Source organism: Ceratotherium simum, chromosome 29 (genome assembly GCF_057802395.1).
Source record: "Ceratotherium simum simum isolate JZ-2026a chromosome 29, ASM5780239v1, whole genome shotgun sequence".
NCBI classification, from domain to species: domain Eukaryota; kingdom Metazoa; phylum Chordata; class Mammalia; order Perissodactyla; family Rhinocerotidae; genus Ceratotherium; species Ceratotherium simum.
Window position 1 is genome coordinate 13,790,071 of NC_141928.1, and position 72,089 is coordinate 13,862,159.

The following is a 72,089-nucleotide window of genomic DNA, read 5'->3' on the forward strand; positions in this document are numbered from 1 at the left end:
GGACTTGTAATTTCCAGTTAAAGATATCCACCAAACTTTGATTAATTGCCCTATTTTCCCCATGATTGCTCTAGAAAAGACATCCTGTGGGAGGGATGTTTGTGCTTGGAACCTTAGAGAACGAGCCCACAGAGAAAGGATCTCAAGGCTCCTTCAGTCTCTCTTCCATTACAGGCTCTCCTTTCCCAGCCATAATCACATTTTGGCATTGGATAAACCCAAGAGAATTAAAAAAAAATTACTGGTTCCAACCAGGTCCAAATACAAAGCCAAATCACTGAATGGCCTCTGCGAATTTAGGTGGAACCGTGTCCCATTCAAAGGGGTCTTATTGGGCCCTACCCACCAGATAACCTAAAGGAAATGACATCGTGTTTCTTCTCTCCTGTGATCATTATGAAATGCAAAGTGGGAAGAGGCAGAGATAACAACTGTTCTTTGCAGGTTTTATTGCTTTCTTGAGACATTTAAGTTTGGTTACATCAAATAAAAATAGTTTTCAAGGAATAAAGAAAAGAAGGGAAGAATGAAGAAAATTAGGACTGGAGGGAGGGAGGGAGGAAGGAAGGAAGGAAGAAAGAAAGGAAGGTAAGGAGATAGGGAGGGAGGGAGGGTAGAAGGACGGAAAGAAGGGAATAACGGAGGGAGGGAGGTAAGAACTAAGAGAAGATAGACCAAAAAAAACCCCACAAAGAAAATAAACTTGCAAATATGAAAAGAAGTTGACACACAACGGGGAAAATTGACTCTTAAAATTGAAAAGCCTCAGGTGCTTTAAATTGACCTTTTGAATAAAATGATCATTTAATGTGGCATTTGTGATTCTTAGGGGTGAGATATATAGCACAAAGAATTATTTATGGCTTGAGATAATAATCTCTGAGAGTTTATTTTGGCCTTTTTGATATCTAGGTTTAACAGGTGGTATGTATAGAGAAGCCTATATCTGGGCAGGTTTTTTCTAGCTGTGATGACCTGTATTAATACCACAACTTTGTTTACCTCAGAGAAGAAGGACTCAGAAAACTGTGTCAACTCAGAATTGTTGAATTCTAGTATATATCCCATGGTTAACATTCTAGGCAAAAGCCAGAGAAATCACCAGAATATTGGTCAGTAGTAGCTTTGCTAACTCCAATGGGCCATAAGATAGAATGGCTATACGTACTGGATTCCCTGGGAAGGACACAGCAGACACTTGGTGCACTGGGAAGGGAAACTCCATGGGGGGAAAATAGGTAGGTCAAAAAGACAAAAAGACTTGGCTAGAGGATGTAGGGAGCTCAGATATTGGATACAAGAAGCTATATAAGCAAGCAGTACAGAGTGGTAGACTATAAGGCACAGACAATGGTATGTGTGGTGAATTTGGATAGATTGAAATACAGTGAGTCAGGATGGAGACACCTTGTATTAAGGTCTGACATACTTGGACAAAAGAAAGGCCTGTGCCTGGCAGCATGGGTTATAGGGTCACAGAGGAGCTTACATTGGGATAGATGAAAGACAGGATTCTAACTGGAAAACAAAGGACACTTATTGCAACTTTCATTGCACTTGGTAGGCGTCTTCAGATTTTGGAGACAGCGCATACCACACCTGGAATACTGCTCTCACCAATCTGTCAACTGACTTGATAGAATGCCAGTTTTAAATAGGATCTAGCAGATTAGAGACCTCTGCAGCTGATTTAGGTTATGGTACAAGGGACCCTGCTTATTGGATCTTCTAAATTGGCAGGACCCACAATGCTGGAGGTATACATGGTAGATGATGGCACCACATGGAACCTCTGGTGAACTCCATTAGAAGACTTACCATGTAGAGTTTCTGGAGCCTGCAGCTTCTGGCAAACCTGGGCCTTAGTAGAGACTGAATGCCTAACCAGGGGATATCAAGTGATTGGAGCTGAGTATTGGCAGACGAAAAGTCACGTGGTCAGATAGACGCAACAGCAAATTTCGCATTAAGCCTCAGTAGGTCTGGAGAGCAAAAAGTAAATTTCAAAAACAGGTGACCTGGACCCTCATATCATCTACGTTGCATTGATGTCTCTCCCTCGGCTTGCACCTCTGACCTCATGAGGGATTCCATACAACCAAATAAAGGGAAAAAATCCTGGGCTTAATTCATGGGTCAGATAAATATGTTTGTGGGAGCTTAAAATTGGCTGCTGTTCTAGTTCAGGTCTGATCAGGGTGGCTCTGAATAACAGTGATACAGGGAAAACCTCCTTGTTCAGAAAACTTTTGAGTGGTACATCTGGTCATATTTTTTTTAATTGCTGCCATATTGGCTTATAACATTGTGTAAATTTCAGGAGTATCTTATTATATTTCAGTTTCTGTATAGACTGCATCGTACTCACCACCAATAGTCTAGTTTTTATTCATCACCATACATACGTGCACCTTTAGCCCCTTAGCCCTTCCCCCACCCCCTCTTCCTCTGGTAACCACTAATCTGTTTTCCTTATTCATATGTTTGTTTATCTTCCACATATGAGTGAAATCATATGATATTTGTCTCTCTCTGACTTCTTTCGCTTCGCATAATACCCTCAAAGTCCATCCACGTTGTGGCAAATGGCACAGTTTTGTCGTTTTTTACAGCTGAGTAGTATACCATAACTTCTTTATCAATTTCTTTATCCATTCCTCCATTGATGTGCGCTTGCGTTGCTTGCACATCTTGGCTTTTGTGAATAAGGCTGCAATGAACATAGAGATGCATAAATCTCCTTGAATTGTTGATTTCATATCCTTTGGATAAATAGCCAAGTATAGGATTGCTGGATCATATAGTATTTCATTTTTAATTTTTTTCAGAAATCTCCACACTGTTTTCCATAGTGGCTGCAAAAGTTTGCATTCCCACCAGCAGTGTGTGAAGCTTCCCTTTTCTCCACATCTTTTCCAACACTTGTTACTTGTTGTCTTGTTAATTATAGCCATTCTGACGAGGGTGAGATGATATTTCACTGCAATTTTGATTTGCATTTCCCTGATAGTTAGTGATATTGAATATTTTTACATGTGCCTGTCGGCACATGATCTTTGGAAAAATGTATGTTCATACTCTCTGCCCATTTTTTTAATTGAGTTGTTCATTTTTTTGTTGTTGAGCTGTATGAGTTCTTTATATATTTTGGAAATTAACCCCTTGTCAGATATGTGATTGCAAATATTTTCTCTCAGTTGGTGGGTTGTCTTTCTGTTTTCTTGATGGTTTCCTTTGCCTTGCAGAAGTTCTTTAGTCTGACGAAGTCCCATTTGTTTATTTCTTCTTTTGTTACCCTTACCTGAGTAGACATGGTATTCAAAAAGATGCTGCTGGGCCGGCCCCATGGCTTAGCGGTTAAGTGCGTGCCCTCCGCTGCTGGCGGCCCGGGTTCGGATCCCGGGCGGGCACCAACGCACCGCTTCTCCGGCCATGCTGAGGCCACGTCCCACGTACAGCAACTAGAAGGTTGTGCAGCTATGACATACAACTATCCACTGGGGCTTTCGGGAAAAAAATTAAGAAGTTAAAAAAAAAAAAAGATGCTGCTAAGACCACTGTCAAAGAGTGTACGGCCTATGTTCTATTCTAAGAGTTTTACTGCTTCAGGTCTTACATTCAAGTCTTTAATCCATTTTGAGTTAATTTTTGTGTATGGTGCAAGGTAATGGTCTACTTTCATTCTTTTGCGTGTAGCTGTCCAGTTTTCCCAACATCCCTTACCGACGAGACTGTCCTTTCTCCATTGTATGTTCTTTGCTCCTTTGTCAAAGACTAGCTGTCCGTAGATGTGCAGTTTTATTTCTGGGCTCTGTTCCATGGAACTATGTGTCTATTTTTGTGCCAGTACTATGTTGTTTTGATTACTATAGCTTTGTAGTATAATTTGAATTCAGGGTGTGTGATACCTCAAACTTTGTTGCTTTTCTCAGGATTCTATTGGCTATTCTGGTTCTTTTGTTGTACCATAAAATTTGAGGATTCTAGTTCTATTTCCTTGAAGAATGTCATTGGGATTTTGATTGGGATTGCATTGAATCTGTAGATTGCTTAAGGTAATAGGGATGTTTCAATTATGTTTATTCTTCCAATCCATGAGCAAGGAATATATTTCCATTTCTTTATGTCTTCAATTTCTTTCAATAGTGTCATATAGTTTTCAGTGAGTAGATATTTCACCTCCTTGGTTAGATTTATTCCTAGGTATTTTATTCTTTTTGTTGTGATTGTAAATAGGATTGTATACTTGACTTCACTTTCTGCTAGTTCGTTATTATTGTATAGAAATGCAACTGATTTTTTAACTTGATTTTGTACCCTGCGACTTAGTGGTAGTTGTCAATATTTTCTAGTAGTTTTTTTGTGGATTCTTTAGGGTTTTTTATATATAATGATATCATCGGCAAATAGTGAGAGTTTCACTTTTTCGTTTCCAATTGGATTTCTTTTATTTCTTTTTCTTGTCTAATTGCTCTGACTAAAACTTCCAGTAATATATTGAATGAGAGTGGTGAAAGTGGGCATCCTTGTCTTGTTCTTGTTTTCAGAGGATTGACTTTCAGTTTTTCTCCACTGAGTATGACATTGGCTGTGTGTTTGTTATATATATAAGCCTTTCTTATGCTGAGGTGTTTTGCTTCTTTACCTTTTTATTAAAAGATGTTATCATAAATGAGTGTTGGAACTTGTCAAATGCTTTCTCTGTATTTATTGAGATGATCATGTGATTTTTATTCTTCATTTTGTTAATGTGGTGTAACACATTGATTGATTTGTGGATGTTTAACCATTCCTGCATCCCTGGAATAAATCCCACTTGATCGTGATGTATGATACTTTTAATGTTTCGTTATATTCAATTTCCTAATATTTTGTTGTGGATTTTTGCATCTATGTTCATCAGCAATAGTGGCCTGTAATTTTCTTTTTATGTGTTGTCCTTGTCTGGTTTTGGTATCAGGGTAATGTTGGCCTCATAGAATGAGTTAGGAAACTTCCCTTCCTCTTCAAATTTTTGGAAGAGTTTGACTAGGATGGGTATTAAGTCTTCTTTGAATGCTTGGTAGAACTCACCAGGGAAGCTGTCTGGTCCTGGACTTTTTGTTTTTTGGGAGGTTTGCTTATTTATTTATTTATTTATTTATTTATTTATTTATTTATTTATTTATTTATTTATTTATTTATTTATTATTTATTTATTTATTTGTAATTTTTTAATTTTTAATTACTGTTTCAATCTCTTTACTTGTGATTGGTCTATTCAGATTATCTATTTCTTCTTGATTCAGTTATTGGAGGTTGTATCAGAATAAGAATTTACCCATTTCTTCTAGGTAATCCGGTTTGTTGACATATAGCTTTTCATAGCATTCTCTTACGATCTTTTGTATTTCTGTGGTGTCCTTTGTAATTTCTCCTCTTTCATTTCTGATTTTATTTTTTTGAGCCTTCTCTCTTTCTTACTAAGTCTGGCTAAGGGTTTGTCAATTTTCTTTATATTCTTGAAGAATCAGCTCTTAGTTTCATTGATCCTGTCTATTGTTTCTTTGGTCTCTCTTTTGTTTATGTCAGCTCTAATTTTTATTATTTTCTTCCTTGCACCCACTTTAAGCTTGGTTTGTTTTTCTTTTCCTAGTTATTTTAGGTCTAGGGTAAGCTTGTTTATTTGATATTTTTCTTGTTTGTTAAGGTAGGCCTGTATTGGTATAAATTTCCTTCTTTGTACCAATTTTGCAACATCCCATAGGTTTGGTATGTTGTGTTTTCTTTTTCGTTTGTCTCTAGGTATTTTTTTAATTTGTCTTTTGTTTTCTTCATTAATCCAATAGTTGATCAATAACATGTTGTTTCCACATATTTGTGAATTTCCCAGCTTTTTTCTTGTAGTTGATTTCTAGTTTCATATCATTGTGGTTGGAAAAGATGTTTGATATGATTTCAATCTTCTTAAATTTATTGAGGTTGCTTTGTTTCCCCAAATACAGTCTATCTTTGAGAATATTCCATGTGTACTTGAGAAGAATGTGTATTTGCTGTTTTGGGATGAATGTTCTATGTATATCTATAAGTCCATCTGGTTTAGTGTTTCATTTAAGGCCACCATTTGCTTGTTGACTTTCTGTCTGGATGATCTATCTATTGATGTAAAAGGGCTGTTAAGATTTCCTACTATTATTGTATTACTGTAAATTTCTCCCTTTAGGTCTGTTAATAGTTGCTTTATATACTTTGGTTCTCCTGTGTTAGGTACATATGTATTATTATTTTTGTTATTACAGTAACAATGGGTTATAAATTTATATAATTATATAAATTTATGTAATTATATAAATTTGAGGCATACATCATTATATTTCAATCTCTGGGTAGATTACATCACGTTCACCACCAAAAGACTAATTATATTCCATCACCATATGCATGTACCTAATCACCCCTTTCATCCTCCTCCCTCCCCCCTTCCCTCTGGTAACCACCAATCCAGTCTCTGTCTCTACGTGATTGTTTGTTCTTGTTGTTGTCTTCTACTTATGAGTGAGATCATACAGTATTTGACTTTCTCCCTCTGACTTATTTCCCTTAACATAATACCCTCAAAGTCCATCCGTGTCACATTTGGTGGGATTTCATCATTTTTAATGGCTGAGTAGTATTCCATTGTGTATATAAACCATATCTTCTTTATCTATTCATCCCTTTATGGCCACCTAGGTTGCTTCTGAGTCTTGGCTATTATGAATAGTGCTGCAATGAACATGGGATGCATGTATCTTTATGCATTCTTGTTTTCATGTTCTTCAGATAAATACCCAGCAGTGGAATAGCTGGATCATATGGTAGTTCTATTCTTAATTTTTTGAGGAATATCCATACTGTTTTCCATAGTGGCAGGTGCATATATATTAATAAGTGTTCTTTCTTCTTGTTGGAATGTCCCTTTTATCATTATATAATGCTCATCTTTGTCTCTGACTGTCTTTTTTATCTTGAAGTCTGCTTTGTCTGATATAGGTGTGGGTATACCTACTTTCTTTTGCATGCCATTTGTCTGGAGTATCATCTTCCGTCTCTTCACTCTGAGCCTATGTCTGTCTTTAGAGCTGAGATATGTTTCCTCGAGGTAGCATATTGTGGAGTCTTGTTTTTATGGAGTCTCTTTGTGGGTTTTTTTGATGAAGAAGATTGGCCCTGGGCTAACATATGTTGCCAATTTTCCTCTTTTTGCTTGAGGAAGACTGTCTCTGAGCTAACATCTGTGCCAGTTTTCCTCTATTTTCTATGTTGGATGCCACCACAGCATGGCTTGATGAGTAGTGTGTGTCATCACTCTGGATCCTAGCCCATGAACCCTGGGCCACCAAAGTGGAGCATGCAAACTTAAGTATTACACCACTGGGCCAACTCTGAGTCTTGTTTTTTAATCCATCCTGCCACTCTATGTCTTTTGATTGGTGGATTCAATCCATTTACACTTAGAGTGATTATTGATATATGAGGGCTTAGTACTGCCATTTTATCTTTTCTTTTCCAGTTGTTCTATATTTCCATTGTTTCTTTTCTCTTGTATTTCTAACTACCATTTCAGTTTGGTGGCTTTCTGTTATGGTTTTCTCAGTTTGCCTTAATTTATTATTTGTAACTCTGCTCTGATTTTTTGTTTTGTGGTTACTATGAGGTTTGTATAAAATATCTCAAGATGAGGTAGTCCATTTTCTGTTAGTATCTTATCTCCATTAGCCTAAGCAAGTTCCATACCTCTCCTCTTCCCCTTCTATTTTTTTTTGTTGTCATAAATTATTCTTTCTTGTCTTTTGAGGTTGTGACCAAATTGAAATATCTATAGCTATTTTTGATGCTTTCTTTCCCTTTATCTTTTGTTTTATAATTAAGTGTTTGCTAACCTATTCTGATAGAGAGCAGTAATTTTCTGATTTTCTCTGTCTGTTTATTTCCTTGCTCAAAGCTTTGTAAACCTTTGCCATTTTTCTTCAAGTAGGAGGGCTTCTTTTGTCATTTCTTGTTAGGCAGGTCTAGTGGCGATGAACTCCTTCAGCTTTTGTTTGTCTGGGAAAGATTTTATTTCTCTGTCATATCTGAAGAATAATTTCACTGGAGAGAGTATTCTTAGCTGAAAAGTTTTGTCTTTCAGTATTTTGAACATATCATTCCACTCTCTCCTAGCCTGTAAGATTTCTGCAGAGAAATTCACTGAAAGTCTGATAAGTGTTTCTTTGTAGGTTGTTTTATTCTCTCTTGCTGCCCTTAATATTTTTTTCTTTGTCATTTACTTTGAAAGTTTTAATATTCTATATCTTGGAGAAGGTCTTTTTGCATTGATGCAATTATGAGGTCTATTGGCTTCATGTACTTGCATATCCAGTTCCTTCTCCAATTTTTGGGAAGTTCTCAGCTATTATTTCTTTGAATAAGATCTCTGCCCCTCCCCCCTTTCTCCCTCTGGGATACCTATCATCTTTATGTTACATTTCCTAATTGAGTTGGATATTTCTTGAAGAATTTCATTTTTTACAAATCTTAGTTCTCTCTCCTCTTCCACCTGAAGTATTTTTTGGATTCTATCTTTTAGGACACTAATTCTCTCCTCCATCAGTTCTGCTCTACTTTTTATGCTTTCTACATTTTTTATGTCATTAATTGTGTACTTCATTTCCAGACTTTCTATTTTTTTTTAGAGCTTTAATGTCTTTGGTGATGTATTCCTTCTGTTTGTTAATTTTATTCCTAAGATCATTGCACTGTTTTTCTGAGTCTTCTTGTAACCTGTTGAGTTTCCTTATGACAGCTATTTTGAATTCTTTGCCAGTTACATTGTAATCTGTGACTTCAGGTTTGATGTCTTAGGAGGTGTTATTTTCCTTCTGTTCTACCATGTTACTGATGTTCTTCACGGTGTTTGATGAATTTAGCCTCCTCCAGTGAATTTGTGGTAGTAATCACCTTTTCTTATTTAGTACAGCTTTGGTTACTTTGATTCTGGATACCTGAATCTTGCATTCCTCAACTGGCTCTTTGAAGACGTAGATGCTGCTGTCCCATACACAACTTGTGCTGCTGTTTCTGGATTGTCTTGGGGTGCTCTTTGCATCGCTGCCAGAGGTGCTGATTTCATATCTGCCACTGTTGCTGGTGGAACCCCAGGGATCTGGGGACTTGTATGGAGCACCTCCTGCTGATAGAGCTGGTGTCAGGTCACTTGCACTGGGGTTGGTTCATTGATTCTACTGTGGTTCCTGTTGATTCTGGTTCCAGATTTCACCGGCCAACACTGGGGGTGGCAGGGATTTTTTTTCTGTTCCTACTCCATCTGCTCATAGTTGTGCTGGTTGGGCTGCTGCTCCACATTCATGCAGATGGGGCTGCCGCCACTCATGGGACACATTCTTACAGGTGGGGCTTCTGCTGCTCTGCAGGTCACACTCACACATGTGGGGCTAGGCCTGTGCATGTGGACAGGGCCACTGCTACTTGATGGGCACTCTCGCAGACCAGGCCACTGATACTCCGTGAGCTCTCAAGCATGGACTGGGCTGCCCCACCTCCACTCAGACTCATGCTAACCACTGCATGAGGATCCACATCCTGGATTGTTGCCACTAGGGAGAGGCAGGGGGCCACTACCCTAGTTTCACTGCTTTCTACGGGTCCTGTCCTCTTACCTTCAGAGGTATTGCTGAATAGACCTCTCAGGCATCCTACTATGCTATGTAGGGAATCGTCTGTTGGTCAACGAATGTCTGTTTGGTTGTAACTTAGAGGGGAGGGACAAGGAACAACTCACTCCATCATGATGCTGATGTCACTCTTGGTCATATCTTTATATAAATGCCCTGAGGTAAGCATATACACGGATTCCTCTGCACTGGCGAATGGTTTAGTTGGTTGTCAGGGGCCTGGAGGGAGTCAGAATGGAAGTTGAGAGACAAAGAGTGTTTGGGGCAAAAGCAAGTGGATGAACTTATGAGAGTAGATACAAAGTATACAGGCTTTTCTTCCTGGACCACTCTCTTTCCCATGAGATTCAGCAGTGGTTCACAAAACTATCTAATATTTTTATTACTTATAAGAGAAATGCATGATTATGTAAATGTTATGGCAGATAAATATTTTTAAAACACAAATGCCAATAATAAAATACAGCTTCTGTTAACTTTTAGGGGCACATTCTTCCAAATTTTAAAAAATCTTTGTCTACATTTTTGCAAATAGTAAATGTGTCCATATACAATTTTCTATTATGTTCTTTCAAAAATTATATCATAAGCTTTTCATAAACATCGTTTTAATGGTTATGTAATACTACTTCCAGTGGATATGTACCATAGTTGTCCTAATCTTACTCTTATTGATGAAAACTAAGCTGTAACTAATTCTTATCTTTCAAAATTATACTATGCAATTAGACATCCTTCTGCAGAAAGCATTTTCCATACTAGGCAAAAAGTAGAAACTCTTATATGTCAGGGCCTACACCACCAACTGCCAAATTCCAATGACTGCTACTTTGTTACAGCTTTGGCCCCTGGATTAGTTTACTTCTCTCATACAAAGTTAGCCATCAATTTTTGTGCCGTCAGCATTTGCATGAATGAACCATTCAACAACATGGCATATTTATTCTTTGATCTCATCTTCAATGACCTTGACCTCCGTTGCACTTTAGCCATCTCTTCCCATGGCCATATTACAAAAACTTGAATTGATTTACCTATGAAATGTTAAATTTACACATTCAATTCTTGCTCTCTCCTTCCACTCTACCCTTTATACAGGATCTTTGGCCTCATAAATCGATCCAATCTTTGATCCTGTCCTTTTCCCCCCAAATTTGTTTTGTCTTCACTCTGTTAAGTCTGTAGGATTGATCTCATAGTTTATCACTCTCTTACTAAGTTGCCCAAGTCTTTATCACAATGGTCTTCCATCCCACCCACCTAGAAAAGTTTCAATGTTGGGTTAATCCAACTAGCCACCTTCTGTACTTCCTTACTTTCCATTTATTCCTCAATCCACTGTAACCTAGATTCATTTCCCACCGCTCACTGACATTGCTCCAGGTTACATCACCAAAATCCTCATTATTACTAAATTCATTGGGTGGTTTTTAACGCTTAACCTTCTCTTCTTTTATCTCCCATGGTCCCACATTTTTATATTTTCTTTTCATGTCTCTGGTTGTTCTTTGATGCCTTTTTTGGAACACTCTTTCTCTGTCATTTCCTTAATTGTCATTGTTACCTATGGTCTGTCCTCAGCCCTATTCTCTTCCTTCATCTCAATTTTCTTTCCATCCTCTCCTTTTCTCTTTCTCTTCTCTCTATTCTTATTCTCTTTTTCTCAACTTTTCTTATTCATCTCATTTCTTTTAGGTGATCTCATCCTCTTCTATGTTGACTTCCCATGAGTTTCTATCTCTATCCAAAATATAGCCCCCTGTCTTCTGAATTTCTTCTCATGGATGACCCATAGGTGCTTCATACTCAGTGTGTTAAGAACTCAAATATGTTTCTACTTCTCTGTCCCCTATCTCAGTGAATAGCACAACCATACACCCAGCTGTCCAAGCCATACATTTAGAGAGGATTTTAACTCCTTTATTTTCTCATTTTCTAAAGTCTTATCAAAATCAACTTACATTAAAATTACCACATCCCTTGACTCTGAAGGAGACTTAAATCTATATAGTTCTCTCCAATTCCATTATCTCTCTTAGACAGACTTCCATATCTTTTACCTAAATGAATGTGACCGCTTCCTAACTAGTCTCCTTGCTTCTGGTCTTGCATCCAACCACTCTTTTGCTGTCCTGCCAATATTCCTTCCACTCTCTGCAAACACATGCTCATTATCCATTCTTCACCTATAATGATAGTTTTTAATATGACACTGTCAATATTCTGATGCACTTCTTCTATGGCTCTCCCTTGCCTTTTGGGTAAAGTGCAAATTGTTAAGCATGGCTTCCAAGGTACTGCATGATTCATTCCTGCTAATTTCTCTGGCCTCATCCTGAACCTCTTCCTCTGTTGGTGTTTGCGTTTCAGCTATTTTAATTTTCCTGATAACATTTTTCCAAATTTTATTCTTCCTCTTCTCCAGGTCTTCTCCTATTCCTCTCTTTCAAATCTCTGCCTCAATGCTGTCTGTGTGACCTTTACTTGTTTTGATTGTCTCAGATCTCTGCTTGCATGCAACTTCCTACAAGCCTACCTTGCTTGACCCCTTAAATTTGGGTTTGATACCCCTCCTCTGTGCTCCCGTAGCACTCAGCACTCACCATCATTATAGCATTTGACACATACTGTCTTGTCTAATTTGATGACTACACTGGGAGTTACTTTAAGAGAAAAAAACTGTGATTTCAAATATTTACTCACAGTACTCACAAAATCCTTGCCACACAGTAGGCACACAATATTTTTATGAATAAATAAATGAATGAATTTATTATTGGAAATATAATGACTAAAATGTCTCCAGTTAATTCTTTGTCTCTTCTCTATATTTGCCATACTGAATGGAACAAATTTCCAAACACCTGTCACACTCATTCTTATCATTAAATAATATATTTAGGGCCCTGAGTATGTGCCAACTATCATGTGTCATAACTGATAAAAAACATCCCTAGATGCATTCAGGTGTTTCTATAGGAAGAAAAAGAATTCTATTTCTGAGAAATAGAAGCCCAACTATTCCTTGATAAGTGTTTTTATTCCCTAGGGACTAGTGGCAACTCTCCTCCCAATTATGCATTGAATGTAGGGAGGAAGAAGTCCATGTGATACAGAGTCCACTCTTACAAGGAAGGCATCATGGTGCAATGGAATTAAAGTTTAGGTTGAAGTTAGTGTGTTTGGGTGTAAATCTTCATTTGGCCATTTTCTTTTGAGCCATGCTCAAACACAATACAATGAGAAAAATGCTATCTACCTCAAGAATTATTATGAGGATTAAATGAACTCATAGATTGAAATTTCTTTATAAATAAATGAATCTGTAAATAATAAAAGTCCTTATTTGTATTCCTCAGAGTTGACTATCATTAGTATACAGCAAAGGCACATCTCCCCTGGGAATGGTTAAGGAAAATGCAGTAATTACTCCCAAATTATCCTTCACCAGAAATTTGTGGCCTGGATCCCCTGTGTTCCCAGCCTGGCTCGTAAAAATGGATAACATTGTCATTGTCAGGATCTGGTGAAAAAGAGAGACTGTACCTCATCCCCATTTCAGGGTCGAGCTTGTGATTTATCTCCTTGTCCCAGCTCTAAGTCTTTTGGAAAGAAAATGAAAAATTAGTTCATACCCCAGCACTGACAGTATTTGAATTTTTCACTCACAAGCTAGGTAAGGACGGTACTTGTAGACTTCACTCAGCAATATATGTGTACATGTGTGTGTGTGTGTGTGTGTGTGTGTGTGAATGATCTGATACAAAATCTTGCAGATTTGTGTCAGGTACTTTATATAATTTTGTTGTGTCCCCTCAAGTAACTTATGTGGACAAAATAATTATAATTCCATGGGTTTTGTACTTTCCTCTCTAGGAAAATGTTATCTCTGTCACAGTTTTGCTAAATATCTGGCTTGCAGCCAAGCCATGAGCACAACCTTCCAGGGTTAAAAATAATAATAATAATAATCTGCATTTTTTTGTAAATATTTGTAGACATGATTATATATAATTTTATATTATGTTCTTTCAAATATTATTAGCTTTTCATTAACTTGTTTCTTTGGCTATGTGATATTACTTTCAATGGCTGTTGCCTTAATCTTTGCCTTATTGATAGAAATTAGGTAGTCCATCAAAAACATTGACCAGAGTCTGATCTGGTTTTGTCATGGAGCCCGGAGAAATTCACTTTATGAGCAGCCATCTTTGTAGACCCAGTCACTGGTATCCTAGTCTCTCTATTCACTTCCCACCATCATGATTAGGGAGTGAGGCAAATGCATTCATCCAAAGGCTTTGGAGGAAATTACAGTTCCCATCTTTTTCTCTTTAATAAGGAGAATATATCCAGATGTCTCTTTTTCATCAAATCCTGCTCTGCTGCAGGAAATATAGCATTGTGTTTAGGAACATGGGTTTGAAATCAGATAAATCTGTGCTTGAATGATCTGTCCATTATTTACATGCTAAATGATTTTAGGAAAATTACTTACACTCTCTAAGGCTTAGTTTCCAACTGGTTAAATGAGAAAAATGCCACTTTTGTGATCTTCTTAGCCTGATATAATATAATGTACATGTCACAGCAGCTGGCCTATATTATTCACACAGTAAATATGTGACTAATGAATGATTGTTATTATAATTTTATTGTTATCATTATTATTGATATTACCATCTAGGCACATATCTTTAAGCCACAGATTTTTATTCATCCTCAAACTTCCTGATTTACTTCTGAAATTCTTGAGTGCTCTCAGGCAGCGAGTACTGTCTTGCTTGACGATATAGTTAATGAAGGCATGTAACATAGTGGGAACAATACAGTGTTTGAAGCCAGATAGATGTGGGATCAAATCCCAGGTTCACCACATACTAGTGCTACAACATTGGGCAAGTTTCATCACTGAGTCCCAATGTTCTCCTCTTTGAAATGAGGACTAGAATGCCAATGTTGAAATGTTGTGAGAAAAAGTGTACAGTATTTGAAAAGCACTTGGTGCAAACTAGGTGCTAAATCAGATTTTATTAATAATGCGACTATGTCTAGCCTTGTAGCAGTCATCTTAGCCAAACTGGAAAGACAGTGAGTTTGTTCTCTGTGTCCGTAGCCTCTGCTTTAATCCTGCCTGTAAGCCCCAACCCTCTCCTCTCCTCATTTTGTCTGAGGAGGTATTGCCCTTGTTCTACCATCCAAATCTGGTCCCCAAAGATGAATGGCTCCAAGCCAGTCCATCTCAGTGAGAGTGTTGGCCAGAGAGTGCTCCCTCCCCACAATATTTACTTTTAAATTGAATCTATACTTGGGACCTTAAAGCCCTTTTTCTCTTGCTAAAAGAATTTCAGTTACCAGCAGCCTATTGAGGGTGGTGTTTTGGGTAGGGATACGAAAGGCTTAGTGTTCTGGAAATCACACTACGGAGGCATAGTTTTGCATGTCCCACCAAGAAAAACCGACTCAGATAATCTTAAGAATCTGAAGAAAATTAGAGAGAGTGTTCCGTCACTCATTTTCCATAATTCATGAAGATTATGTGGTCAGGGTTGGGTCTGCTGTGAGTCTGCTGGAATCTGTGCAGAAAGCCTTCTGCTTCTAGGACTAAGTAGCAAACTCTCTTTCACCTGTTTCTGGGAGACCTAATGGTGAAGCATCAGAAATATTATGATTTGATATCTGCTTCAAGACATTATAGGGATCCAGTTGGCTACTTTGCTGCAGTCACTGAACGTTATCAATTCACATGAGTTTTCACCTACTGGATTAAATTTGTTCATAATTACACTCTTCCTTTCGCTCAGTTTGGGGTGGGTAAACCAGGACTGGTACATGGTTGGCTATTGAATCCAGCTGACAAAGTGATGGTGAGGCCAAGTCTTTGTTGTAAATGTGTCTGTTTCTAGGCTCTCTATTTTCCTCCACTGTTTTATCTTTGTAAAAATTCATTATTTGTTGTAATCAATATAGCTTTATAGTTGTTTTGATATGTTAAAGTGAATCCCTACCTTCTCTTTTAAAAAATATATAGATATTTTGATAAATACTGATTTGGGTTAGGAAATAAATCTCTTACAGGTGATTTTAGAGACACTAAAATGATTAGAATTCCCTTCTAAAATTACGTTTGGCTTTTATATTGTACTTTTTGAATGTGATGCTATGTGGCAAATAAATAACAAGGGACCCAGGATTATTAGGGTTAGACCTGTGTCTTGAACAAGGTCTGATGTAAGTTTCTTAAAGAGGCCACCTTGATGAATTTAATTATATGTGACATCTTTTTTTGATCAACAAATTTATATTGTGTATACATTAATTGTCTGCAATAGATTCTGCGTCTACAATCAATGAACACATCAGAATTAATCATGGAATGTGTAGAGAAAGAGAGGATACAGATTTAAACAGCTCATTACACACAAATTATGAAGGGCAATGAGATTGCTGAGGTCAAATAGTTTGTTTTGCTTCCAGAGATGAAACTCTGGAGTCAAAATGATTGGGTCCCAAATCTCAGCTTCTCCTCTTCTTACCTCAGTGACTGTGAGTCTGTCTGCCTCAGCTATTCCCTGTGAAAGTGGGAATAATAACACTACCTACCTAGCTCACCTACTTAAGACTGCTGATTCAGTTACTACACATAAGCTACTAGAACACTGCATCAGGACAAGGTGTAATAAACATTAACTGTTAGTATTATCATTTACAGAGACTGGAACCAGATTGAGAAAGAAAGTGGCTGTATATTCTAAACCTACACTTTTTCTACTTTTATCCAGTAAAATATACATCAAATATAAGAAAATATGGATGAAGACATTCCTTAAACCAAAAGAACATCTCCATTATTCTATGCCACAATTACAATTTTTTTATCCTGAGACATTCCTTTTCCCTTCCACTTTCCCCACCGGTTCCCTTCAGCTGATATACCAACATGAGGAGGGAGAACCAGAGCAGCGTGTCTGAGTTCCTCCTCTTGGGGCTCCCCATCTGGCAGGAGCAGCAGGGCGTGTTCTTCACCCTGTTTCTGGTCATGTACCTGACCACAGTGCTGGGGAACCTGCTCATCATCCTGCTCCTCAAGCTGGACTCTCTCCTCCACACCCCCATGTACTTCTTCCTCAGTCACTTGGCCTTCACTGATGTCTCCTTCTCATCTGTCACCGTCCCTAACATGCTGGTGAACATGCAGACTAAGCACAAATCCATCCCCTACGCAGGGTGCATTTCACAGACATATTTTTTCATCTTCTTTGCTGCTTTGGACAGTTTCTTGATCACTTCAATGGCCTATGACAGGTATGTGGCCATCTGTCACCCTCTGCATTATACTGTCATCATGAGTCAGAGTGTTTGTGTCATGCTGGTGGCTGGGTCCTGGCTAATTACTTGTGTTTGTGCTCTTTTGCACACCCTCCTCCTGGCTCGGCTGTCCTTCTGTGCTGACCACACTGACCCTCACTTCTTCTGTGACCTTGCTGCCGTGCTCAAATTGTCCTGCTCAGACACTTCCCTCAACCAATTGGTAATCTTTACTGTGGGATTAACAACCATTGTGCTTCCATTCTTGTGCATCCTGGTTTCTTACGGAAATATTGGTGCAACCGTCTTCCGGGTTCCCTCTACAAAGGGCATCTGCAAAGCCTTGTCCACTTGTGGGTCTCATCTCTCAGTAGTGACTCTCTACTATGGGGCAATTATTGGTCTGTATTTTCTTCCCTCGTCCAACAACACCAATGAAAATAACATAATTGCTTCATTGATATACACAGTGGTCACTCCCATGTTGAACCCCTTCATTTATAGCCTGAGAAATAAAGACATGAAAGGGGCCTTGAGAAAACTCTTGAGTAAGAAAACATATTCTTCCAAATAATACTTACCTTTCTTTTAAAACACCCATATGATCTTATTTCCACAATAATATGTAAATACAAATTGTTAAAAATATAGCTCGTCTTCCTTTTACAGATGTTACTCAGAAATCTTTGCTGACATTATTCTTGCACCTGCTAGGGGGAGTAGTAAAATGGGTTATTCTTTATTGGAATTAATTTGCTCTGTTCTTGGATAATGGGGTCTGTAAAATACTTTGATGATGCTATGTCACTTTGGCTGGTATCATTGAAGAGAAACCATCAGGGTGGCCCTTCCCCAATATTAAAGTTATTATAAAATGTGCTTGGCTTCTTACATTTCCATTTCTAAATGATTCTCATTTTGGTGACAATATGGCTTCTCCTTCACCCAGGCCCCCAGGCATCCAGGCACCCTGAGCCCTTCTAGAACTGTCAGGGAGAGCATATTAAATTTTATGCTCCTTACATAATAATTAACACACTGCTTTCTTTTTTTTTTTATTTTTTTTTAAATTTTTTGTTTATTGCAGTAACATTGGTTTATAACATTGTAAAAATTTCAGGTGTACATCATTGTACTTCTATTTCTGCATAGATTACATCATGTTCACCACCAAAATACTAATTACAACCCATCACCACACACATGTACCCAATTATCCCTTTCACCCTCCTCCCTCCCCCCTTCCCCTCTGGTAACCACCAATCCAATCTCTGTCCCTATGTGTTTGTTTATTGTTGTTATTATCTACTACTTAATGAAGGAAATCATACGGTATTTGACCTTCTCCCTCTGACTTATTTCACTTTGCATCATGCCCTCAATGTCCATCCATGTTGTCACAAATGGCTGGATTTCATCGTTTCTTATGGCTGAGTAGTATTCCATTGTGTATATATACCAAAGCTTTTTCATCCATTCGTCCCTTGATGGGCACTTAGGTTGCTTCCAAGTCTTGGCTATCGTGAATAAGGCTGCAATGAACACAGGGGTGCATGTACCTTTGCAAATTGGTGTTTTCAAGTTCTTTGGATAAATACCCAACAGTGGAATAGCTGGATCATATGGTAGTTCTATCGTTGATTTTTTGAGGAATCTCCATACTGTTTTCCATAGTGGCTGCACCAGTTTGCACTCCCACCAGCAGTGTATGAGAGTTCCCTTCTCTCCACAACCTCTCCAACACATGTTGTTTCCTGTCTTGTTAATTATAGCCATTCTGACGGGCGTGAGGTGATATCTCATTGTAGTTTTGATTTGCATTTCCCTGATAGTTAGTGATTTTGAACATCTTTTCATGTGTCTGTTGGCCATCTGTATATCTTCTTTGGAGAAATGTCTGTTCAGGTCTTTTGCCCATTTTTTAATTGGGTTGGTAGTTTTTTTGTTGTTGAGATGCATGAGTTCTTTATATATTTTGGAGATTAAGCCCTTATCAGATGTATGGTTTGCAAATATCTTCTCCCAATTGTTAGGTTGTCTTTTCGTTTTGTTGATGGTTTCCTTTGCTGTGCAGAAGCTTTTTAGTTTGATGTAGTCCCATTTGTTTATTTTGTCTATTGTTTCTCTTGCCCGGTCAGATGTGGTGTTTGAAAAGATGTTGCTAAGACTGATGTCGAAGAGCGTACTGTCTATGTTTTCTTCTAGAAGTTTCACAGTTTCAGGTCTTACATTCAAGTCTTTAATCCATTTGGAGTTAATTTTTGTGTATGGTGTAAGGTAAGAGTCTACTTTCATTTTTTTGCATATGGCTATCCAGTTTTCCCAACACCATTTGTTGAAGAGACTTTCTTTTCCCCATTGTATGTTCTTGGCTCCTTTGTCAAAGATTAGCTGTCCATAGATGTGTGGGTTTATTTCTGGGCTTTCGATTCTATTCCATTGATCTGTGTGTCTGTTTTTGTGCCAGTACCATGCTGTTTTGGTTACTATAGCTTTGTAGTATATTTTGAAATCAGGAGTGTGATACCTCCAGCTTTGTTCTTTTTCTCAGGATTCCTTTAGCTATTCGGGTCTTTTGTTGTTCCATATAAATTTTAGGATTCTTTGTTCTATTTCTGTGAAAAATGTTGTTGGAACTTTGATAGGGATTGCATTGAATCTATAGATGGCTTTAGGAAGTATGGACATCTTAACTATGTTAATTCTTCCAATCCAAGAGCACGGAATATCTTTCCATTTCTTTGTGTCTTCTTCAATTTCTTTCAGAAATGTTTTATAGTTTTCGTGTACAAATCTTTCACCTCTTTGGTTAAGTTTATTCCTAGGTATTTTATTCTTTTTGTTGCAATTGTAAATGGGATGGTATTCTTAATTTCTCTTTCTGCTACTTCGTTGTTAGTGTACAGAAATGCAACTGATTTTTGTATGTTGATTTTGTATCCTGCAACTTTCCCATATTCGTTTATTACTTCTAAAAGTTTTCTGGTGGATTCTTTAGGGTTTTCTATATATAAAATCATGTCATCTGCAAATAGTGACAGTTTCACTTCTTCCTTTCCAATTTGGATCCCTTTTATTTCTTTCTCTTGCCTGATTGCTCTGGCTAGGACTTCCAATACTATGTTAAATAGGAGTGGTGACAGTGGGCATCCTTGTCTGGTTCCTGTTCTTAGAGGGATAGCTTTCAGTTTTTCACCATTGAGGATGATATTAGCTGTGGGTTTCTCATATATGGTCTTTATTATGTTGAGGTACTTTCCTTCTATACCCATTTTATTCAGAGTTTTTATCATAAATGGATGCTGGATCTTGTCAAATGCTTTCTCTGCATCTATTGAGATGATCATGTGATTTTTGTTCTTCATTTTATTAATGTGGTGTATTACGTTGATTGATTTGCGAATGTTAAACCATCCCTGCATACCTGGAATAAATCCCACTTGATCATGGTGTATAATCTTTTTAACATATTGTTGTATGCGATTTGCTAGTATTTTGTTGAGGATTTTCGCATCGATGTTCATCAGTGATATTGGCCTGTAATTTTCTTTTTTTGTGTTGTCCTTGTCTGGTTTTGGTATCAGGGTAATGTCAGCTTCGTAGAAAGAGTTAGGAGCTTCCCCTCCTCAATTGTTTGGAAGAGTTTGAGAAGGATAGGTATTAAGTCTTCTTTGAATGTTTGGTAGAATTCCCCAGGGAAGCCGTCTGGTCCTGGACTTTTATTTTTGGGGAGGTTTTTGATTACTGTTTCGATCTCCTTACTGGTGATTGGTCTATTCAAATTCTCTACTTCTTCTTGATCCAGTTTTGGAAGGTTGTATGATTCTAAGAATTTATCCATTTCTTCCAGATTGTCGAATTGGTTGGCATATAGTTTTTCATAGTATTCTCTTATAATCTTTTGTATTTCTGAGGTGTCTGTTGTAACCTCTCCTCTTTCATTTCTGATTTTACTTATTTGTGCCTTCTCTTTTTTTTTTTTGGTGAGTCTAGCTAAAGGTTTGTCAATTTTGTTTATCTTCTCAAAGAACCAGCTCTTGGTTTTATTAATTTTTTTCTCTTGTTTTTTTAGTCTCTATTTCATTTATTTCTGCTCTGATTTTCATTATTTACCTTTTTCTACTGATTTTGGGCTTTGTTTGTTCTTCTTTTTCCAGTTCCTTTAGGTGCATTGTTAGATTGTTTATTTGAGATTTTTCTTGTTTGTTGAGATAGGCCTGTATTGCTATAAACTTCCCTCTTAGAACCGCTTTTGCTGTATCCCATAAATTCTGGCATGTCGTATTTTCATTTTCATTTGTCTCCAGGTATTTTTTGATTTCTTCTTTGATTTCTTCGTTGACCCAGTCGTTGTTCAGTAGCATTTTGTTTAATCTCCACGTATTTGTGCCTTTTCTGATTTTCTTCCTATAGTTGATTTCTAGTTTCATACCTTTGTGGTCAGAAGAGATGCTTGGTATTATTTCAATCTTATTAAATTTATGGAGACTTGTTTTGTGGCCTAATATGTGATCAATCCTGGAGAACGTTCCATGTGCATTTGAAAAGAACGTGTATTCTTCGGTTTTTGGATGGAATGCTCTGTATATATCTACTAGGTCCATCTGTTCTAGTGTGTCGTTTAAGGCCAATGTTTCCTTATTGATCTTCTGTTTGGATGATCTATCCGTTGGTGTAAGTGGAGTGTTAAAGTCCCCTACTATTATTGTGTTACTGTCTATTTCTGTTTTTATGTCTGTTAATAATTGCTTTATATATTTAGGTACACCTACATTGGGTGCGTAGATATTTACAAGTGTTATATCCTCTTGTTGGATTGTTCCCTTGATCATTATGTAATGCCCTTCTTTGTCTCGTTTTACAGTTTTTGTTTTAAAGTCTATTTTGTCTGATATGAGTACTGCTACCCCAGCTTTCTTTTCATTGCCATTTGCGTGGAGTATCTTTTTCCATCCCTTCACTTTCAGTTTGTGAGTGTCTTTAGGTCTGAAGTGTGTCTCTTGTATGCAGCATATATATGGGTCTTGTTTTTTAATCCAGTCAGCCACCCTATGCCTTTTAATTGGAGCATTTAGTCCATTGACGTTTAAAGTAGCTATTGATAAGTATGTACTTACTGCCATTTTTTAACTTTTTTTTTTTTTCCTCAGTGTTTTAGTAGTCCTTCTCTGTTCCTTACTTCTTCTATACAGAATTGATGGTCACTTTAGTTTGCCCTCTGTCTAAAGCTGTACTCTTTAACTACCCTCCTCCCTCCTTTTATGTTTTTGATATCATATCCAACCTCTTTTTTGTGCATTTGTATCCATTACGTTCTAATCGTGGAAATAGATAATTTTTCCTATTTGTGGTCTTCTCTTTTCCCCTTAAATCAGTCCCTTTAACATTTCTTGTAACACTGGTTTCTTGGTGACAAACTCCTTTAATTTTTGCTTATCTGGGAAAATTTTGATCTCTCCTTCCATTTTGAACGATAACCTTGCTGGGTAGAGTATTCTTGGCTGTAAGTTTTTCCTTTTAGCACTTTAAATATATCATGCCATTCTCTTCTAGCCTGTAAGGTTTCTGCTGAGAAGTCAGCTGATAGCCTTATGGGGTTTCCTTTGTATGTAACTTGACATTCTCTTGCGGCTTTTAGGATTCTCTCTTTATCTTTAATTCTGGACATTTTGATTATGATGTGTCTTGGTGTGGGCCTCTTTGGGTTTATCTTGTTTGGGGCTCTCTGTGCCTCCTGTACCTGGATGTCTGTTTCCTTCCTTAGGTTAGGGAAGTTTTCATCTATTATTTCTTGAAATAGATTCTCTGCCCCCTTGTCTCGCTCTTCTCCTTCCGGGACACCTATAACACGGATGTTAGTGCGCTTGATGTTGTCCCAGAGGTCCCTTAGACTGTCCTCACTCTTTTTAATTCTTTTCTCTTTTACCTGTTCACCTTGGGTAATTTCTTCTAGTCTTTCGTCCAGCTCACAGATCCGTTCTTCTGTATCCTCTACTCTGCTTTTGAGTCCCTCTAATGAGTTTTTCATTTCCAGTATTGTATTCTTCGTTTCTGATTGGTTCTTTTTTATCTTCCATTTCTTTGTTGACATTCTCACTGAGTCCATCTATTCTTCTCCCCAGATCAGTGAGCATCCTTAACACTCTTAGTTTGAACTCTCTGTCGGGTAGGTTGCTCATTTCTGTTTCACTAAGTTCCTTTTCTTGGGTTTTGTCCTGTTCCCTTACTTGGAATGTATTCTTTTGCCTCTTCATTTTGCCTCTTTCCCTGTGCTTGTGTCTACGTATTAGGTAGGTCAGCTACGTCTCCTGCTCTTGGATAGGTGACCTTATGTAAGTGATGGCTTAGGAGGCTTCCAGTGTGCTTCCCTCAGTTCTCAATGTTCCAGGGGTGACCCCTATGTGGGCTACGTGTATCCTTCTGCTGTGGCCTGTTTGCTCTCCCTGTAGGCGCCCAGGGAGGCTGAGTTATGCTCCTGGCCAGCTGTTGTAATGCTCAGCTGCTTGTAGTTGTTGTGGGCCCTTCAGTCTCTTTATCAGCTGTGGGGAGCCCCAGCACAGTTGGCTGCAAGTTCTAATACCACATTTGTGTTGCAGTATTTCTTTTAAGTGAGTAGGCCCCCACCGTGGCAGGTTGTTAGGCGCAGGGCCTTACAATTGCTGTAAGCCTCTAGCCTATTAGGTCTCTTGTCAGCTCTCTGAGGATTGCAGCTCGGTGGGGCTGCCCTCAGGCACAGGAGCACCCAATTGTTTCAGGCTTTGGAAGGTGGAGCAAACCTCCTATGTGGGTCTTTGAGAAGCACAAGTCTTCTGTGGCTGAGAAGCCCTGCCGCCCACAGGTCCACACACACAGTCAACACAGTCCTGCCCCGTGTGAGCGCCCCGACCTCCCCAAGTGGACCCAGTCTCTCCCTGGCGGGAGCCCCACACACTCCGCCATGGCCCCACACTCTCCACCCGCTCCTTGTGCACACCCTGCCCCGCTCAAGTTTGCTCAGTTGCCAGGCTGCAGAGAATCCAGTCACCAATCTATGCAGGCCCACACGTTGCCTGAGGGCTTGTTGTTGGGTGGGGCCAGTCTCTAGGGTGGGCTGCCTGCCCTGGCTGAGCTGGATTAAATCGGTGCTCTAGTGGGTGGAGCAGACCCTGGGCTAGCAGGCCTCAGGGACAACTCCAATGGCATCTGTGTCAGCACGCTCACACCAGGCCACAACAATGGCCGCTGCCAATGTCCCAGTCCCTGGAGAGGTCTCACCCCTCACCGAGATGCACTCAGGGCCTATTAGGTGAGTCTCTTGTCACCGAAGCACTGTGCACCTTTCTTTCTGGTGATTTTAGGATGCTTTCTGGAACGGGTGAGTTTGTGCGCGGGCCCTTTAAGAGCCAGTTTTAGTTTCTTTGTGAACTGGGTTTTCTGGGGGTGCTACCCAATGCTTTAGTAGCAGGCACAGTCAGATATTATGCTGCTGGTCTCAATTGTGCTGGGTCCACAAAATGCCCACAGCGGGGGCGCTCCCCGGCTCAGGGCCCCGCGCCTCCAGGGAGGCTGCGTACCTGTGAGCTGCTCCCGGCGGCCGTGAAGCTGGCGGCTTGTGAAGGTGGCGTTTTTCCTCTCCAGTAGGGAGTCTCTGCCTCTTCCACCCCAGTTAGGATTGTCCGTTGTTGCAGGAGTTCCTCTTATCCAGTTTTCAGTTCTGTCTCAGGGGTAATTTTTCCACGAGTAGTTGTAAATTGGCTGTGTCCACGGGAGGAAGTGAGTTCAGAGTCTGCCTACGCCGCCATCTTGACTCCACACACTGCTTTCTTGTCCTTTAGGAATACAGCCCATGCTTCCTTTCTTTCCAAACACATACAGAAATTCAGCAACAAAATAAATGTCACTTCCGTTGTCTCAGGTACTCGTTGAACAGCTTAACATGCATTAAAATCATCTAACTTAATCCTGACAACAACCCTAGAGATATACTGGGAAAAGTCAGGCTCAAAGAGCTGAAAAAGACTGCCTTAAAATTGCAGTTAGTGAAAAGTAGATTTCAATCTTGGCTATCTGACTCCAGAGGGATTCAGACAAGGACTATAATTGTTTATACAAAATGCTATGTCCTGAGGAGGAATAATTACTTCAGCCTAGTGGCAGAGGATATGAAAAACTTCCCAGAGAAGATGTTGCTTTACCTGAGACTTAATAAATCAGAATTATCCAGACACACAGAGTTCTATCTTGTCCAGATGACCACAGGAAGAGGAAGCAGTTGTGTCAGGATGTTAAACAGGAAGTTTTAACTCATATACCAAGATTTGATAGATACCAGCTACCAAAGTGAGTTGTAAGAAACAAAATGAAGATGTTTATAGGAAATGCTCAATCATCCATTTCATAATCTCGAGCCTCTCAACCTAGATGTGGATTTAAAAAGTGCTAAGAGTTGGATAGGAGAGGTTCTTGTAGAGTGGTGTGTGTGTGTTTGTTTGTTCATTTGTTTTTGAGAAAGCTGTGCAGTGAACTCCAAATCTTCGCAACAGAGAAGGGGATGCTTTGCTCCTCATTTGAAGTTTAGTGGGAGAAGCTGCAAAAGAACCATTTAAAGAGTTTGATATAAGTCCCTTTCTTTTATGAGAGTGAGAGCAATAAGAAAGATGAAATGGGAGGGGAGAGAGAGAGAACTGGAATTATGGAATAGAACTACATTCAGGCAATACTTTAACTTCTTTTCATGGTGGGGCAATAAAAGCAAAAATATTTCCAATGGACTACAGGTGGGTTACGTGAGAGAGAGAAGTGACACGAAGCCAGTTTCAATTCTTCTCAGGAACACCTATTGAAAAGTCTAGGAATCTCCAAGAGAGAATAAGGATCTGTAGGGCTTATACAACCACAAAACCAGGGGCTATGAGGAGAAGCATTCACAGGAAGAAATATACTTAGTTATATCACAGAGGATGTGTGGGAAGGCAGCCTGGAAGTCTCTGACTATCCCCTGGCCTGGAAGTGACAAGAGAATGAGTCAGTTTTAACCATCATCCAGATCAAGAGAAGTCAAACCTCTTAATAGGACAGTAACTAACAAAGCATATTGTTGTCACCCCTTTCTCATTCTTCCTTCCATACTCCATCCCCCAAAGGTGTGTTCAGCAATTGCATCTAGACTTGAGAAAAATGAGGGGAAAAGAGATAATACATCATTACGACTCCTTTCTGAATCTTAGATTTATTTCCTTCAGCCAGATGCAATGATTGAAAAGGAAATTTAACTACAGAATTGAGGCAGTGTTTGTGCTAGAAAATAATCTTTACCCTTTCTATTACCTAGGGTTAAAAGAGAATTTATGGGGTCCAGAAGAGTTGTTTTTAGGCACTTTCTCAGCCTCCAACCTAATCCCCCTTTCTTGTCCTTATGTCCTACACTAGATAGTCTGTTGTTAACTTAGCATCATCATCATCCAATCCTAAGGCTTCCCTTGCATTGTAGTGGTCAGGCTGGAAATTGCATTTTCCAGCTTCTTTTCTGCATTGTTCATGTTTTCTGTTTTCCAGTGAGAGAAACTCATGAGTGACTTAGGGTGCAGAAGAGGAGAAGCCATTACTCTCTAAAGGTAATTATAGCCAGCAAGATAGGCAGATGTGAGATTCATAGTAGTTTCCATTGAGCTCTTAAAAGCCACTTGCCTTACTGCTGCAGACTGAGACACTGGGGGAGTTTTTCGGTGATTCTTGAGACTAGCAGCTACTACCTATTAACCTTTTGAAACTATCTATTTTATACTTTAGACTGAAATCTTTAATTTTAGCTTTTTTAATCTTCAAGGGCAAATTCCTTGACCTTTTTTCTCCAGCTCTTGCAACAGTTTTATAGACAAGCACTTTTGTTCTACTCTCCTGAACAAATCCTTACCAATACACTTCCACTTAAAGATTACCCATCATTTATCTGCATCTATTTTTCGGAGTACAGATGAAATTACCTAATTGATAGTTTTATTTTCAGTCAAAGACATCTATTACAGAATAGTGGAGAAAAAATAAACTCTTTAAAATTAATTAATTTTAAAAACTTCATTATTAATACAAAGAGGCATTAAAATGATTCTCTACCTCATACATTGAAAACAATCAACTCCATATATTTTAAGCACTTTCAATGACTGAAATCAAAGATTTAAAATTTTTACTTAAAAATATAGCACACTATCTTTATGCACATGAGACAGGTAAGCCCTTTTTAGTTTTTTAAAAAATTCAGATATATTTGGCTTAAACCACACTAAAAGCACATGATTTACTAGTCAATGTCAGTACAAAACTGCATTAGGGATGGAAATCTTCAAAGTGCTATGAAAACTGGATCCTGTTGAGTTGTTATCAAAGCAGTCTATCATTCTATTCTGATGACATCTACATCAGCTTTTTATCACACAGTATTAATTAGATCAGGGGCATGGGATTTACTCGAGAGACTTAATTTGCTTCTATTTTCCAGGTTTACAGACTTGCCCCAGACTCTGGATAATGTCTTGTATGCATGAGCTGTTAGTCATAAGGTGTTTGTGTGTGTGTGTGTCTGTGTGCGTGGAATTGATATTAATATCTCTGAGTTTAAAGAACATTTACTCTGACACTAACACTATGGTACTGTATGAGTCTTGTAGGTTACTTTGCTAAACAACTCTATCTTTTGAGCAAGAGTACAGGGTGGATTCACCTAATGCTGAGTTATGTGTAGCAAATTGTGCTAGAGGGGATTCCACTGAAGTTTTCCTATTATTTAAGCAAATTCAAGATGTTCACTCTGACAAGAAATGTTGAGTCCACCCTTCCTCAGATTCTGCACTTTTCCTGATGTCACATCCCTTCTTTGTTGTCCATAAAAAAGAATGGTTGCTACTTTCAAGGTGACTTTCTCAAGGAAGCATGTTAGTGTCAAGAATATAAATCATAAAATAATGCCTTAATAACTTATTCACATTGAAATTAAGACATTAGTAGAGAGTTAAAAAAATAAAAGTAACACGCTTCGAAAAATGAAGGCATTTGCAATATATACAACTGACAAAGGATTTATTTCCAGATTGTATGAAGTCTGTCTTACAATACAATAAATAAAAGAGAAATAACTCAATAAAAAAGCAGGGAAAAGAAACAATCATGTATCTCACAAAAGAAAATTTTGTATCAATAAAAATAGTGACGGCTGCTCTAATGGTCCAATGTGGGTTTTCTAGTGGGTTGGTGGCATTTCACTGTGTGGTAATGCAGGGAGCAGGTTCAACTACCTGTCAGGGCAGCAGGTCTTTTGCTTCCAGACAATAGAAAAAAAGACATACACTCTTCTTTAAAATTCTATCCAGGAAATCTGACACATTCTCTTCCATTGTGGAGAATGTACCATGTACCTACACCTAGATTAGTAGAAAATGTGGCAGCTGCCTCCCAGTGACAAATTCACACGTGAGAAGGAGGTCATGAAATTTTGGTGGGCAGCCAGCCACCTCTGCAATAAATATCCAATAAGCATAGGCTAAGATGCTCCACCTCATTAATAATCAGAGAAGTAGAATGTAAAACCACAATGACATATAATTTTCTATCGACCAAAATTGCAAAAATTAAGAAATCTGTCAATAGCAAGTGTTGTTGAAGAAGTAAAGTAATAGGAACTCTCATACTCAGGTGGTAGAGATTTAAATTAGTATATCTTTTTAAAAATTAATGGACTTTATTTCTTAGAGCAGTTTTAGGTTTACAAAAAAATTGGGCAGAAAGTTTCCATATATTTCTCTCCCACCGCTACCCATTTCCCCCATTATTAACGTCTTGCATCCATGTGGTACATTTTTTATGATTGAACTAACAAACATTGATATATTATTAACTATAAAGTCCACAGTTAACTGTACAGTTCACTCTTTTTGTTGTACAGTTTCTTTGGTTTTGGACAAATGCATAATGACATGTATCCACTGTTACAGTATCATACAAAATAGTTTCACTGCCCTAAAAATCCTCTTTGCTCTACCTATTTATCCTTCTTCCCCACAAGCCCCAAACCCCTGGTAACCACCAATCTTGTTGCTGTCTCTATAGTTTGCCTTCTCCAGAATGTCACACCTTTGGAATCATACAGTAGGAATACTTTTCAGACTGGCTTCTTGGTATGAGTATTTTATAGAAGAGCTTAGCAGTGATAGTTACATTGAACATACAGTTGCCTACAATCCAGTAATTCTTCTTCTGGGTAGAGAATTTGCAGAATCTCTTGTATATATGCACTAGATGATGTGAAGAATGTTTGCAGTGGCATTGTTGTAATAGCAAAATGCTGAAAACAAACAAAACAGCCAAAGAAAATAGAACAGATAAGCGTGTGGCAGCAACACAGTGGAATATTGTACAATATGGATGAATTTCACAAGGACAGTGTTAGAAAACAAAAGGAAAACCTAGAAGAATAAATACGTTATTATTCCAGTTATATGCAGTTCTTGAGTAGGCAAAATTGAAGGGCCAACATAGAAGTGTTAAAACTTTAAAGAAAAATAAGAGAATATTGAAAATATTAAATACATGGGGTATTTTCATGAGGAGAGGAAGATACAATTGAGGAGGAGACACAGGGGCTTAACAATATTATTAGTTTTCTACTAGTTAAACCTAGAGATTGTTAAGTATTTCTTTTAATATTATTCTTTAAGGTGTGAGTATACATCACACATGTACAAAAACCCATATGTACATAGATATACACATACAACATACTATATATATAAATACACACACATATGTATTTAAACTATATGTATGTTACATATGCCGTTTGGTTTGTATGCTATTTTAATATTTTTTTAAATTTTAAATAAAATTTCCAAGTAAAATGGGTAAGAATATTGCCAGGTTTGATAAATATTCAAGTGATGTAAAGGACTCAACATTTGACCTCACACGTAGAGTAGTTTGAGTATCACCTCCACTAAATATGGCTAGTTTAGTGGCACTGGGCAGCTTACTAAGCATCTCTTAATATGAATTCCCTTCTTTATATCAATAACTAGGATTAAATAAAATAATGGACACTGAAATAATTGTCACAGGTATCAGCTTATAGCAATGAAGTTAGCTGCATTTGCCTTGAGCAGAAGTAGTTTTTAAAGAACTGAAGACTGAACTTTACTGTTTCAGATGGAAACATAGGACACTATATTCATGAACTTGGAGCAGGGAAGTACTTTTTTTAGAATTCAGATATATCTGGATTAAACTACACTAAGTCCTGCCTGAGTTCAATTCAGGTTTCCTAGATTTCCCGATATTCTTACTAGACATTCTTAGTTCCATATCCTGAAAGGCTGAACCTCCCTATCAGATGGGACTGATCAACATAATCATGTCATCACTTAGAAAGCCACTTTAAAATCTTCACTCTCAGTACCCTGCTTCACACCCAATTGGCAGTCCTAGGACACAGAGGGCTACTGTCAAGTTTGAGCTCACCACCAGGGGCCAGTACCAGTCCTGTCTGGACAATTTCCCTGGCCTTTTACAGAAAACCATCTCATTTCAATTTGTGGTCAGGTCCATTCATTTAAGGAAAAAAAAAAAGTGACACACTGTGCTACCAAAATGCTATAAACATAACCGGGACCAAAATGTGGACAACTGATAAGAAATTAGAACTAAAAATAAAACTCAATACTTAATAATGTCATTCCTAAAATTAAATTTCAAATGTATTACAAAATTAAACACAAAAATAAAATCATGAAACTGCCAGAAGGAATATTTTTATCTTGAGAAGGGAAAAGCTTTGCTATATAAAAATTGTAAACTATAAAAAAAGTAAAATAAAATGACTGAAAGCTATGACTTCATAAATGTTTTAAATGCATGTAGGACACAGGATACCATATGATAAGGAAAAAAAATTAGGAAAGGATAGTTGTGTAAGTATGTTTTTAATAAACCTTTCCTATGACTCTCTAAAATGAACAAAAACTAAACAGAGAAGAAAACCAAGTCCAAGCTGAAAAAGAAGCTAAAGTAAGAGAGCCACATCAAGATTCACTAAAAAGCAGCTATTCAGAGAGGAAAGGATGCTTATGTTGCATGTGCAGCATGGAGTAGGCCTTATATCCACTTAAAAACAATCCTCATCCCTGTGAAAATTTTCCTCTACTGAGTATATTCCCCAGGGCTCCTTTCATATCCTGATTCCTCAAACTGTAGATAAATGGATTTAGCATGGGAATGACCAGACTGTACAACACAGACACAATGACGTCCTTGTCATTGGAATTCTTAGATGAGGGGAAAAAATAGAGTCCAATAATTGCTCCATAGTACAGAGACACCACAGAGAGGTGAGAGCCACATGTGGACAAGGCTTTGCATATTCCTTTGGTGGAGGGGACTCTAAGGATGGTGGTCCCAATGTGGCCATAAGACACCAAGATGCATATGAATGGCAGGGTAATGACTACCACACCCACAGTGACTATAACCAGCTCATTGACTGTGGCGTCTGAGCTGGACAGCTTAAGTAAGGTGGAGAGGTCACAGAAGAAGTGGGGGAGAGCGTTGTCTCCACAGAAAGAGAGACGGGCCAGGAGGAGGGTGTGCAAAAGCGCATTAGTGCAGGATAGGACCCAGGACATATTTAGCAGCAGGAAACACAGGTTCTGACTCATGATGGTGGTGTAGTGGAGGGGGTGACAGATGGCCACGTACCTGTCATAGGCCATTGATGTGAGAAGGAAGCTATCAAGACCACCAAACAACAAGAAGAAACACACCTGGGAAATGCACCCAGCGTATGAGATGGATTGACTCTGTGTCTGCATATTCATGAGCATCTTTGGAGCTGTGACTGATGAGAAAGAGACATCAGTGAAGGCCAAGTGACTGAGGAAGAAGTACATGGGAGTGTGGAGGTGAGAGTCCAGCCTGATGAGCAGGATGATGAGCAGGTTCCCCAGCACTGTGGTCAGGTACATGACCAGAAAAAGAGAGTAATATACACCTGGCTTCTCTGTCCAGATGGGGAGCCCCATGAGGAGGAATTCAGACACACTGCTCTGATTATCTCTCTTCATGTTCTTCTCTTTTGCTGGAGACAAAAAAGGGATATAAAAGTGTGAAAGAATGAGAAATTATTATGACTATCATATAACAGGAACATGGTTTTGAACTATTCGGTACACGAATTTTAACCTAAATAGCTCATGCTTTTGCCCCACTGATGGGCTAGTGATGATCCGTCATCAGATTATTATGTGTTCATCTAGAAAACAAAACTATATCTTTTGGAAAAACCATGAAATATCAAAATGATGATGAGATCAGAACAGGTTCAAACTTGAGGAATCCAGAAGTTCATGGCAGAAATCTGAGATTAGGAAAGTATGATGCAAGGCTAAGTCAGTAACAAGTTGTTAGAAACTCTAATAGAGGCTCACCAATTGGTCTGTTGGCCTTTCTTAACCTTCCCCATGCCTATCACAAATGTTGTGCCTAATGCTTTATTTCCATGGATTGGATCAAGGTAAGACAACCCACTGGGCTGCTCTGGATCCCCAAGAAATCAGAATTTGTAGACTTGGTGGAAACGTATGTAACTCATCAAGGAAACAACATTAAGGACAAGAATCTAAGTCAATAACATAAAAGATCTAGCGACATACCTTGTAATACAGCCATCAGTCCTTCTTTTAAGAAAATTTTGTCCCATTCCTCAACATTTTCAGTCTACCATCACTCTTTCTAAAGGAATTTTCATGGAAAGCAGAGAAAAAATTCTGATCTTCTTCCAAATTCCCACCTTATTCCCTCAGTTCTAGCCATATCACTCTTATTCAAGTTCTCAGAACACTAGCAAATACTTTGGCTTTCCTAGTCACATCCTGGATCTGCCAAAGAATAAGCTCTTTGTAAGTGTCTGTCCAGATGTTACCAAATAATGTCTCCTTTTTCAGGTTCCTAACCTAGGTTTTATGCCAGTGATTCATAACTGATATTTTTCTTGTTGTATTCTAACACTGCTTATACTTTGCTGATACTGTCATTTCTCTCTCTTTCTTCTTCAGGTCAGTTCATCTTAGACTTTCCCATGGGAACACTCACAAAAAGATAGGGAAAAAAAAAAAAACATGGTGGTGTATCTACTAAAACATTTTATCCATATACTATATAAAGACATTCAATCTAAAGGTCTTTCTCTTTGAGAGCTGAGAAAGTATCTCATTACAGGACTCATCATTCATTTGGGGGGATAATTCAAGTTTACATTATATACTCACTTTCCCAATTTGACTGAAATTATCTGTACAATTCCTACAACTTTCAGTCCACTACATTAAAAATCCTGTTAGATTAATATTGGTACATGAGATGAATTACACAATCAGTGTCGCTAGTCAATACCATGTTAATAATAATCAGTTTATCACATTGAAAGTGCTGACCAGCTGTCTGATGGGCATCTAGGTTGTTGCTAATATTTTTCTATTTCCAGAAATATATCGTTAATAACATTATTCTTATGCCATTTTTCACACTAGCACATATATATGTAGGATAAATTCCTAGAAATGGAATTGAAGGATATATACATTCACAATTTTGATCGATATTGTCAAATTACAAGAGACAAAGGTGGTGAAGAAGCCTGTTCTAATGAGGTCTTTAAAATGAGTCTTAAAGAGTAAGAGCCTATTGTGTGAAGATTATAAAAATGGTCTTTCTAGTTTATGCAGTGGACAGGGCTATGGTGTTTGAGGAATAGAGAAAATTCAGGAGCATGGTCAGCATGGGACAATTATGGGGTTGGAGAATTATCTTGGAGCCAGATTAAGTAAGGCCTTTTCTCCTATAATGGAATGTTTTGATTCTATTCTCACAGCAATAGAACATCCGTGAAAAGCCTTAAGTAAAGGAAAGAATGAAAAATTTTAAATAGTATGCTGGCTACTGGGTACAGGACAGATTATAGGCGAGAGCGTCAGCAGGAATCTTAAGTGGAGGCCACTGAAGTAGTTCAGGTATAAAACAGTACCTACTTACACCTGGATCATGGCAGTAGAGATGAAGATGATTACAGATCCGGGATAAAATTTGCAGGAAAAACCAACAAGACTTATTGGTGGATGAAAGATAAGCAAGAGGAGATATGTTTTTCCTATTCTCTCCAAAATTAGAAGATCAGTTTGCGATACATTATCCTACATGGAGCAGTCTGTTATACCCTGACATGAGGAGTGAAATAGCCGTGTTAGAAATCAGTAGCACAAACTGGACACCCACACACACATCAGCACAAAAACACATGTGACACCACTGAATATAAATTCTATTCCTGTTCTGACATTGCCTCTTAGGTGATGAGCACATATACCTTCAGCTACAAGGCCTGGGAAGGTTCTTCCATTTCTCTCTAGAAGACACAGGATACAATGAAGCAGGTGGAGTCTCTAAGGGTCTCAAAGATGCACTGCAACAGGGAGAAGCATTATCAGCTCAAACCAAATAAGATAGATATATCGACACACACTTGTTTACAACTCCCAGGAAAAGAGCATGGGCTCTAAATTTACCAATCATGGAGAGGACCCAGGGGGGCAACTATCTGTCCCCAGCTCCGAATTAGTGCCAAACAGGAAATAATCGTTTGGTTGTCTTTGGTTCCCTTGAGGGAAGAACTGTTCATTGATAGCAAGCCATAGGAAATTTCACCATTGGAGGAATAATGATAATAATCACAAAGCAGCTGCTAGGAACTTGGTGATTCACAAAGCTTTTTGTCGTCTTGGTTGGCATGGGGGAAGATATGATTCAGAGACCATAATAAACCAAGCCAGAGATTGAAAGTCTTAACCAAAATCTCTTGTTTCTGAACCCTATGTTATTTCAAGAACACCAGAAACACCATAATACTTTCACTCTCTGAACAAACGATTGAGGGACTTTATATCCCATCACCACAACTGGACCCCGGGTAATGGACCACAGTTTCTATAAATATTGGTCTTTAAACTAAACCTCTTACAAAATTGATTCCAAATTTATTGCATACATCTCCTGCTCCATTTCTTTGAAGCCAGATAGGAGATGAATATCATGTGCTTGTTATTTGAGTTGAATATGTATTAATATTCTTAAGTGATATTAATTTGTTCTGTTTTGTGTTAAAATCAATCTATACTTGGAACTGCTATTTCAATGAAGACTTTTGTAAGGTATTTAGATTTCAGAAGTGGTTTCTAGTTCCTGTGGATCATGGTTGATAATCAGTTGCTCTGATTACAATGCTACAATTGACCAGCCCGTGGTCCTAAAAGTTGAGTCGAAAAGACTTCCTTCTCAAACCAGAAGAACATCATTGGCACCTCCCTGTTTCCCTACATGCATGGAGATAAAAATAAAATCCGTGGTCCTGCAGGATCTCTTATTTTATTAAACAATATGAGAAAAAAATGTCTCTTTAAATTAAGAAATGATCTTACTATTTCCCCAGGTACCAGATACCATTTCCTAGAAGAACTTCATCTTTGTCCTCTGCTATCCCAGTCCCTACCATTTTTCTGAACACTATTAAAAACCTGCCCCCTGCAGTAGCTCATAATTTAATAACATAAATACACAATTTAATAACAAAAATTTGCATACACAGCAATGAAAAATAGGCAAAATGAGATTAATAGGTATTTCAGAGATAAGAAACTCAAATGGGCTAATAATCGCATAAAAAGATTGTCAACCTCAATAATAATCAAGGAAGACAAATAAAACCTCAATAAGATTCCATTTTATATTAATATATTGGAAAATTTAAGTTAGAAACTGCTTTTTATTGACGATGGTGTGTACTGGAAATCCTATTCACTTCTAATAGAGAAACAATATGGCATTGTGTGTTACAGTTGAAAATGTGCATTTCCACACAAATGTAGTTCCACTATCAGGATTATCTCCTAAAGAAGTTTTCCACATGTACAACTAGAGACATAGATAAGAAGGTTCATAGCAGCATTGTTCGTAACAGCAGGGAAAAATGAGAAAAAATTCCAAAAACAAATAAATTATGGTATTTTTACATAAGGAATATCGTAGAGCAATTATATGCCATATCAGCGGATTATAGAAATGAAATATTGAAAGAAAAAAAGCATGACTCCAATAATATGACAAAATGCAGAAGCAAAGATTTCACATATGTATATACATGACCCTCCAAAATTCATATATTGAAACTATGACCTCAAATGTGGCTGTATTTGGAGACTCTAAGGAAGTAATTAAGGTTAAATGAGATCATAAGGATGAGTCCTTAGTGTCCTTATAAGAGTCACCAGAGAGCTCACTCTTTCTTTTTATACACATACACACCAAGAAGAGGCCATGTGAGGGTATAGTGAGAAGGTGACACTCTGCAAGCCAGGAAGAGAGCTCTCATCAGAAACTGAATCTGCCAGAACCTTGATCTTCTACTTTCAACCTCCAGAAGTTTGAGAAAATAAATTTCTGCTGTCTAAGCCACCCAGTCTACAGTATTTTGTTATGGAAGCACAAGCAGACTAAGACATATATATGTATGTATGTATGTGTGGATATGTATGTGGATATATATACACATGCATACATACATATATTTGTATACACAAGCACACAGAGAGAGACAGATGTATATATATAGAAATAAAACTACAGAAATTCAGTGGAATCATAAACCTAAAATTCAGGCTAATCATTTTTTCTTGATAGGAGACAGGAGGTAGGATGTGGGGAAGCCCATGGGTAGATTCAAATGATGCTTTTTAAAAAAATAAATATTTGCTAATGAAAAGACAAAATTCACAGAGAAAAATTAGGATACATTAAGTGCTCAGTTTGATGAAGTATCACAAACGAAACATACCCATGAAATTATCAGCCGGATAAAGAAATAATTCTCCATCATGCCCTTCCCAGCCCTTTCCTCCAAAGGTAAATCTTATTATTTTTATCACTACATATTACTCTTGGCTGTTTTTCACCTCGTAAAGGTGAAAGGAAATTAAACAATCTATGTTCTTTTTATATTTTTATTAACATATACTTTACATGCAACAATGTGCTCAGATATTAGTGAACTAGTCAATTCGTTTTGACAAATACATATTAATACATCAAGTATTAACATCATTCCAGAAAGTTCCTTTGAGCTCCTTCCCAGTCGATATCCTCCAGAAGCCCCCCTAATATCTTTGCTTTGACAGTAAGTTAAAACAGTTCTAGGGGTGCCTACAGCTCTGGCACTGGAGCTAGAATTGGCACTGGAGCTGGCTCTAGCTCTATAGCTGCTGCTAGAGGTGGTGCTGGAGCTAGCTCTAGCTCTGAAGCTGGTCTAGCCTGAAATTGATGCTAGCTCCAACTCAAGCTAGCAGCAGAGCTAGTGGTTCTGGATCTGATTCTAGGTCTGGAGCTGGCTCTAGCTCTGCAACTGATTTTGGTTCTGGTGCTGTTGCTGGAACTGGCACTATTGCTGGTTCTAGCTCTGGAGCTGATGATCAAGCAGACCCTGAACCTGCCACTGGAAGTGGAAGAGGAAAAGGTTCACCAACATTAATGGCCTTCCATTTGCCTTTTCAAAGACAGAAAATACCACAGTCAGCCCAGACCTTACCCCAGGACATCTTCTCAGACTACAGTCTACCAGATCAGTTGTCTGAGGCTACTCTTTGGTCCTGGCCCAACACAAGTCTCTGGAGGCTTCTCCTAGTCTGGCCCAGCCCCATCCCCCTCCTTGCATGCACTGACCCCCTGTCCTCTCACCCTCTGGCTCTGTCTCAATGGGTAAACAGTCTGAGCACCCTCTCCTTCTTCAATAAGGCTTCAGTAAGGCTGACATACTTTTCTGTAGGTCTCCCCTGGCCTCCTTCCCACTGGATCATAGACTCCATGAGAACAGAGAGGGTAGTGTCTCCTCTGTTCACCACACTGCACTGGCACACAGTAGGTACTCCACGAATATCTGACAGATGAGGGAACAGTCTGTCCCTCTGCCCACAGGCCTTAGTGACACCTCAACCTGCAGCTCATGGCTTATGGAACCAGTATGGTTTGGGTCTGTTCCCAGCTCCAAAGCCCCCAGCCAGACGCTCTGACTTTCCTGCAGCTTCTTTGAGCCACCTACTCTGCTTTGTAAAGGCCTCTCTTTCTTAGTTAGCCTGGCTAGAGGTTCATCAATTTTATTGATCTTGTCGAAGAACCAACTTTTGGTTTCATTGCTTTTCTCTATTGATTTCCTATTTTCAATTTCACTGATTTCTGCTCCAAATTTTATCATTTCTTTTCGTCTGCTGCTGTCAGTTTATATTGTCTTCTTTCTCTAGTTGCCTCGGGTGGATAATCAGTTTTAGAAGTTTCTTATTTTTCTAATATATGCATTCAATGCTATCAGTTTCCTTCCAAGCACTGTTTTTGCTGCATCTTGCAACCTTTGTTATGTTGTGTGTTCATTTTCATTTAGTTTAAAATATTTTAAAATTTGTCTTGTGACTTCTTTCTTGACCCATGTGGTATTTATATGTGTGATGTTTAATCTCCAAATGTTGAAATCTCCAACTACAGTAGTGGATTTGTCTATTTCTCCCTGTTATTCTCAGTTTTTAACACTCTGTTGTTAGATGCCTACACATTAATGAGTGTTATGTCTTCTTGGTAAATTGACCCTTTTATCATTATATAATGCCTTCTTTATTGCTGATGATTGTTCAATTCTGAAGTCAACTTCATTTGACATTAATATCCCTACTCCAGCTTTCTTTTGATTAGTATTTGCATGGTATATCTTTCTCCATCCCTTTACTATTCTATTGTGGCAAAATATATATAATGTAAAATTTACCATTTGAGTCATTTTTAAGTGTATAGTTCAATAGTTTTAAGTACTCACATTATTGTACAACCATCACCAATATACATCTCCAGAACTTTTTCATCATTCCATACTGAAACTTGGTATCAATAAAACAGTAACTACCAATTCCCCACTCCTACAGCTCCTGGTAACCACCATTCTACTTTCTCTCTATGCACTTGACTACTCTGGGGACCTCATGCAAGTGGCACTATACAACATTTGTCCTTTTGTGTCTGGATTATTTCACATAGCATAATATATTCAAGATTCACGTGTGTTTTGTCATGCATCAGAATTTTGTTCCTTTTTAAGGCTGAATAATATTCCCTTGTATGTATATACCACATTTGCTTTATCCAGTCATCTGTTGTTGGGCACTTAGGTTGCTTCTACCCTTTGGCTGTTGTGAGTAATGCGACTCTAAACATGAGCACACAAATATCTGCTTGACTCCATGCATTCAATTCTTTTGTGTATATACCCAGAAATGGAATTGCTGGATAATATGGTAATTGTATTTTTAATATTTTGGGGGAACCACAATAATATTTTCCACAGTGGTTGCACCATTTTGTATTCCCACCAGCAATGTACAAGGGTTCCAATTTTCCTACATCCTTGCCATCTGTTGTTTTCTGTTTTTTCTACTTTGATACAAATCATGCTAATGGGTATGAATTAGTATCTCATTGTGGTTTTGATTTGCATTTTTCTAATGATTAGTGATGTTGAACATCGTATGTGCTTATTGGATATAAAATGTTCAATCGAAGTGTCAAATTGACTGACTACTGGAAGTATTTATAAACTTGCGATCACATCACACATTCACAATTTTAAAAATGCGTAGCAAACTTTGTTCAAAACTCAATGAGAAGTGTTACTGGGGAAGGTCATGAGATAACCCTGGCATGGCTGAGGGGAAATGTCCCAAATAAAGTTCATATTTTCAAAGCACTTTTCGGAAGTTTCAGTTACATCTCCAAGTCAATATAGCACATGTGAGTTTGCTTTGGGCTGTCCACAACCAAGGAAAGCCAGTCTAACAGGAGAGGTGGTAATAAATCAATTCTCAACAGGCAAGGGGGGTTGACATTTCTTGAGAAAAATCCATTCAGAAAAGTGTCACCAGCCCGTGGCTATAAATATAATGACATCATTGACCTGTTGGGAGGATGGGCCTGACAGGGTTAGGCAGATGTTCAAGGGTCCAAACAACAGAACAGTAGTACAAAAATGGAAACTGAGCCAAATACTCAATCCTACAGATGACATCACCACAGCAGGGGTCAAAGTGGATAGCAGCTCATGGGTTTGTCCAGGCCAAGCATGGTGTATTTTATTTGGACCAGCAAGAAAGGCTCCATCCCTGTTCAGGTTTTGGCTCCAGAACTGGTTGAGACTTAGCCTGCAGACAAAATGAATCCATGCCTGCAGCTTAATCAGGGAGTGGGGGGGTTGGGGTAGGGGGCGTTCTTTGTCCTTACATCAAAAAAGCTGGGGTGATAAATGACAGTTTCATCAGCTGCAGGTCAAGGGTCACTCTTTGAGTGAATATTAAACAAGTAGAGAGTAAGATATTCTGCTCTTTCTTTCCTCATTTACCCACCTGCCAACTCACTCATCCATTGCTCCTTAGTCATTTGGTTCTAGCTCAAGCCAGAGAAGGTATGTTGCTGTATCCTAGGACCCCCTGATTGCCTTTGAATTGGGAATATAGCCTAAATGCCATTCTCCCATCGTCACTATAATTCAGAGTATCTGTGTAGGTTTTGCTCCAAAATTCATCTCTGATGCATAGGTAGAAAAAACTAATATTCATTATTCTTGGTTAGTTGTAATGCTAGGCCAAATTTAGTATTTCATTTATTTCAAATCAAAATATACATTAGATTTTTTGTAATTTTTCCATTTACACAGAAGAAGAAAATCAGGCTCAGAGGAGTTAAGTATATTGCCTAGGTCCACACATTCTGGTAGGTAGCAGCTTGCAATTAAAATCTGTCTTTCCCAAATATTTTTCTCTTGCATCTACATGGTGCTGAGTCTCAGAAGCTTTTGTGACCCTGTTTATCCTTAACTAACTACAGCCTGAGGAAAGAGACCTATGTGGCCCTTCACTGGATGCCAAAGAAGATAGATTAATTAGGCTCACAATAAAAACCTTGGGTTACTAAGATGAGTAGACATGATTTTAGAGAGACAGATGATGGAGAGGTTGAATGAGAAAGGCACCAAATTCAGTGGTGACAACAAAAGACTCTGGACTATGGATGCTTTCTTTGTCTTTCTCCTTTCCTATCTAGTTTGAGCCAGTGCTTTGATTGAAACTCGCACATGTAGTCAGAATGCTTCATAGACACTGGTCTGTGAGTGAACTGCTGAATGAAGCTCACTGTAGTCTATAAGAGAGATCAGTGTTCCTAAAATCAAGAAGAAGCCTTGAGTCCTTAAGTGGAGCAGCTGACCTTATAACACTGGATAGTTTCCTGGAGTTATAAAGGGTACTCTACAGTTTCTTCTCCTGATCCATCATCATCACTAACAACAAAAGACATGAGAAAATAACTGAATGGGAGATGAGGAAAGGAAAAGAGATGCTTTACAGATTTTCAATTCTGCAACATTTCTATGCCAAGGGAGCCCTGTTAGCCAATATATTTCAACAATTCATACGAACTAATAAATTCCCAACATCACCCCATTTCCCTCTCCACCAGCTCCTGGCAACCACCATTCTATTCTCTGCTTCTAAGAATTTGACCATTTTAGGTTCCACAGCTAAGTGAGATCATGCAGTATTTGTCTTTCTGAGTCTGACTTATTTCACCTAATATAATTTACAAAGTTTTAGTTATGCAAGATGAGTAAGTTTTTGAAATTTAATGTACAGCAAGATGACTATAGTTAACAACACTGTATAGTACACTTGATATTTGCTATGAGGGTGGATCTTAAATTAAATCTTCTCCCAACACACACAGAAATAAAATAAAATGGTAACTATGTGATGGGTATATTAATCAGCTTGATTGTGGTGATCATTTCACAATGCATACATATCAAAACATCAAGTTGTCCACTTTAAATATATACAATGTTTATCTGTCATTTAGACCTCAATTAAGCTGTTCATCAAAGAACCAATAAATCAGAGGAAAGACATAAGTTCTATTAGCTATGTAATTTCCCAATCTAATAGACAAGAGCAACAATCAATGATATCAACTCATAATTCACAATCTATACTAAAGAATCGCTAGGAAAAGAGAATAATTGTAACAGAATCCAATTCAAGTTGTCAAAAATTTACTAAGCATGTATTCCATTCTGGGCTCAAGATTAGGGGTCTAGCATCTGGAGATATGTAAATACATTTTTCTCTTATAAAGATGTGAAAATGTCATTGAGACAAGACTGTTGCCCTAGTGAAGAGTTTCTCCAGGGCCCCCTTCATGTCCCTGTTCCTCAGGCTATAAATGAAAGGGTTCAGCAATGGAGTGACCACTGTGTACATCACAGAGGCAATTACATCCTTGTCATTGGAGATTCTGGATGAGGGGAAAAAATACAGCCCAATAATTGTCCCATAATACAAAGATACCACAGAGTGGTGGGAGCCACATGTGGACAAGGCTTTGCAGATCCCTTTGGTAGATGGAACCTTTAGGATGGTGACCCCAATGCGGCCATAAGAGGTCAAGATACATATTAGTGGGAGAGTAATGACTGCCACTCCTGCTGTGAAAATGACCAGCTCATTGAGGGAGGTGTCTGAGCAGGAGAGCTTGAGCAGGGCTCCAAGGTCACAGAAGAAATGGGGGATGGTGTTGTCAGCACAAAAGGACATTTGGGCCAGGAGGAGGGTGTGAGACAGGGCATTTACACAGGAGAGGATCCAGGATACAGCTACTAGTAACATACACAGCTCCTCTTTCATAATAGTGGGGTAGTGAAGGGGGTGACATATGGCCATGTACCGATCATATGCCATTGAGGTGAGAAGGAAATTGTCCATATCAGTAAAAAATATGAAAAAATACATCTGTGCTATGCACTCTGCATAGGGGATGGATCTATCCTGAGTTTGGAAGCTCATTAACATCTTTGGGACGGTGACAGATGAAAAGGAGATGTCAGTGACAGCCAAGTGGCTGAGGAAGAAGTACATGGGTGTGTGGAGGCGAGAGTCCAGACTGATGAGTAAGATGATGAGCAGGTTCCCCAGCACCGTAGTCAGGTACATGCCCAGGAACAGGACAAAGAAGATGCCCTGCTGCTCTGGCAGGATGGGGAGCCCCAGGAGGAAGAATTCAGATATGCAGCTCTGGTTCTCCCTCCTCATGCTCTTCTTCTCTCTGCTGGAGATGACTGGACAGCTAAAGAAGCAGAAAGCAACAAATTTTGATTTATAGCAGGCAGATAAAAATGAGATCCTTTCTACTGGTTAATATGCCAATGTCTGTCTGCATTGCTGTGTTCCTACAAAGGTCCCTTAGAGTGGATGGGAATATTATGTAAAATGAGAGAATTTGCCAACAGAGAAGGGTTTGATATAGAAGAGAAACTGGCTCAGTTGGTATTTTTCCACCCTCCAGGGAAGAGGTAGCCTCTAAGTTATAATCTGCAGCTGTGTCTAGTCAGTAAAAGGAGAGCCTTACACTGTTTAAGCAGAGAGATATTAAGCTAAAATTTCACTTTGCTATTCTATTTCTGTACTTTTTAAAATGATCGTCTGGCTATGCTTGACCTTCAAGTTGTAACATATTGAACTTCTGAAATCTGATTTACCTACTTTTGTAAGTAAAATACAGGAAGTTTCAAAAACATATATTCAAAGTAAAGTGGATTAAAAAGAAATACCCAAAGTTTCCATTATGTATGAAGTTCGAATAGTAAAGAAACATACCTGTTGATTGAACTCCGAGTTTCTCAGAGCTCAATCTTCCAATGTCACAGCTGTAAAAAGTAAAATATTACTGACGGTTATATATTTATTACCAGTAATCATGTTTATAAGGCTCTTTTAGATCATTCTCCAATGTCCTCCTGATTCTTCGAGTTCTTAAGACACCATGAAAATCCACAATCCATAACAGAACAGGAAGTCAGAGGAGCCATAAAAATACCCCTATGCCTTCGTTAGCTTCCTCATTTGGGCTCCTGAATCTTGAACCAAAGCACTTACTAGTCAGCTCCACAAAAATTCAAGATATATCCAGGTTCCTCCAGTCATCGAGATTTTATATCTTACAATATCTCTTTGTGTCCTCCCCCAGCATCCACTATCTACTCATTAAAATATTCTAAAGCCTAAGTTACCATATCTTGCCAAGTAAGTAGAAAAAGAAGTTTATGATTCCACTGTCTTAATTTAAAAGTTCCCTTTAAGCCAAAATTGTAAATATTAATACAATCACATTAGTGAAGCACTACTGCAGATAGTTGGCACAAATTAATGCCCTCCATTTCATGAGACCCCTTTATTTCTCCCTCTTGGCTGCCCATTCTTCTCAATAGGCAGATCTTGAGCAGAGTTCAGATACCACAAAGCCACTTCATCATGGGATTATGACCTGATGCAGGCAAAGTCCATAGACAGCAATGGTGAAGTTAGGAGTATAGGCAGAGTCCCACCATGTCCTGCCTGGTAGAGAATGACTACTCCAATATCTCACTGTTCTGGACTTCTCTCTCTCTTTCTGCATTCTCTCTGGTTTCCCTTATGGTTTATAAATAAGATCACTCCTTCCTAAACTTGTAAACTTAACAAGTCTATGGGATTTAGGATTTTAATAAAATCCTCTGGATCCAATTTGAACATACCTCTTTTTTTCTGCATAAGCCTTATGTAAAGACCATATACACATGCTCACTCTACAATATAACAGTCTTCTGGTCAAAAATACATCAACTTCTGCTTACTGATAACTGATATTTCCTTGACAGTAAGGCTGTGTACTGTGGAAGGCGAAGCATGGGCTTTGGAGTCAGACAGAATGGATTCAACTCACCTCTCCACCATTTGTCAGATCTATGTCTTTGGGCCAGTATTGAACCTCTTGGAGCCTCAGTTGTTCCTCTCTAAAATTGGAATACTAGTCCCTGAATCACAATAAGAATAATATAAGAAATAATAAGAAAAATAAGGTATGTATGCAAAATGCTTCACTTTTAGGAAGTGCCCTATAAGAGGGACATTGCTTTTATTAAATGTAAAATGCAAAGATCTCTAGTGAAGAAACTCGGTGTCTTATCTTCAATGGAACCCAGGCAAACATAATTGGGGTAGTAGATCTTTCCTGGGTCCAAGGTTTGATGCCTTCGATGAAGGTATGGGACTATACTAGGGATTACAGCCAGGAAATCATTGATCAGATTCTAACAAGGAGCTGCAATATAGACGATACATAAAGGAAAAAATAAATCAAAGCTGTCTAGGCAGAAGTCCTTCAAACGTACTTATGGGTGAAAGCAGTAGTGTGTCTAAAGTGGAGGGAATGATCGGGGATTTTGGAGAGAAGCATTAGAGAGGGCTGAGTCACACACCATACACTAAACAAACACACATTCTGACACCTAGAACTTGAATGATGAGATGGAGCACCTGGCCTGGATTTGGGGATGTGCCCACTAACTTATGCAGCCAACTGGCTCTACTTTTCATCTTCCCAAGGCTTGAGGTTAAAGATATGAATGTCATTGGCCAATGGTGATTGCAGTATCACTGTTTTTTGGAACTAATAATGAGAAATGACTTAAGCAAGAGCACCGAGAAGTGATGAGTACATGTGGACACACATACAAACACATACACACACTATACACCTGCTGCTGACAAAGGATACACACTTCTGCTCTGAACTTTATGCTCAAGTCATCTAGCTCCCAGGAATATGGATTGATTTATCAGCTTCTTTGTAAGAGACCCAGAGACCAGATTTAGCCTACAAATTCTGTGGCCCTAAACCTCTCACTGACATCAGAGAGAAAAGTCATACGCCTAGAGTTTACTCTTCTCAATGTACCAGCTTCAGAAATAGAGATATGAAGACTCCACTCTACCCACTAGGGAGAAGACTCAAGGTGACATGGCACCCAGCTCATGGTTAGAGACATGCATTACACATATATTAATTGCTCAGTTTTCTTCCTTCTCCCTCCAGGATACATGCCTTAGGGCTGGGGTCCCTAAACTCCGATGTTCACCAGAATCACCTGGGGAGCTTGTTAAAGATGCATATCCAAGCTCCACCTCCAGAGATAGTCACTCATGAGATCTGGGGCCAGGTAATTCTGAGGCAGATGGTTCTAAGGGCAGACTTTGAGGAAACATTGTCCTTAGGAAGAATGTCATGGTAGATGCCTTGTGAATGTGATCCAAAAAGAAGATGTGGAAAGACCTCCTTACTGGCCCTTCCCTACCCAATTTAAATTTCCTTTAGTTGGGTCATGTGATGGGATGTGAAGAGGGATTTTTCTCCCAAACAGAAATTCCTTTTTGGCTTGATTCTTATAAAATTAACTCTGCTTCATGATGGAAATCCAAATAATACAGACATAAAAATAAAGGAGAAAATCAAAATACTCTCCCTTCCATTATTCATTTTTTATCCTTCTAAATGGTTTTTAGTCATAAAAATTTATGTTTACATAAATGGGATTTATTTATACCATACTTTATAGCTTTCTTTTTATATAATTATTATAGTAATATTTGCACATCTAGGCATATCAGTATATAGAATACATACAATATCAATATGTTAATCCACTTATAATTTTTATTTGCAGTCAATATCTTTTTGAATGAACACAAAAATTCACTGTGAAGCTTCATTAAAGATTATACTAAACCTTGAAATCATCTCTTTTGTCAGTTGTCTGAGCGAGGCTACTTTAATAACTCCAAAAGCATCAATTTTAATTGGCTCCATTGTCTTACTTCCTTGGTACCTGTGGCTTAGCTTACTCCTTTGAAAAGAGAAGAACCTAACTTTGAAAATGTCCATGAAATTCCATTCCATGAATGAAGAATGGAAGTCCAAGAATGGAATCTTGTTGAAAGAGATTATTTTCATTCACGTAAAGCCAATGTTAAAGTTTAAGTTATGATTTCCTTCAGTAAGTAGTAGATAATAACAACAATAAACAAATGCATAGGGACAGAGATTGGATTGGTGGTTACCAGAGGGGAAAGGGGGAGGGAGGAGGGTGAAAGGGATAATTGGGTACATGTGTGTGGTGATGGGTTGTAATTAGTATTTTGGTGGTGAACATGATGTAATCTATGCAGAAATAGAGGTACAATGATGTACACCTGAAATTTTTACAATGTTATAAACCAATGTTACTGCAATAAACAAAAAATTTAAAAAAAAAAAAAAAAAAAAAAAAAAAAAAAAAAGAAAATAATTGAATCAAAAAAAAAAAAAAAAAAAAAAGTTTAAGAAATGAAATTAAATGAATAATAAAAGAAAGTTGCTCTTGTAACATTCTACACATATATCAAATATCAAACTCCTTCAAAAAGTTTTGATTTCCGTCTTCATGTCCCAAACAGGCTAAAGTTGGGGCATCACCACAGCCTTAAATGTCCCTCTAGTTGCTGGTTACATACTAGTTAGTCTTTTATTCATGTATAAATTTGGGTAAACCATATTGAATTTTGCATAGGGCAGATGCAAAAAAAAAGAAGAGATGAAAAGACTGGGGTAAAAACTTGATACCCATATAACAATAATATGGATTGCATTCAAGACAAATCCTATCTCATGGGCTATGTCAAGAAATGCATCAAGTTAAATGAGGTCTCTTAGATATAAATGTCATCATAAAACATAAGATTGTTCAATGCCCTATCAAGAACTCAAGTGTCCCTTTGTGGAGGTACAGCTACTTGAAATCAACTAGTACTTTATAACCAAAGTACATTTTACTATGTATCATGTGTGAAATAATTCAGTTAGTTCAGAAATATTAAAAAAAACGTTTTTTAGGGGCCAGCCTGGTGGCGTACTGGTTAAGTTCACCGACTCCACTTCGGTGCCCCAGGGTTTGCGGGTTCAGATCCTGGGAGTGGACCACTCACCGCTTGTCAAGCCATGCTGTGGTGGCGTCCCACATACAAAATAGAGGAAGATGGGCACAGCGACATCTTCCTCAAGCAAAAATGAGGAAGATTGTCAACAGTCGTTAGCTCAGGGCCAATCCTCCTCACCAAAAAAAAAAAATAATAATAATATATATATACATATATATATATATATATATGTTTTCTAAAGTTATTATACGACATGTGAACATGCCATAATCCTTCAAAGAAAATCAGGGTGTTTTTAGTGACACTGGCAAAGTTACAAGTTGCACTGAAATCCCAGGAAGCTTAATGGAAACAAGAAGCTACCAATAGAAAAAGAATGCAATTTTTTTCAAAGCTTTGGTTTCATTTTCATTAAACATATAGTTTGGTGTGATGATACAAAGCATGATATGTAGTATCTGGTATATCTTCTTTATACATTAAAGAGAAAAAATATGATAGCTCAGGAAATAACTTCTTATATTAGAGATTGAAAAAAGGAATTTACTGCAGCCAAGGTGAATCAGTGATTTCTCTATTAGTGCAATAATTTAAGCAATCTCTTATTTCAGTCTACCTACTACCAGAATTCAGTTAAGGTGTTACAAATGTACATTCCAAAACTTCCAAGGTTTAATTATTTACACCAATACTCTTCAAATCATAGATCACAGATCTGCAGCATCGATATCATGTTGGAGCTGCCTAGAAATACAAATCCTTAGGCCCCATCCCAGAACTACTGAATTGTAACTCATGGTGATAGATACCATTAATCTGTGTGTTAGCAAGTTCTCCAGGAATTCTTATGCACACCAAAGTTTAGGAAGCTTTGCTTTCATTCTTCATTTGGGAATGAAGGATGTCCAAGAAGGATAGTCAGGACTGAATCTGGAGTAGCATTTGTAAGAAAGCAATGACACTTTCAGAGAGTTTGCACCATAATTTGGTTATATTTACAAATGAGGCTAGCATGAAGCTCGCTTTCATTAATGATTGTGTATGGGGGTTAAGAAATATCAACCACATAGTGCTGGCAAAGGAGGAATCCCTGGTGAGTCTTGATCTCCTACAGGGTATACCATCTTCAGAGATGTTGTTGTAACTGTTTTGTTTTGCTTTTTTTTGGTGAGGAACATTGGCCCCCAAGCTAACATCTCTTGCCAACCTTCCTCTATTTTGTATGTGGGCCGCCACCACAGCATGGTTTGATAAGTAGTGTAGGTCCACACCCAGGATCTGAACCCATGGACCCGGGCCACCGAAGTGAAACATGCCAAACTTAACCATTATGTCACTGGGCCAGCACCTGTTGTAACATTTTATAACACAAGCAAAGAGAAATGAATTTTCTCTTATTTCAGTGACAAGTAGTTTGGATTCTTTGATTTCAATAGAACCATAAAGACAAAAAGAAAACCCATTTAGTCTGCATAAGAGAGTGTCGTAAAAAATGTAGCTAATTCTTTAGAGTCTGGAGTGTCTTAAAGCCTAAGATTATGGGCCAAAAATATAAAGGTCTCCAATAATCTCATCAAATAAGAGATAATCAAACTGTATATTAATGTATTATTTATACCCCCAAGTTGCAGAAATAAGTAACTAAATTAATTTTGCATTTGCTGATCAAAATTTCCTTATAAAGGAGAGCGTTGTTAATAAGAGAATGAAATTCTTCTCAACAAATATTTACCAAGTACATCCAACATGCCATCATTTGTCATAAGGCTTTGAGACATAAAAGTTTTGAGATGTGATCAGATGGAAAATCAAATCCATGAGATCCACAAAAATGATGTTCTGATTTAAATGCAAGTTGATGTCACTGTGAGAAAAATGTGGTTCTACTAAAATTTTCCCAAGGGCCTCTTTCATGTTCCTGTTCCTAAGGCTGTAGATAAAGGGGTTCAACATGGGTGTGACCACCCTGTACATGAGAGCCACAATGGTCTCCTTGTCAATGAAATTGCTTAATTTTGGGAAAAAGTACTATACAAATATAACCCCATAATATAGAGACACCACAGAGAGGTGGGAGCCACACGTGGACAACAGTTTGCAGATACCCTTGGTTGAAGGGACTTTCTTAATGGTGGCCCCAGTGTAGCCATAAGATACCAGGATACATATGAATGGCAGGGTAACGACTACCACCCCTACTGTGAACATGACCAACTCATTAAGAAAGTTGTCTGAGCAGGACACCAAGGGCACAGAAGAAATGGGAGACAGTGTTAGCAGCACAGAAGGATAACTGGGTCAGGAGAAGGGTGTGGGAAAGGGAGCTGGCACAGGACAGGATATAGCCACTAGTAAGGCACACAGCTCTTCCCTCATGATAGTGGTATAGTGAAGAGGGTGACATATGGCAACCTAGCGGTCATATGTCATTGACAATAAAGAAGCTGTCCAGGTCAGTAAAAAATATGGAAAAAATATATCTGTGAAATGCACCCTGCATAGGGGATGGATTTGTATTTAGTGTGCATGTCCATCAGCATCTTTGGGACAGTGACAGATGAGACAGAGACATCGGTGAATGCCAAGTAGCTGAGGAAGAAGTACACGGAAGTGTGGAAGTGAGAGTCCAGCCTGACAAGTAGGATGATGAGCAGGTTCCCCAGCACTGTGGTCAGGTACATGACCAGGAAGAGGCTGAAGAACATGCCCTGCAGCTCTGGCAGGATGGGGAGCCCCAGGAGAAGGAATTCAGACATGCTACTTTGGTTTTCCTTCTCACGCTACTTTTTTCTCTGCTGGGAATGAAGAATGGTTGTGAATATTAAGGTCTCTGAAATACTCATTTTTAGGAGTCATGTGAAAAATATGTATGTTATATTTTGGAAAGTGGGAAACTTAACCTGTTTCTCATATGTTCTTTATATGTTGGCCCATAAGGGAATTAGAAAAATTGTCGATGAGGAAGTGTTAATAAGAGCCAGCTTTTCTCGGTTCACTGACAAAATAGAATTTTTGTCCCTGTGGCACTGAGTACCAGACCATGGAATACAATGTCTCAGCCATGATATTGCCCCAAGAATGCTCTGTGGTGCGTATTTCAAATCATTAGCCATGGCACAGCAACCTTTAGAAAGTTTGACTTCAACACCCATTGCTAAATTTCAGATGGGAGGCAGACTTTTCAATTAAAATGATGCAAAAAATGTTATTGTATTCCTTAAAAAACATTTATCAATATACATACATTTTGTTGATTTCAATTCAGTAGAGGGTCTTTAAGAAACTCTAGGTTGTGTTTATCCATTCTTCCTACTGTAGCCAAAGAGAGATTTTTTTTGGGGGGGGTGGTGAGGAAGATTAGCCCTGAGCTAACATCTACTGCCAATCCTCCTCTTTTTGCTGAGGAAGATTGGCCCTGGGCTAAAATCTGTGCCCATCTTCCTCTACTTTATATGTGGGACGCCTGCCAGAGCATAAGCAGTGTGTATGTCCACGCCTGGGCTCTGAACCTGTGAACCCTAGGCAGCCGCAGCAGAGCGTGTGAACTTAACCACTATGCCATGGGGCTGGCCTCGGAAGATTTTTTTTTTTTTTAACTATATTTCTTTTGTTAAAACCTAAATGAATTCATCTGTTAAAAATTCTCAAAGGATTCTCACTGATCTTAAGATGAAGTGTAACAACCGTAACATGGCTTAAAGACTCTGAAAAATCTGTCTCTTTCCTACATTTCCAGCCTCTTGTCTCTCACCCCTACCCTTACTGACTTCTCTGTAAGGAGTGACATTGTTTACTCTGATCCCAGCCTCCTACATCTTCTCCCTTTCAATGATACTTCAATGTCATTCTCAACTTCAGGTTTCCTCATATTGCTTCAGAGGTCAGGAATGATCTAAACATTTCCTGCACGTTTAAACATTATGGACTAAATAAGTGACCCTTTGGAGGGACATTTGTCCTTAGAAAGCACATACACTCATTCAGCAACTGGACCTTCAAAACCTACGATGGATAAGGCCCTGTACTAGAATGTCGTCCTGACTAAACAGGGACAAGTGAAAAACATTCCCATTGTTGGCATGTGGAGCATTTTTAAAGGCAGTGAGGGAGATATTTTTGAAGTATATGAGGCTTTCCTGAAACTCCTGGCTTAACCACCTAAACACTTTTGGAGTGCTTACACTCTGGGCTGTCCAGATACGATTTTCTATGACTGAATCCAAAGCAGGTAGAAATTGCTCCTGAAAAACTCTGGCTTCCAGTACTCTGTCTTTATTGCTTCGGTCACTTTTGTCTCTTTTTGCCTTTTTCTCTTCCTGCCTATCCCTTCACTTTATCTTTCTCTCACTCATTTTGTCCTTCTTCCCTCTCAGTTCTCACTCTGTCTGCCTGTGTATCTGCATGCTTCCATCACCCCATGTCTCTATTCCTCCTCTCTCTCTCATTCTATTTTTTTTTTCCTCTCGTCTCTTCCAAGCCAAAGTCAGCTTTCTGATTCTTCCTCTTCTCTACCCATATATAAGCCCATATATTGCTGAGAAAAAAATACCCATTCCATCCCCAATACTGACCTTGCCTGCATTTATGATCCAGTGTTTGGTGGGTAAGTGTGTCCTGAGATTCTCTTTAGAGTACCTAAGTATCAGCTTCCAGGGTCCTAGACAACTTTGGGGCATCAAAAAGAAAAGCTACAAGCTCAGACTCTCACCCCTGTCTGCTAGCCCCAGATGTATAAACTAAGGAGTATAACCAGCCAAGGAGAGAACCCTAGGGGGTAGGGAGCAGGACATGTAATTTGCAGTTAAAGACGTCCATCAAACTTGGATTAATTGCTCAATTTTCCCCTTTATTCCTCTAGAAAATATATGAAAAGGATGTTTTTACTGGGAGCCTTAGAGAATGAGCCTGCAGATAAAGGCTCTCAAGGCACTGTCAGTCTCTTTTCTGTTTCAGGCTCTGCTTTCCCAGCCATAATTACACTTTGGCATAGGATGAACTCCAGAGAATTTAAAGAAAAAAAAAAGAATTACTGGTTCCAACCATATCCAAATAGAAAGCCAAATGACTGAACGGCTTCTGAGAATTTAGGTAGAACCACATCCCACTTAAAGGGATCTTATTGGACCCTACCCACCAGGTAACTGAAATGAAATGACTGTGTTTCTTCTCTCTGGTGATCATTATGAAACACAAAGTGGGAAGAGGCAGGGTAATCATGTTTTTTGGAGGATTTTTGCTTTAGTGACAAATTTAGGTTAGGTTACATTAAGTAAAAATAGTTTTCAAGGAATAAAGGAAAGAAGGGAAGAAGGAAGAAAGTTGAAGGGAGGAAGATGGGAAGGAAAGAAGGAAGGAAGGAAGAAAGAAAGGAAGGAAAGAAGGAAAGAAGGAAAGAAAGGAAAAAGGGAGGAAGGGAGGGAAAGAGGAAGGGAGGAAGGGAAAATAGACTGAAAACCACCCACAAAGAAAACAAACTTGCAAGTAGGAAAAAAAGTTGGCACACACATCCAAAAAAATTGACTCTTAAAATTGAAACACTTCAGGTTCTTCGAAAATAACCTTTTGAATAAAATGATCATTTAGTGTGGCATTTGTTATTCTTAGGGGTGAGATATACAGGACAAAGTATTTATAGCTTGAGATAATAATCTTTGAGGGTTTGTTTTGGCTGTTTCAATATCTGAGTTTAAGAGGTGGTAGATAGAGCAAAACCTATATCTGGGCAGCTTCTTTCTATGTGGGATCACCCTGTATTAATGCCACAACTTTATGTACCTTGGAGCAGAGGGACTTTGGAAACTCTGTTAACTCAGAATTGTTGAATTCTAGCACATGTCCCATGGTTAGCATTCTAGGCAAAAGCCAGAGAAGTTACCAGAATATTGGCCAGTAGCAGCTTAGCCAACTCAGTGGGCCGTAAACTAGATTGGGCATAGATACTGGATTCCCTGGGAAGGACACAGCACGCACTTGGTGCACTGGGAAAGGAAACTCCATGGGGGGCAAGTAGGTAAAGTCAAACAGACAAAAAGACTTGGATACAGGATGTAGGGAGCTCGGGTACTGGATACACGAAGCTATGTAAGCAAGCGGTACAGATGGTAGACTGCAAGGCACAGACAATGGTATGTGTGGTGGGTTTGGGCAGACTGAAATACAGTGAGTCAGGGTGGAGACACCTTGGCTTAAGGTCTGATGTACTGTAGACAGGAGAAAGACCTGTGGCAGGCAGCATGGGATAGAAGGTCACAGAGGAGCTGACAATAGGATAGATGCAAGACAGGCTTCTAAATGGAAAGCAAAAAACAAGATATTGCAACTTTCATTGCACTCAGAAGACCTCTTCACATTTTGGAGAGAGCACATGCCACACCTGCAATATTGCTCTGACCAAAACTGACCAATAGACTGTCAGTTTTAAGTCGGATCTAGAACAATAGAAGGCTCTGCAGCTGATTCAGTTGGTTGTACAAGGGACCCTGCTAATTTGATCATCTAAATTGGCAGAACTCATGGTGCTGGAAGTATCCATGGTAGATAATGACACCACATGGAACCTCTGGAAAACTCCATTAGAAGAGTTGCAATGCCATGTTTCCGGGGCCGGAAGCTACTGGCAAACTACTGGGCCTTAGTAGAGACTGAGTGCCTAACCATGGGACATCAAGTGACTGGAGCTGAGTACTGCCAGGCAAAAAGTCATAAGGTCAGGTAGACACAACAGCAAGTCTGGGACTAAGCATCAGTATGTCTGAAGAGCAAAAGTGAATTTCAGAAACAGGTTGTCTGGATTCTCATATTATCTATCTATGTTGCATTGATGTCTCTTCCTCTGCTCACACCTATGACCTCATGTGCTGTTCTATACAACCAACTGATAAAGGGAAAAAATCCTGGGCTTGATTCGTGGGTCAACTACATACGTTTGTGGGAGCTGAAAATTGACTGCTGTTCCAATTCAGGTCTGATCAGGGTGGCTCTGAGCAACAGTGATACAGGGAAGTCCTTCCTGTTCAGAAAGCTTTTGAGCAGTACACCTGGTCATATCTTTCTATAAATGGCCTGGGGTAAGAATATACGTGGATTTTTGGGCATTGGTGAATAGTTTAGTTATTGTCAGGGGCCTAAAGGGAGTAAGAATGAAAGTTCAGAGACAAAGAGTATTTGGGTCGAAAACAAGTGGATGAACCTATGAGAGTGGATACAAAGTATACAGGCTTTTCTTCCTGGACCACTGTCTTTCCCGTGAGATTCAGCAGTGGTTCACAAAACTGTTTAAAATTTTCATTACTTATAAAAGAAATGCATGGTTATAAAAATTTTATGGCAAATAAATATTTTTAAAACACATAAATGCCTCTACTCCCAACAACAGAATACAGCTTCTGTTATAATTTTGGAGCATATTCTTCCAGGTTTTAAAAAAAATGATAATATGCATTTTTGCAAATAGTTGTAAACCTGCCTATATATAATTTTCTATTATGATCTTTCAAAAATTATGTCATAGGCTTTTCATAAACATCATTTTAATGGTTATGTAATATTACTTCCAGTGGCTATGTACCATAGTTGCCTTAACCCTTCCCTTATTGATAGAAACTAGGCCGTAACCAATTCTTATATTTTAAAAGTATGCTGTAGTTAGACATCTTTCTGCATAAAGCTTTTTCTGTACTAGGCAAACAGTAGAAACTGTTATATGTAAAAGCCTACACCCCCTAATACCAGACTCCAATGACTCCATTTTGTTACAGCTTTGGCACTTGAATTAGTTTACTTCTCCCCTACAAATTAGCCATCAACTTGAGTGCCTTCAGCACTTGTGTGAATGAGCCATTCAACAACGTGGCATATTTATTCTCTGATCTCATCTTCCATGACCTTGACTTCTACTGCATTTTAGCAATCTCTTCCCATGGCCATATTACAATAACTGGAACTTATGAAATATTAAATTTGAACATTCAATTCTTGCTCTCTCATTCAACTCCACCCATCATTCAGGATCTTTGACCTCATAAATCTATCCAATCTCTGATCATGTCCATTTTTTCCCCAAATTTGTTTTGTCTTCACTCTATTATCTCTCCAGATGTATCTCACAGTTTATCACTCTTACCAATTTTATGGAGTCTTTACCACAGTGGCCTTCCTTCCCATCCATCTAGTGAAGTTTCAATGTTTAATCAGTTCAACTAGCCACCTTCTGCACTTACTTACTTTCCATTTATTCCTCAATCCACTGTAGTCTAGGTTCTGTTCCCACCACTCACTGTCATTGCTCCTGGTAACATCACCAAAATCCTCCTTACTCCTAAGTTAAATGGGTATTTTTCAACACTTAACCTTCTCTTCCCTTAGCTCCAATGATCCCACCTTTTTATATTTTCCTTCTGTCTTTGGTTGTTTTTCGATGCCTTTTTTGGGACATTTTCTCTCTACCACTTCCTTAATTGTCAATGTTCCCTATGGTGTGTCTTCAGCCTTGCTCTCTTCCCTTCCCTTGTTTTTCTTTCCCTCTTCTCCTTCCCCACCCCGTGCCTCCTCTCCATTCTTGTTCTCTTTATCAACTTTCGTTATTCATGTAATTTCTTTTTAGGCAATCTCATCCTCTTCTATGTTGACAGCCCATGAATTTCTATCTCTATCCAAAATATATCCTCCTGCCTACTGAATTTCTTCTCATGGATGACCCACAGGCACTTCATACTCATTGTGTTAAATACTTGTTAGATCTGTTTGTCCTTCTATGTCCCCTGTCTCAGTGAATATCACAACTATACACCCACTTGTTCAAGCCACAAATTTAGAGAGGTTTTTAACTCCTTTGTCTTCCTCATTTTAGATAGTTTTATCAAAATCAACTCACATTGAAATTACCACGTCCTTCAGATTTTGTCTCTGAAGGAGACTGAAATCCATATAATTCTCTCCAACTCTATTATCTCCCTTAGATAGACTTCCATAATCTCCTAACTAAATGACTGTGACCACTTCCTAACTGGTCTCCTTGCTTGCTTCTGGTCTTGCATCTCACCACTCTATTCCTGTGCTGCCAGCATTTGCTCCATTCACTGCAAATACATGCTCATGAACTTTACTCATAGTGATAGTTTTTAATATGACACTGTCAATATTCTGATCAAATCCTTCTACGGCTTTCCCTTTCCTTTTGGTTGAAGTGAAAATTGTTTAACTTTCAAGGCTTCCAAAGTTCTGCATGATTCATTCCTGCTAATTTCTCTGGTCTCATCCTGAACCTTTTCCCCTTTTGACGTGTACATTTCAGCTATTTTATTTTTCCTGACAAAAGTTTTCCAAATTTGCCATCCTTTCTCTTCTCCAGGTCTTTTCCTATTCTTCTCTTTTACTCTATTCCACACATCTGCCTCTACACTGTCCATGTCACCTTTTACTTGTTTTGATTCTCTCAGATCTCTGCTTACATGTAACTTCCTACAAGCCTAGCTTGCTTGGCCTGCTAAATTTGGGTTTGATATCCCTCCTCTGTGCTCCCACAGCACTCAGCTCTCACCTTCATTACAACATTTGACACACAGTGTCTTGTCTATCCTGTTCCTTAGATTGGGAGCTCTTTGAGAGAAAAACACTGTGTTTTCAAATATTTACTCACAGTGCTCACAAAATCATTGCCACATAGTTGGTACACAAAATTTTTATGAATGAGTAAACGAATGAGTGAATTATTGGAAAAATAATGAATAAAATGGCTCCACTTGATTTTTTGTCTCTTCTCTATATTTCCAAATCCAAATGGAACAGATTTCCAAGAACTTCTCACACTTATTCTTATGGTTAAAGATTATGTTTTGGTCCCTGAGTATGTGCCAACTGTTATGTGTCATAACTGTCAAAAAAATCCCTACATGTATTCAGGTGTTTCTGTAGGAAGAAAAAAACTCTCTTTTTCTGAGAAACAGAAGCCCAACTGTTCCTTGATAAGTGTTTTTATTCCCTAGGGATTAGTAGCACCTCTCCTCCCAGTTCCAGATTGAATGTGAGAAGGAAGAAGTCCGTATGATACAGAGCCCACTATTACAAAGGAGGCATCATGGTGCAATGAAACTAGGCTTTTGGTTTGAAGTTAATGAATTCAGGTTTGAATACTCATTTGGCCATTTTATTTTGAGGCACTCTCAAACACAATAAAATGAGAAAAATGTTATCTATCTCAATAATTATTGTGAGGATAAAATGAACTCATAGATATGAAAATTCTTTATAAATAAACGCATCTGCAAATAATAAAAGTCCTCATTTGCATTCCCAAAGGAGTTGACTATCTTTAGTATCTTGCAAAGGCACATCTCACCTGGGAATGGTTAAGGGAAATGCAGTAACTATTCTCAAATTGTCCCTCAAAAGAAACTTGTGGCCTGGGTCCTCTGGGTTGCAAGTCTGGCTGATAAAATTGGATACCCATGTCATTGCCTAGATCTGGTGAAAAAGAGAGAGTATACCTCCTCCTCACTTCAGGGTTGACCTTGTGACTTTTCTCCTTGTCCTAGCTCTAAATATTTTGGAGAGAAAATGAAAAATTAGTTCATATCCAGGAGCTCATAGTATTTGAATTCACTACTCCCGAGATAGGTAAGGACAATACATTTAGACTTCACTCAGCAATATGTGTGTGCGTGCATGTGTGTGTGTGTGTGTGTGTGTGTGGACTGCTACAAAATCTTACAGATTTGTGCCTGTTGCTTTATACAATTTTGTTGTGTCATCTCAGATAACTTAGGTGGACACAATAATTATAATTCCTTGGGGTTTATACTTCCCCCCTAGGAAAATGTTATCTCTTTCACAGTTTTGCTGAATATCTGGCCTGCATCCAAATTATGAGCACAACCTTCTAGGTTTAAAAATAACAGTAATAATCTGCACTTTTGGCAAATAATTGTAAACATGCCTATATACAATTTGTACTATGTTCTTTCAAATATTATATCATGAGCTCTTCATGCACTCATTTTACTGGTTATATGATATTATGGCCAATGGATGTGTGCCATAGTTGCATTAACCTTTCCCTTACTAATAGAAATTAGGTAGTCCATCAACACTTTGGCCATAGTCTGATCTGCTTTTGTCCTGGAGCCCTGAGAAATTCACTTTATGAGTAGCTGTCTTGGTAAACTCAGTGCCTGGTTTCCTAGTCTCTCTATTCACTTCTGATCATCTGATTAAGAACTGAGGTTATATATTCATCCAAAGGCTTTGGAAATTATAGATCTAATCTTCTTCTCTTTAATAAGGAGCACATAACCAGATGTCTCTTTTTCATCAAATTGTGCTCTCCTGAAGGCAATATAGCATGGTGGTTAGGAACACAGGTTTGAAATCAGATAAATCTGGGATTGAATCACCAGTCCATCATTTTCATGCTGAATGATTTTAGGCAAATTACTTACACTCTCTAAGCCCTAGTTTCCAACCAGTTAAATGAGAATAATGCCTTTTTTTGTCATCCTGTTAGGCTGATATGATATAAAGTACGTATCAGAGCAGCTGGCCTATATGATTCATGTTGTAAATATGTGATTAATGAATGATTGTTATTATAATTTTATTGTTATCATTATTATTAGTATTACTATCTAGACACATGTCTTGAAACCGTATATTTTCATTCATCTTCAAACTTCCTGATTTACTTTCTGAAATTCTTGAGCACTCTCAGACAGCAAGTATTGCTTTACTTGAGGATATAGTTAATGGAGGCATGTAACACTGTGGGAAGAATATAGTCTTTGAAGCCAGATAGACTGGGATCAAATCCCAGGTTCGCTGTACATTAGTGCTATAACATTGGGCAAGTTTCGTCACTGAGTCCCAATGTTCTGAGGATCACAATGCCTATGTTGAAAGGTTGTGGCTTAAAGAAGTGAACAGTATTTGAAAAGCACCTAGGGAAATTAGGTGCCAAATCCGATTTTATTAACAATGTGACCATTTCTAGCCCTAGAGCCGTCATCAGCCAAATTGGAAAGACAGTAAATTTGTTCTCTCTGTCTGCAGCCTCTGCTTTCATTCTGCCTGTAATCCCCATCCCTCTCTCTTCCTCATTTTGTCTGAGGAGGTCAGTGCCCTTGTTCTGCCATACAAACCTGGTCCCCAAATAAGAATAGCTCCCAGCCATTCTGTATCAGCGAGACTGCTGGCAATAGGGCTCTCTCTCCCAGGAATCTTTGCTTTCAAATCTAATCTATAGTTGGTACCTTAAAGCCTTTTTTCTCTTGCTGACAGAATTTCAGGTACCAGCAGCCTATTGAGGGTGGTCTTTTGGATTGGGATATGGAAGTCTCAATATTGTTCTAGACATCACACTGCACAGGTATAGTTCTGCATGTCCCCTCAAGAAAAACTTACCCAGACAATCTTAAGAATTTTAAGAAAATTAGAGACAGTGTTCTATCATTGATTTTCCACGATCTATGCAGATTGCGGTGTCAGGGTTGGGCCCGGGGTTCAGGAATCTGTACAGAAAGACTTCTGCCTCTAGGGCTAAGTAGCAAACTATCTTTCACCTGTTTCTGGGAGACCTAATGGTAAAGAATTCATAAATATTCTGATGTGATGTCTGGTTCCAGATATAAGAGGAAGTGTCAGTTGGCTACTTTGCCGTAGTCATTGAAAGTTATCATTTGATGTGAATTTTCACCTACTGGATTAAGTTGGTTCATAATTCAACTCTTCCTGCCCCTCATTTGAGGGTGGAGGAATCAGGACTGGTACCTGGTTGCCTTCTGAATCCAGCTGACAAACTCCTGGTAAGACCAAGTCCTCGTTATAAATGTGTCTGTTTCTAGGCTCTCTATTTTCCTCTGCTGTTTTATTGGTTTATCTTTGTAAAAAGACATTATTTCTTGTAATCAATATAGCTTTATAAGAAGCTCTGATATGTTATAGTGAATCCCTACCTAGTCATTTAAAAAAATATATACATATTTTGATAAATGTTGATTTGGGTTAGGAAATAAATCTCTTATAGGCTTAGAGATAATGAAAAGATTATAATTCCTTTTAAAAATTATGTTTTGATTTTAGATTATACTTTTTCCATGTAATTCCATATGGCAACTAAATAACATGGGGTCCCAGGATTATTCAGGTCAAACCTGGGTCTTTGACAAGGCCTAATGTAAGTTTATTAAAGAGGCTGCCATGATAAATATAATCAGATGTGGCGTCTATTGTTTGATCGACAAATTTACATTGTGTATGCATTAATTGTCTGTGATAGAGTCTGAGTCTACAGCTGATAAACAAATTAGAAATAAGCACAGAATATGTAGAGAAGCAAAGGATACAGCTCATCACACGCAAATTAAACAGTTCATTACACATAAAATTATAAAGGGCAATGAGATTTCTAATATCAAATTATTTGTTTTGCTTCCAGAGACCATATTCTGGAGTCAAAATTCTTGGGTCCTAGATTTTATTTATTCGAGATTTCTCTCTTCTTTTCTTAGTGAGTCTGGCTAAGAGTTTATCAGATTTGTTTATCTTCTCAAATAACCAGCTCTTTGTCGCATGGATATTATCTGTTGGTTTTTGTTTTTTTTTAATCTCTCTTTTGTTTATTTCTGCTTTGATTTTTATTTCCTTCCTTCTACTGACTTTGGGCTTTGTTTGTTCTTCTTTTCCTAGTTATTTTAGGTATAGGGTAAGCTTGTTTAGTTGAGATTTTTCTTGTTTTTTATGGTAGGCCTGTATTGGTATAAATTTCTCTCTTAGTACTGCTTTTGCTGCATCCCATAGGTTTTGGTATGTTGTGTCTTCATTTTCATTTGTCTATAGGTATTTTTTTATTTCTCCTTTGATTTCTTCATTGAGCCAATAATTGTTCAGTATCATGTTGTTTAGTTTCCACGTATTTGTGACTTTGTCTTGTAGTTGACTTTGAGTTTCATACCATTGTGGTTGGAAAAGACGCTTGATATGATTTCACTCTTCTTAAATTTATTGAGGCTTGCCTTGTTTCACAATAATTGTTCTATCTTTGAGAATGTTCCATGTGCACTTGAGAAGAACGTATATTCTGCTGTTTTTACATGGAATGTTCTATATATAGATCTATCAAGTCCATACGGTTTAGTGTTTCCTTAAGGCCACTGTTTCCTTGTTTACTTTCTGTCTGGACGGTCTATCCATTGACGTAAGTGGGGTGTTAAGGCCCCCTACTATTATTGCGTTGCTGCCAATTTCTCCTTTTATGTCTGTTAGTAGTTCTGTTGTATACTTTGGTGCTCCTGTGTTAGGTGCATAAATATTCATAAGTGTCATGTCTTCTTGTGCAATGTCCCTTTTATCATTATATAATGCTTATTTTTGTCTCTGATTATATTTTTTATCTGGAAGTTTACTTTGTCTGATATAAAATGGCTTCACTAGGGGTCGGCCCGGTGGCGCAAGTGGTTGAGTGCGTGCGCTCCTCTGCGGCTGCCCGGAGTTCACTGGTTCAGATCCCGGGCGCACATTGATGTACCACTTGTTAAGCCATGCTGTGGCGGCATCCCATATAAAGTGGAGGAGGATGGGCATGGATGTTAGCTGAGGGCCAGTCTTCCTCAGCAAAAAAGAGGAGGATTGGCATCAGATGTTAGCTCAGAGCTGGTCTTCCTCACACACACACACACACACACACACACACACACAAACTCAAATAAATAAATAAATAAATAAAATAGCTTCACTTGCTTTCTTTTGGTTGCCATTTGCTTGGAGTATCATCTTCCATCCTTTTACTCTGAGCCTATGTTTGCTTTTAGTGCTGAGATTTGTTTCCTGGAGGCTGCAATATGTTGAGTCTTGTTTTTTAATCCATCCAGCCACTCTGTGTCTTTTGATTGGTGAATTCAATCCATTTACATTTAGAGTGATTATTGATATATGAGGGCTTAATACTGCCATTATATCTTATGCTTTCTGAGTGTCCATATTTCCATTGTTTCTTTCCCCTTGTATTTCTGACTACCATTTCAGTTTGGTGGTTTTCTGTGATGGTTTTCTCTTTTTTCATGATTTGTAACTCTGCTCTGAGTTTTTGTTTAGTGGTTAACATGAAGTTTGTATAAAAGATCTCATTGGGGCCACCCCACTGCCTAGTGGTTAAGTTCAGCACACTCCACTTCAGCCGCCCATGTTTGGTTCCCAGGTGTGGATCTACACCACTCAGTGGCTGCCATGCTTTGGCAGTGACCCACATCCAAAATAGGGGAATATTGGAATGGAAGTTAGCTCAGGGCAAATCTTCCTCAACGGGGGGGAAAAAAAAGATCTCATATCTCATAGATGAGATAGTTTATTTTCTGATGGCCTGCTATCTCCATTAGCCTAAGCAGGCTTCCATCCTTTTTCTCTTACATGTTTTATTTGTCACAAATTATTCTTTGTTGTGTTTTCAAGTTATGACCAATGTGAAGTGTTAATAGTAATTTTTGATACTTTCTTTCCCTATATCTTTTGTGTTATAATTAAGTGTTTGATATCTTTATCTAGTTGAGAGGTCCAACATCTGAGTTTTTCTGTCTATTTATCTCCTTCCTCAAAGCTTTGTAAACCTTTGCAATTTTGTTTCAGGTAGGAGGGATTCTTTCATCATTTCTTGTAAGTAAGACAGATCTAGTGGTGATTAACTCCCTCAGCTTTTGTTTGTCTGGGAAAAGTTTTGTTTCTCCATCATATCTGAAGGATAATTTTGCTGGATACAGTACTCTTGGCTGATAATTTTTGTCTTTCTGTAAGGTTTCTGCTGAGAAATCCATTGAAAGCCTGTTGAGGGTTCATTGTAGGTTGTTTGTTTCTCTCTTGTTGCCCTTGATATTTTTTCTTTGTCATTGACTTTTGACAGTTTTAATATTATATGCCTTGGAAAAGTTCTTTTTGCATTGATGCAATTGCAAATTCTGTTGGCTTCATGTAATTGCATGTCCTGTTCTTTCCCCATTTTTTGGAAGTTCTCAGCTATTATTTCTTTGAATAAGCTCTATGCTCCTATCTTCCTCCCTTCTCCCTCTGGGATAACTATAATCCTTATGTTACTTTTCCTAATTGCATCAGATATTTCTAAAAGAATTTCTCCTTTTTTTTTCAAAATCTTAGTTCTCTCTCCTCCTCCACCTGAAACATTTCTAGTTTTCTATCATTGATGCCACTAATTCTCTACTCCATAAGATCTGGTCTATCTTTTATGGTTTCTAAATTATTTTTTATCTCATTAATTGTGTTCTTCATGTCCAGAATTTGTTTTTGTTTTTGTTTTTTTGAGCTTCAATCACTTTGGTGAAGTATTCATTCTGTTTATGTGTTTTATTCTTGAGATCATTTAATTGTTTTTCTGAGTTTATTGTAATGTTGACTTTCGTCATGAGAGCTATTTTGAATTCTTTGTCTGTTGGATTGTAATCTTCTGTGACTTCAGGTTTAGTTTCTGGAGAGTTGTCATTTTCCTTCTGTTATGCCATGTTATTGTAAATCGTCATAGTATTTGATGAATTGCTCTTCTGCCAGTGCATTTGTGGTACCAATCACCTTTTGTATTTGGGTATGGGTCTGGTTACCTTGGTTCTGATCACCTGTGTTTCATGTTCCTCTACTGGCTTTTCCTCTACTCTCTCAGATACTGCTGTTCCATACACCACTTGTGCTGCTGTTCCCAGGTTGTCTCAGGGTGCTAGTTGCACTGTCAGCTGTCACTGTCACTGGCAGGGGCCCAGGTACCTGAAGACTTGTATGCAACCCCTGCCCCTGGTAGAGCTGGTGTTGGGGTGCTGCCACTGTGGGCTGGTTCACTGGTTCTACTGCAGTTCCTGGAATATTTGGTTGCACATTCCACCAGCCACAGTTGGGGGCACATGGATTTTTTTCTGTTCCTGACCCATCTTCTCGTAGTTGTGCCTGTTGGGCCACTCCACATCCACGCAATCAGGGATTCTGCTACTCATGGGGTGTGTTAGCACAGGTGGGGCTTCCGCCATTCCATGGGTCACATTCAAGCAGGTGGGGTCAGGCTCGTTCACATGGGTGGGGTTATTGCCACTTGGTGGGTGCTCTTGTAGGTCAGGTCACCGCCACTCCATGGGAATTCACACATGGGCTTAGGTTGCCCCTGCCTCCACTCAAAGTCATGCTGGCCACTGTGTGAGGATCAGCATCCTGGATCACTGCAGTCAGGGAGGGAAAGTGGGGGACACTCCCCTAGTTTCACTGCTTCCCAGGGATACAGTCCACCCACCTTCAGATGTATAGCTTCATGGATCTCTCAGGCATCCTCTTGTGATGTGTAGGGAATCCTCTGTTGGTCAATGGATGTCCATTTAGTTGTAACTTATAGAGGAGAGACAAAGGAACAATTCACTCTGCCATGATGCTGACATCACTCCCAGTCATATCTTTATATAAATGGTGTGGGGTAAGAATATATATGGATTCTTGGGCATTCTTGAGTGGTTTAGTTGGTTTCAGGGAGCTGGAGGGAGTAAGAGTGGAAGTTGAGAGACAAAGAGTATTTGGCAAAAAAGCAAGTGGGTGAACATATGAGAGTAGATACAAACTATACAGACTTTTCTTCCTGGACTACATTCTTTCCTAAGCCTCAGCAGTGGGTCACAAAACTGTCTAATATTTTCACTACTTATAAAAGAAATGCATGATAATATAAAGCTATGGTTGATAAATATTTTTAAAACACATAAATGCCAATAACAAAATACAGCTTATGTTAACGTTTTGGAATATATTCTTCCAAATTTTAAAAAAAATGATAATCTACATTTTTGCAAGTAGTTGTATACACGCCTATATACAATTTTCCATTATGTTCTTTCAAAAATTATATCATAAGCTTTTCATAAACATCATTTTAATGGTTATGTAATATTACTCCCACCAGATATGTACCATGATTGCCTTAACCCTTCCTTTATTGATGGAGACTAGGCTATAACTAATTCTTATCTTCTAAAATTATGCTGTGTAATTAGACATCTTTCTGCATAAAGCTTGTTCCATGCTAGGCCAAGAGTAGAAACAGTTATATGTCAAAGCCTACACCACCAAGTGCCAGACTCCAATGACTCCTATTTTGCTATAGCTTTTGCGACTGCATTAGTTTACTTCTCCCCTACAAATTAGCTATCAGCTAGAGTGCCTTCAGCACTTGCGTGAATGAACCATTCAACAACATGGCACATTTATTCTTTGAGCTCATCTTCAATGACCTTGACCTCCATTGCACTTTAGCCATCTCTTCCCATGGCCATATTACAAAAACTAGATTTGCTTTACCTATAAAATATTAAATTTAAACATTCAATTCTTGCTCTCTCTTTCCAATCTACCCCTTATACAAGATTTTTGGCCTAATAAATCTATCTACTCTCTGGTCCTGTCCATTTTTTCCCCCAATTTTTTGTGTTTTCAGTCTGTTACTGCACTAGGGTGGCTCTCATGGTTTATCACTCTCTTACTAATATGCCCAAGTCTTTACCACAATGGCCTTCCCTCCCACACATCCAGTAAAGTTTCAATGTTGGATCAATCCAACTAGCCACCTTCTGCACTTCATTACTTTCCATTTATTCCTCAATCCACTGAGATCCAGATTCATTTCCCACCACTCACTGACATTGTTCCTGGTTACATCACCGAAATACTCCTTATTACTAAATTCAATGGGTAGTTTTCAACACTTAACTTTCTCTTCCCTTACCTCCCATGGTCCCACATTTTTATATTTTCCTTCTATGTCTTTTTTTTTTTTTTTTTTTCTTTTCTGCTGAGGAATATTCACCATGAAATAACATCTGTACCAAACTACCTCTATTTTATATGTGGCTTGCCATCACAGCATGGGTGACAACTGGTGTAGGTCTATGCCCGGGATTCAAACCTGAGAACGTGGGCCACCAAAGTGGAGCACTCTGAACTTAACCACTATGCCAAAGGGCTGGCCCCTCTGGTTGTTCTTTGATGACTTCTTTGGGACACTCTTTCTCTGTCATTTCCTTAATTGTCAATGTTCCCTATGGTCTGTCCTCAGCCTTATCCTCTTCCCTTCTCTCACTTTTCTTTCCCTCCTTTCCTTTCCTTTTGCTCTTCTCTCTATTCTTATTCTCTTTTCTCAACTTTTCTTATTCATCTCATTTCTTTTAGTCAATCTCATCATCTTCTACATTGACAGCCAATGAGCTTCTATTTCTATCCAAAATATATCCTGAATTTCTTCTCATGGGTGACCCATAGTTACTTCATACTCAGTGTGTTAAAAGCTCAAATCTATTTCTACTTCTATGTCCCCTATCTCAGTGAATAGCACAACCACACACCCAGCTGTCCAAGCCAGACATTTAAAGAGATTTTTAACGCCTTTGTTTCCCTCAATTTATACAGTCTTATCAAAATCACCTCACATTAAAATTAACACGTCCCTTAGATTTTGACTCTGAAGGAGACTTCAATCCATATAGCTCTCTCCAACTCCATTATGTCTCTTAGGCATACTTCCATAATCTCTTACCCAAATGAATGTGCCCATTCCATCCACCCACTGAAAACACAGGCTCATTATCCATTCTTCACCCATAGTGATAGTTTTTAAGATGACACTGTCAATATTCTGATCAAATCCTTCTACAGCTCTCCCTTTCCTTTCGGATAAAGTGTAAATTGTTCATCACAGCTTCCAAGGCCCTGCATGATTCATTCCTGCTAATTTCTCTGGCCTCACCCTAAACCTCTTCCCCTGTTCAAATGTACATTGCAGCTATTCTAATTTTCCTGACAACAGCTTTCCAAATTTGTCATCCTTTCTCTTCTCCAGGTCTTTTCCTATTCCTCTCTTTTTCTCCCTTCCAATTATCTGCCTCTATGCTGTCCACATCACCTTTACTTGTTTTGATTGTTTTGGATCTCTGCTTACATGTGAGTTCATATAAGCCGACCTTGCTTGACCCCTTAAATTTGGGTTTGACACCCTCCTCCATGCTCTCATTGCACTCACCACTCACCTTCATTACAACATTTGGCACACATTGTCTTGTCTATCCTGTTCACTAGACTGGGAGCTCTTTGGAGGAAAAAATCCCTGTTTTTTCGAATATTTACTCACAGTACTCACAAAATCCTTGCCACATAAGTAGGTGCACAATATTTTTATGAATGAGTAAAAGAATGAATAAATTATTGGAAAAAATGAGAAAGGCTATCTCCTTCACTTGATATTTTGTCTCTTCTCTCTATTTGTCGATCTGAGTGGAGCTGGTTCCCAAAGACTTCTTACATTCATTCTTATAAATAAGAATGTATTTTGGTCCCTGAGTATGTGCCAACTATTATGTGTCATAACTGACCAAAAAAATTCCCTGCATGAATTCATGTGTTCCTGTAGGAAGAAAAAATCTCTCTATCTCTGAGACACAGAAGACCAACTATTCCTTGAAAACTGTTTTTATTCCCTAAGGAATAGTGGCAACTGTCCTCCCAGTTCCAGACTGAATGTGGGGAGGAAGACGTCCATATGATACAGAACCCACTCTTACAAGGTAGGCATCACGGTCCAATGGAATTAGGCTTTCGGTTTAAAGTTAATTTGTTTAAGTTTGAATCCTCATTTGGCCATTTTCTTTTGAGCCACTTTCAAAAACAATAAAATGATAAAAATGCTATCTACCTCAAGAATTATTGTGAGGATAAAATGAACTCATAGATGTGAAAATTATTCTCAATAAATGAATCTGTAATAATAAAAGATCTCATCTATATTTTCAGAGGAGTTGACTATCTTTAGTATCTGGCAAAGGCACATCTACCCTGGGAATGGTTAAGGAAAAAGCAGTCATTACTCCCAGATTGTCCCTCACCAGAAATTTGTGGCCTGGGTCCCCTGGGTTCCCACTCTGGCTTATAAAAATGGATATGTTTGTCATTGTCTTCATCTGGTGAAAAAGAGTGTGCCTCTTCCTCCCCACTTCAAGGTTGACCTTGTGACTTTTCTCCTTGTCCCAGCTCTAATTCTTTTGGAGAGAAAATGAAAAATTAGCTCATACCCTGGGCTTTACAGTATTTGAATTCATCAATCCCAAGCTAGGCAAGGGAAGTACTTGTGGTCTTCACTCAACAATATGTGTGCGTGTGTGTATGTGTGTGTGTGTAAATGGTCTGCTACAAAATCTTGCAGAACTGTGCCAGGCACTTTATGTAATTTTGTTGTGTCATCTTTAACTTAGGTGGACACAATAATTATAATTCCTTGGCATTTGAACTTTCCCCTCTAGGAAAACGTTATCTCTTTCACAGTTTTGCTGAATATCTGGCCTGCATCCAAGCTACAGGCACTATCTTCCAGGGTTAAAAATAATAATAATAATCTGTATTTTTTTGCAAATAATTACAGACATGTCTATACACAATTTTCTATTATGTTCTTTCAAATATTATATCCTGAACTTTTCATGAACTCATTTTACTGGCTATGTGATATTATTTCCAATAGATGTTACATAGTTACCTTAATCTTTCACTTATTGATAGAAATTAGGTAGTCTGTCAAGAACATTAGTGAGAGTCGGATCTACTTTTGTCCTGGAGCCCTGAAAAATTTACATTATGAGCAGCTGTCTTTGTAAATCCAGCAGCTGGTATCCTAGTCTCTGTATTCACTTCTGATCATCTGATTAAAAACTGAGGCAATATATCCATCCAATGGCTTTGGAAGTTACAGATCTCATCTTCTCTTTAATGAGGAGAACATATCCAGGTGTCTCTTTTTTTATCATTTTGTGCTCTGCTGGAGGCAACATGGCATGATGGTTAGGAACATGGATTTGAAATCAGTTAAATCTGGGCACAAATGATCTGTCCATTATTTTCATGCTAAATGATTTTAGGAAAATTACTTACACTCTCTAAGCCCTAGTTTCCAACTGTTTCAATGAGAATAATGTTTTTGTTGTGGCCCTCTTAGGCTGATATGATATAAAGTACATATCACAGCAGCTGGCCTATATTATTCATTAAATAAATATGTGATTAATGAATGATTGTTATTATAATTTTATTGTTATCATTATTGATATTACCATCTAGACACATGTCTTGAAACCATAGATTTTCATTCATCCTCAAACTTCCTAATTTATTTCCCGAAATTCTTGAGTGCTCGCAGGCAGCAAGTACTGTCTTACTTGAAGATATAGTTAATGAAGGCACGCAACATGGTGGGAAGAATACAGTCTTTGAGGCCAGATAGAACTGAGATCAAATCCCATGTTCACCATATACCAGAGCTATAACATTGGGCAAGTTTCATCACTGAGTCCCAATGTTCTCCTTTCTAAGATGAGGATCAGAATGTCTCTGTTGAAAGGTTGTGGGAAGAAGTGAACAGTATTCAAAAAGCACTTGGTGCAAATTAGGTGCAAAATCAGATTTTATTAACAATGTGACTATTTCTAGCCCTATAGCGATAATCTCAGCAAAATTGGAAAGACAGTAAGTTTGTTCTCAATGTCTGCAGCCCCTGCTTTCATTCTGCCTGTAATATGCATCCCTCTCCCCTCCTCACTTTGTCTGAGGAGGTCAGTGCCCTTCTTCTGCTCTCCAAACCTGGTCCCCAAATATGAACAGCTCCCAGTCATTCCATCTCAGTGAGACTGCTGGCCAGTGGCTCTCTCTCATAGGAATATTTACCTTTAAACCTAATCTATAGTTGGGACCTTAAAGCCTTTTTTCTCTTGCTGAAAGAATTTCAGGTACCAGCGTCCTACTGAGGGTGGTGCTTTGGGTCAAGATATGGAAGGCTCAATGTTGTTTTGGAAATCACACTACGCAGCCATAGATCTGCATGTCCTCCCATTAAAAACTGGCTCAGATAATCTTAAGAATCTCAAGAAAATTAGAGAGAGTGTTCCATCACTGATTTTCCACAATCCATGAGGATTGGGGTCAGGGTTGGATCCAAGGTTCTGGAATGTATGCAGAAAGCCTTCTGCCCCTAGGACAAAGTAGTAAACTATTTTTCCACCTGTTTCTTGGAGACCTAATGGTAAAACACTTATAAATATTTTGATTTGATTTCTAATTCCAGATATTTTAGAGAATCAGTTCACTACTTTGCCAAAGTCACTGAAAGTTATCATTTGACATGAATTTCAACCTGCTGGATTAAGTTGTTTCCTAATTACACTCTTCCTTTCACTCAGTTGGAGGTGGAGAAACTAGGACTGGTACCTGGTTGTCTTCTGAATCCAGCTGACAAAGTGATGGTGAGGCCAAGTCCTTGTTAAAAATCCTGTCTATTTCTAGGCTATCTATTTTCCTCCACTGTTTTATTGCTTCATCTTTGTAAAATACATTACTTGTTGTAATCAATATAGCTTTATAATCACCTTTGCCATGTTATAGTGAATGCCTACCGTCTTTGTTAAAAAATATATAGATATTTTAATAAATATTGATTCATCAAAAATTATGTTTGGCTTTTAGATCGTATTTCTTTGAATTCGATGTCATGTGTGAACTAAATAAGATGGGGCCCTAGGATTATTAGGGTTAAACCAGGATCTTGAACAAGGCCTGATGCAAGTTTCCTAAAGAGGCTGCCATGGTGAATTTAATTTGGATGAGACATCTTTTATTTGATCAACAAATTTATATCGGGTACGCACTAATTGTGATCAATTCTATGTCTACAACCAATGAACAAATGAGAAATAATCGTGGGACATGTAGACAAGCAGGGCATACAGAAGTAAACAGATAATTACACACAAAATTATGGAGGGCACTGAGATTTCTGATGACAAATAATTTGTTTTGCTTCCAGAGAGTGAACTCTGAAGTCAAAACACTTGGGCTCAAATGCCAGCTTCTCCTCTTATCTCTGTGACTGTGAGACTGTCTGCCTCAGCTATCACACCTGAAAGTGAAAATAACCACAGTACCTACCTAGTTCATATACTTAAGACTGTTGAATCAGTTACAAGATGGAAGATACTAGAAAACCACGTAAGGACAAGGTTTAACAATCATTAACTGTTAGTATTGCAGAGACTGGAACCAGATTGAGAAATAAAGTGGCTGTATATCCTAAATCTACACCTTTTCTACGTTTATCCAGCAAAATATGCATCAA

At 38.4% G+C, this 72,089-nt stretch overlaps 3 protein-coding genes and 1 pseudogene across 3 annotated transcripts; 1 reads left to right on the plus strand and 3 right to left on the minus strand.

The window, feature by feature from the left end:
• The first annotated feature begins 16,632 nt into the window (after positions 1–16,632).
• LOC101392933 (olfactory receptor 1J1-like) lies at positions 16,633–17,574 on the plus strand. The gene has a single exon (XM_004443875.3). The coding sequence runs from the start codon at positions 16,633–16,635 to the stop codon at positions 17,572–17,574; it is 942 nt and encodes a 313-aa protein (XP_004443932.1).
• Positions 17,575–31,141: 13,567 nt separating this feature from the next.
• Positions 31,142–32,089, minus strand: LOC101394125 (olfactory receptor 1J21-like). Its single transcript, XM_014781945.2, has one exon. It carries the CDS (start codon positions 32,081–32,083, stop codon positions 31,142–31,144), a length of 942 nt encoding a protein of 313 aa, XP_014637431.1. The 5' UTR covers positions 32,084–32,089.
• Positions 32,090–42,289: 10,200 nt separating this feature from the next.
• Positions 42,290–43,394, minus strand: LOC101389688 (olfactory receptor 1J4-like). Its single transcript, XM_087419149.1, has one exon. The coding sequence runs from the start codon at positions 43,229–43,231 to the stop codon at positions 42,290–42,292; it is 942 nt and encodes a 313-aa protein (XP_087275275.1). The 5' UTR covers positions 43,232–43,394.
• A 6,287-nt stretch (positions 43,395–49,681) lies between these two features.
• On the minus strand, positions 49,682–50,694 carry LOC147913208 (olfactory receptor 1J2-like; annotated as a pseudogene).
• Between the last annotated feature and the right edge of the window lie 21,395 nt (positions 50,695–72,089).

Bases quoted from the DNA above. Each gene is read 5' to 3' on its own strand.
- LOC101389688 (XM_087419149.1), bottom strand. From the start codon at position 43,231: ATGAGGAGGGAGAACCAGAGCTGCATATCTGAATTCTTCCTCCTGGGG.
- LOC101394125 (XM_014781945.2), bottom strand. From the start codon at position 32,083: ATGAAGAGAGATAATCAGAGCAGTGTGTCTGAATTCCTCCTCATGGGG.
- LOC101392933 (XM_004443875.3), top strand. From the start codon at position 16,633: ATGAGGAGGGAGAACCAGAGCAGCGTGTCTGAGTTCCTCCTCTTGGGG.